The sequence below is a fragment of the Prunus persica genome, chromosome G5 (assembly GCF_000346465.2).
Source record: "Prunus persica cultivar Lovell chromosome G5, Prunus_persica_NCBIv2, whole genome shotgun sequence".
Lineage (NCBI taxonomy): Eukaryota > Viridiplantae > Streptophyta > Magnoliopsida > Rosales > Rosaceae > Prunus > Prunus persica.
In genome coordinates this window covers 8,396,447-8,449,399 of record NC_034013.1, presented here as the reverse complement: position 1 = coordinate 8,449,399, position 52,953 = coordinate 8,396,447, and the positions used below count along the sequence as shown (strand labels likewise).

Sequence of the window (52,953 nt, the reverse complement as noted above, 5' to 3'; positions counted from 1 at the left end):
TGAGGCATTGAAAATATATTTTGGGTTTTGACGTATTCGAGTATCTTGAGTATGAATATATGGATTTTGGGGATTTTTATATATATTTGGCTATGTGTGAGGTACTTGGGTTGTTGAGATGAGATTGTGGAAAGTGGTGAGTATAGAATGTCAGTTTGGTGTGTTGTAAGCACTACCCTATGTACCTCCCCAGATGTGGAACTTGGATACGGAGACTTGAGATACTTGGAATTGTCGGGACCCGGAGCATCCTTGACGGGATGTTGCTGTAGACCCTTAATTGGGTAGTCTGCGCGCGTAGGACTGATCACAAACGTACGGATTTTGAGGTTATCGACGGTACGTTCTGGCTGAGAGTTGGTCCCCCAATTGGACGGCTCGTTCCCTAGTCACATGGTGGATTGAGGACTCATCACAAGGACTCTGCCAGGGTGACTAGTCAAACAATCCCCCGGTTGGATTGTTTCCCCGGTACAACTAGGTGATGGTCATATTTATATTATATATATATATCTCTTATATTATATATTTATATCTATTTCATTCATTCTTGTTTCTCGGTGTGAATACTTCCTTGCCGGTCGTGCCAATGGGTATGCTTTCGAGAGTTTGGTTGTGGGATTTATAAGTTTTGGATGGTGGGTTTTGTAAAGCGTTCTTTATGGATTTTGGACTTGGCTTCTGGTATTGATTTGTTTTGATATATATATATATTATATATATATACTTGAGTATGACGGTTTTGAGATGCATGGGATTTCTTGCATGGTTTTCTAAACGGTGGGGTTATATTACGTTGGTTTGCACCGAACTGAATTTATTTTTGTCCACTCACAATTTTCTGTTTTGCCCCCCCCAGCCAGTAGTTGACTGAGCTCCGCAACAAAGCCGGATCGTGCACTTCTGAGCCTTAAGTCATCGTAGGACTCTTTCTTCTGTTATTTCCTTTGTACTCTGTTTTGTTGTAATTGAAGTTCTTAGACATGCTCTGTTATCGCCCCTGTTAGGGTTTGAATTGTGAGGCCGGAGGCCATTTTGTTGTAAACTGTTTATTCGCTTCAAAGCATGCTGCTGGTTGGGATTATTCTGTATTTTTATGCAGGTTAAATTTAATTAGTTTCTTCAATTTATAGGGGAGACTCTGCCAAAATTTTGGTAGAGAATCTCAGTTTCTAGTAAGTGGGCCCGGCATCGGGGTGATGTCGGAACAAAGACGGGATTCGCCCCGGTTTTGGGGGAAATTCCGGGGCGGGTCTTATCTAACTAAAAATTCGAGATCTTCATACTATAATATAAAACAAATCTCAAAATCCAAACATAGTCAACGTAACTCAAATAACAGTCGAGATTCGTTAATAAGGTCGCTCTAGCACTCCTTGAAGGGTAAAACTACCTCGGAAGACTCACGGTCAACCCAGGGGTCAAACTATCTAAACTTGGTCAACCGGGCCAACGGGACCCACGACCTCCGTTTTACTATCCGAAAGTTCCTATGGGTTCCACAAGATTTAGGATACACGTTCTGCAAGTTTGGTCCAGATCGAACGGTTATTGTACAACACAAACTTTAAATTATTAAATCGAAACATCCGGGACTCCAATTCACGATCCGCAAATTCCTACACGATCCTAGGAATGCCTAGATTAACATATATTAAATTCAAGACGATCCAACGGTTCGAACCTATTGAACTCGAATAACGCACAATAGAAGAAATCCGTTCGAGACTCAAACGGTGTCCAAATTGAAATCCAAGCACCCCTACACACTTATCTTATTTGGAGTCACTTTTGTTCTTGGGCCTACCCCAAAAAGTGACCGAAAGTGGCTGAAATCCGAGGCTGAAACCGGCCAAAACTTCCATCGTTCGAAAACATTTCAAAACTTAGAAATTGATACTATATACCATAACCAGCAGCTAGAGCATGTTGAAAGGATAGAAAAGCATACCAAGTTCGAAAAAAATGGTGGCCGAAGGCGTCCGAACGAGCTCCATGAATTTTGGGTTAAAATCGGTTGGTTTTTGGTATTTTCTATCCAGCACAGGTGGTTCCAACGGCTGAGGTTGGTCGGGATGGAAAGAGGGAGGTGGCCCAGTTCTTTTGGGACTGGTGCCACCCAAAACGGTGGCCGGATGCGACGGTGTGGCCCAAAAAGCCACCGGATGAATAAGTTAGCCATGGAGGGGCTGCTGTGCGAACCAGGAGAGAGAGAGAGAGAGAGAATTTTTTGTTTTTATAAAAATCCCATTTTGAAATAATTACGATTGTGCCACTGAGTTTCTTTTGATCGTAACTTCTTCGTTACAATTCCAAATCGAGCCCACTACGTGTTTACGGACTCATCTCGATACCACCTACGTAAAAATACCACTTGCTGCCTCAAACTCTTTTCGGATTAAAAAGTGACTAAAATACCCCTACCCCGAGGGTAAATTTGTAATTTCATATTTAAATTAATTCAATAATTTAATTGGATAAATAAATTAGGGTCGGGGTGTTACACCATATCTAATATGAAATCAAAGTAAAAGCAGAAGCATTAAATAAACTAGGAATTTATGCAAGTCTCATTTGTTCCTAATCTTTATAAGTCTATGAAAGTGTGCACCAAAGACTCTCTAAATCCTATTTGAGGAAAAGATAAGATGTTCATACCCTTGGAGCGAATCTTGAAACTAAGAATGGTGTTCAAGTTGAGGGAGTGGTCCCTTTGTTGTCGGCTCTCCCTTTGATGTTGATTCTCCACCTTTTAGCTCTCCAAACAGGTACAAAGATATGAACATCCCCAAAGCTCTTCATCAAGGATTGAATAGGATGAGAGAGCTTGATGTTTTCTCTCTTCCAATTTCACCAACTTGAAAAACCCTAGGATGATAGGAATCCATAACTACACACTTATAGGATCAAAAATGTCACAAGAGTGACAAAAATGCCCCCAAGCCCTAGTGTAGCCACACCCCCCCTTTTGTGTGTCATCTTTTGCTATCTTGGTCCAACACATTAATCCTATAATGTGTCACATATGTGCCTAAGTCCATATGGTCAAATCCCTTTTGAATTTCCAAGTCATATGAGACCTTTAATTAAAGTTTCATAACTTTAATTGAATAATTAAATTAATCTAATCAATTTAATTACTCTAGTGACTTGACTAATTCAATCACTCACTTGTCTAACGTGTGTTGGTCCCGGTCATCCTTAGTTGACCATGTCAAGTGTCGGGTCAACCGTTTGACCTTTGACCTTTGACTTTTGACTTTGACCTTTGACTTTCACATTGACTTTGACCGAGTCACAAAATCATTCATTCTCTTCATAATTTCTCAATCGATTCCTTTTCGGTGTGCGATCTTATAGGTTCTAATTAGCGAGGCAGTGGGTATGAGTGATTCACTTTGAATCAAGTGTGAATTATAATTTGCTCAATTGGCGAAGGCTAATTATAATTAGTCCTTACAAGGCTTTCATAAGTCATGCGGTATGTCATGGCTACCCAAGCTAAAAAGAATTCATTTAGATAACCTAGTCAGTTTGTGATTACAATGCAATTCAATCATTCTCTAATTCAATACTCTATGTCATATTCTCGGGATATGGTAAACTTGTGTCAAAATCCCTAATATGACATCTCTTGATTATATGATTCAATTTGATGAAATTGCAAATGTTTTTGTTTCAATTTTCATCCAATACTTTGCCCAAAGATTCACGAATCATATTTTTAGAGTATTCTCTCTTCTTACTAAGAGTAGAGATTCCTTGTTGTACATTCACCTGTCTCTGCGTACACGCTGAGAATCCTAAGGAACACCTTTAAGTCACATTATTTTGATATGACCGTATAGTGCTCTCAAAGAGAAACAACTATGATGTTTCAGGTCTAAGGATTAATTTGCATTATCACAACTTAGAATTCTTTGTTTGACACTTGTGAGTAAGACTTCCATACAAAAATTCTAGAGTTAATCACGTTCAGTGGACTTCATCTTCTATAGAGCACCTACACATATATCCCAGTGTCTCTACATAAATGACTTGAGACCAGTCATCCTCCCAATTGAGCAGACATAATGTGTACCAATTTTTGGTATTTTTTTAAAAAAATTTCAATTTTTTTCATAATTTTATTGCCAAAAAAATGACAGTCGTTGGATTGGAAGAGGAGAAGCACATCGGAGCGCTCAGGCCTTGACATCTGTCTTCTACCCGTTGGAGCTTGTGCAAGGCTGACATCAGCGCACGTGAGTTTAAATTGCACACGCCAACGGTAAAAAAATTTAAACTCGCGCAATGACGTCACGCTGACGCATCGCCTAACGTCATCAGCCCTCGGGCGAAACTGGCCTTCGAGCCAGTCCTTCTTCGTGGGTTTCACTCCCAACCCAAACTTGAGCTCCTTGCTGGAAACAAATTTTCGCGCAGCCCCCTCCAGCCCGAGGCTTGGGCTCCTCTCGCTGGAAAGGCTCTAAAAGGTTTAGGGGTTCGAAACTTCATAATCTTCTCGAAGCCGGACCTTCGACTCTTGCTAATATTTTTTATTTTAATTGTGACGGCCGGATTTTCGGTTCAATTTGCACTCTAGTCAGCTCAAAATTTTGGCAACGGCATCTAAATATTCCTAAACCACCCCTGTCTTTTTTTTTTTTTAATGTCTTTTATGACACAACAATCAGACAAACATCACCGTTCTTTATTAAATCCATCCATCTCCGAAAATCTGAAAACTGAGACAAATATATATATATATATATATAATAATTTAAAAAATGCAGGCAAAAAGGCCATAAATGAAAATTTGAAAAGAAAATTAAAAAGAAAATACTAAAATTATAATAGCGAAGCTCTTGGACTGGGTGGGTGGGAGGTGCGAAATCGAGGGCTTTCCTCTACTCTCAGACTCTCTCTCTTTCTGTCAAACACACACATTTCTTTCCCTCTTTTCTCTCTGTTGGATTTTCTTTCTGAAATTCCATCGATCTGTAAGTTATTTTTATTTATTTATTTCAATTTACAGTTTTCTCATTTTTAACGCAATGCGTTGAATGCAAGCAAAAGAAAAAAGAAAATTTGCGATCTTGTTTTTGCTTGATTTGTCACTGTAGAATTTGCAGGGTAGCTCAGGAACCCTAGATCTCATTCATTTCGGGGTTGTATTATCTGCTTGTTAGGCTTGAGTTTTTTAAATTGGTGATTCTGAGATTGGTTTTTGCGTGTTTGGCTCTGGATCTCGGGTTTTTCGTCGTGTTGGAGCTCCAATTTCGAGGCTTTTTTGGACTCTGAGGGGTGAATTGCCTGTGGGATTCGGTCGATGGCTTCAAATCCTCCTCCATTTCAGGTGGAGGATCAGACCGACGAGGATTTCTTTGATAAATTGGTTGAAGATGACCTGGGGCCCGCCGAATCAGGCCCCAAATGCAACGAAGGAAACGATTCCGATGACGCTAAGGCATTCACCAATCTGAGTAGTGGTGATTCTGTAGCAGCTGTATCTGAGGATTCTGGTGCCAATGCCAAAGCCAAAGACGACGAAAATAAGGCGTTCGCCAATCTGACTATTGGTGATTCTGCAGCTGTATCTGAGGATTTGGGTGCCAGAACCAAAGCAAAAGATGAAATAGGTCCTGATGAGTCGAATTCATTCGGGTTCCGTAGTGTAATAGAGTCGAAGAATTCGGTTATTGATGATGGAGTGCTTCAGTCCAATAATGATGGGGCGGGATCTCATTTGACGTCAGATTCCAGAATGAGCAAGAGCAACGATTCTGGAGCTTCAGGGGTGAAGGAGATAGGGTGGGGTTCGTTTCATGCTGATTCTGCAGAAAATGGGATTCATGGGTTTGGATCGTACTCAGATTTTTTCAATGAATTGGGAGATAGTTCTGGGGATTTCCCCCCGAAAGTAGACGGAAATTTGAGTACTGAATCAAAAACTGCACCCAGTAATGAAGATTATACAGCACAAGGTTTGAACCATTCGGTTAATAACGAGCAATATCAAGAGGGCCAAGCTTATGGAGCAACTGTGGAGGAAAGTAGAAATGAGCAGGATCTAAATAGTACGGAGTATTGGGAAAGTCTTTATCCAGGGTGGAAGTATGACCCTAACATGGGGCAATGGTATCAAGTGGACAGTTTCGATGTGCCTGCAAATGCTGAAGGGAGCTTCGGCACTGATTCAGCCAGTGATTGGGCCACTGTTTCTGATAACAAAACTGAGGTTTCTTATTTGCAGCAAACGGCTCATTCTGTTGCGGGAACTGTGACTGAAACTAGCACGACTGGTAGTTTGTCAAACTGGGATCAGGTCTCACAAGGGACTAATGGGTACCCAGCACATATGGTTTTCAATCCTGAATACCCAGGTTGGTACTATGATACAATTGCGCAAGAATGGCGCTCATTGGAGGGGTATAATTCCTCTCTGCAACCGACTGCTCCAGCCCAGAATGATACTAGTTTATATGGTGAGTACAGGCAAGATAGCAATTATGGGTCGCTAGGGGTTGGTAGCCAAGGTCAAGACAGCAGCTGGGCTGGGTCTTATAGTAATTACAATCAACAGGGTTCAAATATGTGGCAAGCTCAGACTGGAACTAACAATGAGGCTTTTTCAAGTTTTGGTGGAAACCAGCAGATGAGTAATTCGTTTGGTTCAACAGTCAACAAGGACCAGCAGAAGTCATTAAATTCTTTCGGAGCAGTTCCTTTGTACAACAAAGCGAGTCAAGGTCATGGTGAGGCTAATGGGACTGTCGGGTTCCAAAGTTTCCTCCCAGGTGGTAACTTTAGCCAGCAGTTTAATCAAGGAAATGCAAAGCTGATCGAACAAACACAATTCTCAGATGATTACTATGGCAATCAGAAACCTTTAAGTTATTCCCAGCAACCTTTCCAGAGTGGCAATCAGTTTTCATATGCTCCCAGCGTAGGAAGATCATCTGCTGGGCGTCCTCCACATGCCCTAGTAACTTTCGGGTTTGGTGGGAAACTCATTGTAATGAAGGACAATAGTAGTCTCTCGAATTCGTCATATGGAAGTCAGGTGAGGCCTCGAAACCTTCTCTCTTTAAGATTAATTAAGGCTCCATTTGGTTGACAAAAGGCTGATGGAAGGAAATAAAAATCCAAATTTTTTCGAAGTGGTTATTTAATCTTCCACTGGTTTCCTGAATAAGATAGAAAGTTTGAAACTAGAAAGAATCGTTTTATCGATTGATAACCTGTATTAGGTACTGACTTGATTTATGTTTGATCCCAAATTCCTTCTCAAGACTTGTGGCCAAATGGAGCGTACAACTTTTCTGTTTACATTGTTTCATGAAAGGCCTAATTATGCATGTTTTATTGTTATGTGAAGGATCCTGTAGGAGGCTCAGTTTCTGTCCTGAACTTGATAGAAGTTTTTACGGAAAAGACTGATGCTTCAAGTTTTGGAATGAGTACTTGTGATTATTTTCGTGCTTTGTGCCAACAATCCTTCCCAGGTCCCTTGGTTGGAGGGAGTGTTGGAAGCAAAGAGTTGAACAAATGGATGGATGAGAGGATTGCTAACTGTGAATCATCAGAGATGGACTATAGGAAAGGCAAAGTATTGAGGTTGCTTCTTTCTTTGCTTAAAATAGCTTGTCAACATTATGGAAAACTTCGATCTCCTTTTGGAACCGACAATGTATCAAGGGTAAATCACATTCCTGTCCTTTGGTACTTGTAGCTTTTGAAACTTCTCTTAAGTTGAACTCTATTTCTTTTAAGTTATCCTGCATTTAGTCACACATATTGTCACCTCTTTCTCTGTGTTTGTGTTTGTGTGTATTTATGTGAGATAAAGGCATATCTTCCCATGAATGGTTTCTCAACTTTTCTCCTAGCCAGAGTATTTTTTAAGAGCCACATAGAGATATGACTAATATGTATCTTGTATACTTTTGGGCTTCTCTTCTGATAGGAAAGCGACACTCCAGAATCAGCAGTTGCTAAACTTTTTGCATCTGCAAAGAGCAATGGTGTTCAATTCAGTGAATATGGTGCTCTTAGTCACTGCGTGCAGAAAATGCCTTCAGAAGGACAAATGCGGGTATGGATAAACAACTCTGATAACAACTTCCCTTCTCTCTAAATTATCAAAATTTTCATTTTGTAATAGGGTGGTTGTATGTCCTAGGCAACTGCTTCTGAGGTACAAAATCTTCTGGTTTCTGGTAGAAAGAAAGAGGCTTTACAATGTGCACAAGAAGGTCAGTTGTGGGGACCTGCGCTTGTTATTGCTTCACAGCTTGGGGAACAGGTTTGTTGGCCATTGATGCTAAATTCAAAGACTTCAATCAGATGTTACTTTCTTGAGGTACATTGTCAGTTTATACTGAAGGATGCACTCATCTCACCCTTTTTTTCTCTTCCTTTTCCTCCGGTTGGGATGGCGGCTTGGAACAACTTCAGTTTTATGTTGATACTGTGAAGCAAATGGCACTTCGTCAGCTGGTTGCAGGGTCACCCTTGCGGACATTATGCCTCCTCATTGCCGGGCAACCTGCTGAAGTGTTCTCTGCTGACACTACATCTGAGATCAATCTACCCGGTGCTGTTAATACCCCTCAACAACCTGCACAGGTGAGATATCTATTTAAAAACTGCTCATTGGGATAGGCTTTAGCAATTTATATACGATACTAGCAAACTCACCTGTTTTTAGTTTCCTTTAGAAAGTGAATAGACAAACAAAAGTAATTATGCATTTAGTTTCAATAGCAATTAAAAGAAAAGAGGAATCGCACTAAAGCAAGAGAGGAGGTTCGTATAAAGGATGCAAGCTAGAAGATTAGAAGACAGTTGCTTCTTGGATCAATATGTTGCTTCTCATAGCTATATACATGTAGTGTAGTTCATTTAGGGACATCCGATTAAATTTGAACATAGCATTACCTGTAGTGCTGCACTTGGTAGTACGATTGGAATAAGAAGTTCTCTAATTTCATCTTCTTTTTCTGAATTCTTTAGCAGTACGTTTGCCTTAAAATGCTTTTTGTTTCTGTTATGCAACCACAGTTTGGTGCAAATAAAATGCTTGATGACTGGGAGGAGAATCTGGCTGTGATAACTGCAAACAGAACAAAAGATGATGAACTCGTAATTATTCATCTTGGAGATTGCTTATGGAAGGATAGGAGTGAGGTATGATACTGTTACATGTAACCTTTTTCCTTTACGTATGTTAACTTTTTATCACTTAATTGGACATGAGTTGTGTATCAGATTACTGCAGCACACATCTGCTATTTAGTGGCAGAAGCAAATTTTGAGTCATACTCCGATAGCGCAAGACTATGTCTAATTGGAGCAGATCACTGGAAATCACCTCGAACTTATGCTAGTCCGGAGGCCATTCAGGTGCTTTTCGAATGCTGTTATCTTTTGTGCATTATCTCTTCATTTTATTCTTCAGAAACTTCTCCTTGTGCTAGTTATTTTTTGGTGCCTGGATCGTGCCTGAATGCACATTTTAATGCAACAGTGCGAATCTGGACTCCAAGTAACTTTGTATGGTAGCTTTATCAGAGATTTCAGGGTTGAAAGTTAATGTTTTTTAGTAACATCCTTAAATCATAGCATAAGCCAGGTCTTGGACACTAGATCAACAGTGTCTAATCTCATTTGTCTCTCATTTTAGTGTTTTCCCCTCCCCTAATTCCTAATTCGATTTTTTTGACCCTAACCTGTTCATTTATCTTTCTTCTCTACTTGATCTTTATTTTCTTTCATTTTACTCTTTGAGCGAAAAGTAACGACTTCCTAGTCACTTATAGCTTCAATATAAATTCTCTCCTTCAAAAACTGATTCTTATTTGCTTGTTCATATGCAATGAGACATAATAATTGCTTAACGAGAGTCTTGTATTAATTCCTTTAAGCAATGCTTTCTGGAGTCTATACTCAGTTTGCCCTTATGGTCTTTTGACAGAGGACTGAACTATATGAATATTCAAGGGTGCTTGGAAACTCTCAGTTTATCCTTCTACCATTTCAGCCATATAAGCTCATATATGCGCACATGCTTGCTGAAGTTGGAAGAGTTTCTGACTCGTTGAAGTAAGCATGTGCATTTTTCTTTTATTTGATGCTTTCTTTCACATCTGTTTTTCTTAACAAAGTGCATGTAATACAGGTACTGTCAAACAATACTAAAGTCTTTGAAAACCGGAAGAGCACCAGAAGTGGAAACGTGGAAGCAGCTAGTATTATCTCTTGAGGAGAGGATTAAAACCCATCAGCAGGTAGTTCTTTGTCCTATTGTTTGTATGTTCATCATGTTCAAGCTAATATGACTAATCCCTCTGAATGCACATTCCATTTTCAGGGTGGATACTCTGTAAATTTGGTTTCTACAAAGTTTGTAGGTAAATTGCTCAACTTGTTTGATAGTACTGCACATCGTGTTGTTGGGGGCCTACCGCCACCTGCACCATCCACATACCAAGGAAGTACTCAAGGTAATGACCATTACCAGCAGCCAATGGGCCCCAGAGTATCTGCAAGTCAATCAACAATGGCCATGTCGTCGTTAATTCCTTCTGCTTCAATGGAACCCATAAGTGAGTGGGCAGCTGATGGCAATAGAAAGCCAATGCATAATAGAAGTGTTTCAGAGCCAGACTTTGGTAGAACTCCAAGACAGGTGTGTAAAATTCTCCATGTGTAAAGTTCACTCATGCGTGCACACACCTGCTCAGTGCATTACAACACCCATATATGCAATTAATCACCTCTTTGATTTCTGTGTGCTTGATTATATTTTTTGACATCTCCTCATTATGAGTTCAGGTTGATTCATCAAAGGAAACGGCTTCACCTGATGCCCAAGGAAAAGCCTCAGGGGGTACTTCTCGCTTTGCTCGTTTTGGTTTCGGGTCACAGCTGTTGCAAAAGACTGTGGGTCTAGTCTTAAGACCTCGCCCAGGCAAACAGGTAGTTTTTACTTTCATATATTACGGTTTCCTCCATCACCCCTCCCCTTCTTTTTCTTTTCTTTTTCTCATAAACATTTTTGAGAAAGAAGTACAGATGTTGTCTCTTCTGGTAAATCATCACTAACAAATTTTCTAACTGTTACTGAAGGCTAAGTTGGGTGAAACAAATAAGTTCTACTATGACGAAAAACTTAAGAGATGGGTTGAGGAAGGTGTTGAACCCCCAGCTGAAGAAGCTGCCTTGCCTCCTCCTCCGACAACTACGGCCTTCCACAATGGTGTGTCTGATTACAACTTGAAATCTGTTTTGAAGAAAGAAGGGTCTCCCACTAAGGGCAGCCCAGATTTACAAACTTCAACCTCTCCAGGACCAACTTCAGGAACCCCACCTATTCCACCCAGCTCAAATCAATTCTCAGCTCGTGGACGGTTGGGTATTCGGTCCAGGTAAATAAGTTCGCTCTGTCTCTCTCAACCAACCTTCCAACCCCCCTCATGTTGTGCATTAAGTGAAGGTCATCTTTAATTTCCTTGGTTGAATTACTATAATTCCCTTCTGTCCTTCTTGCTAGAACTGCTTGAAAACTTGAAAATTTGAAGAGAAATGCCCATCCCTTAAATAGCTGGTGGTATAATATTGTTTGAAACAAACTGGGAAATTTATTTTGGGAGCACAGACTTCCACTCCAACAGGGTTTTCTTTGCAGAACTGGAGAACCAGATCATCCAACCTAACTACCAATCAACTTGGACGTGATTTTGGCCATTAGAAATTTATGTGGATTTTATGAACCTAAGAAGTTAATATTTCTAAAGTTCTCTCAATTTAAATCCTTTCATTCAAAAGGTTTTTTTTTCTCTGTTACTGAGTTTTCACAAGCCCTTTGCAGAGCAAAGTCAATGTTATGCCCTTTCACCAAAATTTCCACTATTCATCAAATAAGGGGATGAATTTGAGTTGACTATATTGTTTGTGGAATTTTGGCAGATATGTTGACACATTCAACCAAGGTGGTGGAAGCCCAGCAAACTTGTTCCAGTCACCTTCTGTTCCATCAGTTAAGCCTGCTGTGGCTGCCAATGCAAAGTTTTTCATTCCCACCTTAGGATCATCAAGTGAACAGACTATGGAGGCTATTGCTGAAAGTGTGCAAGAAGATGTTGCAACTAAAGAAGTTCCCTCAACATCTGCTAGGAATGACCCATTCCAGACTCCTCTGCCCCCATCTTCAACGACCATGCAAAGGTTCCCGAGCATGGGTAATATTCATGGCATGGAAGTTGCTACAAATGCTAATGGCTCTGTTCCACCCCACTCACGACGGACGGCCTCTTGGGGTGGAAGCTCCAATGATGTATTTAGCCCTCCTCCCAAAATGGGGGAAATAAAACCTCTAGGGGAGGCATTAGGCATGTCCCCAGCTATGTTTAGGCCTAGTGAGCCTTCTATGATGCGCGTGCCAATGAATGGTGGCAGTTTTGGTGATGACCTTCATGAAGTGGAACTGTGAGCCGAAGTAATGAAGATGTAAATATCAAGTTTTGCTCCTAGTGATCAATACAATACTTGTGATGTTCCTGCTCCTGCATCTCTCAAAAAGTCAAAATGGTGGGTATGTATGTGCCAGAAGTAAGTTCCATAGAACAATTATTTTCGTTTTCAAAATCCCTACTCCCCACTCTAACATGTTGTATGTTCAGATGTAATTGGCGCAATTCCTTTATTCTCGAGCCGATATTTTATTTTAATGCCCGGGGAGTTGCCACCATTTAAGGCTTGGGAGCTTTTTTTTTTTTTTTTTTTTTTTTTTTTTTTTTTTCTGGTTTCCTTTGACAAAAAAGCCTGCATGGGCGCCATTGTACAGATCATTTTTTCATTTGTTTAAAAACAGTAAACGTTCCTTGAAGTAGATAAAAGGGTCCTACAGATCTTCTCAAGGGAAAAAGATAGTGTATCGAATTGAGAGAAAAATAAGATGCCTTGTTCTTTGGTTATGTATTGCTATTACTTTGTGACATTGAATTAATGTTAAAAAGGCCGGATTTTACTCTCTTTTCTTTTTTAAGTTGCAAACTATCCAGCAACAGTTCTTGATGAAAATAAGGAAAATGTTATAAACTAAAGAGAAATTTGAGGAGAGAATTGAGAGAGAGAGAGAGAAATTTCTCTCTTCCTTGAATCTGATTTCTGTGTAACTTCATTGTAGGGGAGATGCCTTACTTATAGGCAAGCATCTCCTATTGAGGTGGGCTCCACTATAGTTATTTTACAACACTCCCCCTTGGAGACCACAAATGATACAGAATATGTCTCGTTAAAAACCTTGCCAGTAAAAACCCAGGGGGACAAAAACTGGTCAAAGGGAAAAAGAGTACATAATAATGTGTAACATAAAATTCTATATATATTGATGCGCGTGCGACACTGTCTCGTTAAAACCTTGCCAGGAAAAACCCAATGGGATAAAAATCCAGACGAAGGAAAAAGAGTACGGTGTTTGAAGATCTTTATTGATGGTGCGCTCCCCCTGATGCTTGGCAAAATATCTTTAAGTCATACTGTTGATCAGCTTTCTGAATATCGTAGTTGGCACTGCTTCTGTGAGTCAATCTTGAGTGACACTGCCTCGTTAAAACCTTACCAGGAAAAACCCAGTGGGATAAAAACCTGGATGAAGGAAAAAGAGTACAGTGTATGAAGGTCTTTATCAAAACCATGCTCCCCTTGATGAATATCTCCCCCTGAAAAATTTAGGACTAGCTTTTGTCCAGTAAGCGACCATAAAAATTTTCATAGTATACCCTAAACCCTTGAGCTGCACTGCCTCGTTAAAACCTTACCAGGAAAAACCCAATGGGATAAAAACCTGGATAAAGGAAAAAGAGTACAGTGTGAGCTGAGCTCTATCTGGTCTAGTATACTTTTGGAAAATCATTAAAGTGTCCAACGGATAATCCTCATAAAAATGCTTCAATACTTTCTTAGTATAAGCAAGAATCTCGTTGGTATAATGCTCGATCGAGACAAATATTTCATGAATTCTGCAGAATCTTTAATGTGTTGCAATCACATCAATGTACTCACTGAGGTAATTTATGCATATTAATATTGAGTACAAATTTTGTGCTTCAAGCACATGTCCTTTAGGGACTTGCTTTATGCAATATCAATCCTCTCAACGGATTTTGTCTAAAAGGGATTAAGCTTTATGGCACATTATATAGCTTTAACCCAGCTATTTATACATCTTTAGGGAATCGCTTCTGGCAATATGCTCTGTGCATTTAATAACCCTTAAAGATAATATGTTGGTCTCCGTAATTGTGTAATAAGGGGGGGCACAATTGAATCTGTAAATATGGAGAAAACCCAACATTCCTTGTTTCTGCTAGAAACAATGTGTCATACAAAGTAGGTATATTCCCTTTTATTCCGAACACCCAAGTATAACTTTCAATATTAACAAATTTTGGGGTTCGTATTGTGGGTTTGTTCTTTCACGTTCATTCTCATCTATAATGGAATTACCTCGTTCCATTTTGGCCAATGATATTGTCGACATTTAATAATTGAACGTGGTTCCAATCAACACAGCCCATTGATGATTTGAGTAGCTACTCCAAAACCAAAAATTGTCATTCATCAATTCATGATCCCACCATTCTCATGTGCATGCGCATGCATCAATTATAAGCATTGCTTTGCTTTTGGGTACCCAAGCCACTTCATGGGGCTTTTATTATGTGAGAATGTGGATTATAACCTCCAATGAAGCGTTATTTTACGTAGGGCGTGGAAAATCTCCATTTAGGGAGTTGGAACATTTAGAACCCATATATCTGTCATGCTGCAGACATGCCACAGATTAATACATACATGTCAATTAATTTCTGGGACTTTAACCCATATTATGGGACTTTAACCCATATAATTTGCTACGCATTAGGCGTGCATAATATCAATATTGACATGTCAACGGATTGTCCTTTCGGGACTTCAATCCATATTATTTGCTACGCAACAGGCGTGCACCCATATATCTGTCATGCTGCAGGTATGCCACAGATTAATACATACATGTCAATTAATTTCTGGGACTTTAACCCATATTATGGGACTTTAACCCATATAATTTGCTGCGCATTAGGCGTGCATAATATCAATATTGACATGTTTAAAGGATTGTCCTTTCGGGACTTCAATCCATATTATTTGCTACGCAACAGGCGTGTATAATATTAATATTGACATGTTAAAGGATTGTCCATTCGGGACTTCAATCCATATCATTTGCTACGCAACAGGCGCGCATCATATTGATCACTGCTATACCCATATTCTGTTCTTATGGGACTTTAATCTGTGGCAGTGTATTATCAATGTATCCAACTTGCAATCTGTAAAATTTGCATTTAATAATTCATGGATACATACAAGCCATTCTTTTGGAACGGACTTATCTTCCCATTTGGTTACCTTTCAAGATAAAATATCAGACAAGTATATAGGTATAAAATAGCACAAATATTGCTTACATCCTTAGGTGTGAGAAACTTTTCTCAAGTATCATTCAAGCTTGTATCCGCCCAGTAAATGTAACGCTTGATGATCTAGTTATATCCTGCAAGAGTAAAATCACAACTCTTTTCTCTGTCAAAAATAAATAATCCTCAGAGAGTTACAGAAAGAGAAAAAAATGCAAAAATAAAAGGTAAGCAATCAGGGAAGGAAGCTGGTGGGAGCAAACAACAAACTCTCATTTCTCCTAGTCTAGAAGGACCTTAGGAGATTAGAGCATAAGGTCGCCTTCACAGTTCCCGGATGTGGCGGAAACGTGATCAGGGATAGTCTCGCTTCCTGAGTGGATGATCAGAGATAGTCTTGCTTCTTAGGCATATTAAGTGCTCACTGACAAGAAAAACAAGTAGATATCGCATCACTGCGTGCTTACTGATAAGAAAACAAGTAGATATCGCATAACTAGGTATGGAGAAAACTGGATGTCTTCTACAAAGAAAATTTCGTTAGTAACACATTTATACACAAATACAATGAATAGGTAGAACCGGTGAATTTCAAATTAATCATAGAAAATTGCGAGATTCTCGGGATACTTTTGAAAAAGTAACTCCGTGAAATCCGCAAAGCAAGATCGGCTTTTGATGAAAATAATACTTTGAAAACGCCGAAAGTGCCGACAAACATTAAATGGAGGCCACGTGAAGTTTTGGAATCTGGGAAAGAAAATATGGGGATCCGAAAAGATATTGGGATTCTGAAAAAATTGTAGCCATATTTCCTCCTATAGATATTGTTTTTGCAAAACTTGATTGGAGCAACTGCGTTTCAACTTGCTCCTTTCCTGTTATAATAATTGCGCACATTCTTAAAATTTGCACCTGTGGTTTTTACGTCTTTTCAAAATGACGGTTTGGAACCTTGTGCCTTATAGGTTCAAATAACCACATCGACTCTCCCAAATTTCATATTTCAACATTTGGGAGCCCGGAACTTTTGGCATGGGCTAAACACAAACTCAGAATTTATTTGCCCTTTTCAAAATGGACATGAAATATGAATTGAGTAAAAGCCACGCTAATATCTCATATATTTGGGTTCATGAGCTTCCGGCCCAGATATAACAAAATATGTGGGGAGCCTCAATTCATCATTCTCTTATGCCAAAGAGATATGTGGCGTACCACAATTTGCAATAATACCTCAAGGGTTGTCCATTTAATTGTTGGAACTTCAGGTTCTCAACACTGTTAGATTTTGAACTTCAGGCCAAAATCACATATTCTCAGGGTATGGACATTCAATCCCCTTAGATTTTGAACTTCAGGCCGAAATCACATATTCTCATGGTATGGACATTTAATCCCCTTAGATTTTGAACTTCGGGCCAAAATCACATATTCTCATGGTATGGACATTTTTACAATTTTCTTGTACATATTTCTGGACTTCAAGCCCTTACATAATTGTTCATATTTTGAGGAACTTCTGGCATCTCATTTAATTGCTCATCCATGAGTTTAAGGAACTGCGGGTTCCAGTACATTTGCCAGTACAGTTATCATCCATGTGTACGGCATTATGAACCAATACGGTACTGTTACATCATTAAGGAACTCCAGGTCCTTATTTACATGTCAGGGATCAAGGACCCTCAAGTCCGATCACATGTTTACAAATACAGTACCGGAAAGACTGCCAGCTCTCATATTAACATCATCATCAAGGATCTGCCAGTCCTGATGTAATTGTATGATGAGGATCAAGGAACTTCTGGTCCTGATCTGCTTACTGTAAAAACTCATCATACAGCGCGTGTATGGGCACTAATTCTGCTCCATACAATAAAATTAAAGGCGTGGGCGATAAACCCGCACCACCCTTTTAAATAAGTAAAGGCGTGGACGATAAACCCGCACCACCCTTTTAAATAAATGTAACTGTGCGGTAATTTAAATTCATAAATTAAACGTGCGTGTATGGGCACTAATTCTGCTCCATACAATAAAATTAAAGGCGTGGGCGATAAACCCGCACCACCCTTTTAAATAAGTACTGTCGTATGGGTAATAATCCTACACCATACAGTAAATAAAATAAATGTGCGGTAAAGTAAATTTTCAGTAAATTAAACGTGCTTGTATGGGCACTAATTGTAACGGTTTCCCACTGATAATATGTTTAGTATTACCGAGGGTCCATTTTTGTTAATGGTTAGTAAAAGAAAAGCAGATAAATATAATAGGAAAAAATAGAGAAGATAAGGGAGCAGAAAACTTATCGCTTATGCCCTTGCTGAGTGATCCCCTTTTTTTTTCTTTTTTATTATTTATTTATTTATTATTATTATTATGATTATTATTTTTAATGTTTCGGTGGGTGGGGCTGTAATCATGCGTGCCCGACAGCATATTTTCTACTGTCGCCACTGTCATCATTTGTATCTGCAACTCTAGCTTTCGCAGCTGCAAACCGCTGATATTCATCAAAAACAGATGTCAGGCACCACCTCTGCAATTTTCTCAAGCATCCCACGAGTTCAACTCTTCTTACAGAGATCTGAGAGAAAATATATTCTCCTACTTTCTCAGCCAACAAACATTTATAAAAACCCCAGTTTCGATTCTTTGATGGGTCATGAACTCTTAACCCTTCGATCTGTTTACAGTGGAGAGAGATCTTCCCCAAGATGGAGAGTTTGGAACATCATCATCGCTTGGTGACGTCGGTCTTCCCATCTGCCCAAAACTCAGACCAAGGTACGAGCTCATAAGCTTCTTCAAATCGGCTTGTTCATCTTGTGTCTAGAGAATCAGCGCCAAGTTCAGCAAACTTTGAAGCCTGGGGTCACAGCTGTGTCTTCGGGTAAAGCCAACTGCTTCTTCACTATGTCACACACCTTGTTCAGAGTCTCTGGTTTGGCCGAACAGGAAACTTGACAGGTGGAGGAGAAGCGGCTGCTGAACCAGATCGACGCGGCCCACCAAGCCGACCGATGCTGCGAGATCTAAGAACTGGATTTTTGTGGGACGTCATCGAAGCCATGTGGTGGCGCTGCTGTCCTTTCTCTATGGTCCCTCTGCCTTTTCTGCCAGCAACTTGCTCCTGCTCGGGCTCCGGCGGAGCCTGTGCCTGACAGCTCATCGACTATGCTGGCGGCAGGGAGCTCCAGCGGCGAAGGCGTGGTGGAGATAGTTCGTGAAGCCAGTCATGAAACGACTGCCGTTTTGTCAAATTCAGTCCAAGTCCGGCGATCCGATCTAAGAGGACGTCCAAGGCTGGGGATCTTCGGAGCCGAAATTGAAAGTTTGGGATTGTGTTGATGTAGAAGACGAAGAATGAAGAACAATGCGTCGAATGAGGCCTGGGCCATGGAAGAATGATGGGGGGTAGGGAAGGGTCTGAGAATTGAGACTTGGTCGCGTGCTGAAATCAAAGATTTCCAGTTGGCGCCCAAGAGAAGCTCAAACAAAGACAGACACAAAAAAAAAGGTTGAAGGCAGGGGAAGGAGGATACGGATGTCTGCTCTGTGTGCATCAAGAATTTATTTATTTATTTATTAATTGACCAGAGAATTGGGCCACAAATCTGATGCGGAAACCATACAGTGGTTTTTGCAGCAGGCCGAATTTTGAGGTTGAAAAAGCAGTAGAAGCTTGTGTGAGAGAAGCCATTGGTGTCGACAGAAGAGAGATCTGTCCAGTACTCAGATCGAGCACCTCGGGACTGTTCCTTGCAAGCTGATGTTGTTCATTGAGATTCCCAGATCTGAAACCAGAAGCAAAAAGAAAAATCAGATAATTCAGCTGGTATTTTAGAGATAATCGTGCTGATAACGTGTTATAAACTAAAGAGAAATTTGAGGAGAGAATTGAGAGAGAGAGAGAGAAATTTCTCTCTTCCTTGAATCTGATTTCTGTGTAACTTCATTGTAGGGGAGATGCCTTACTTATAGGCAAGCATCTCCTATTGAGGTGGGCTCCACTATAGTTATTTTACAACAGAAAATGTCTTTTGGGCAGATTTCAGAGCTGAAATTAACCCACCACCAATTAATCAGTGGGGAAGATGTGTATATGTTAGCGAGTAAGTTTGGTTTCTCCTTTTTGTTTTCTTTTTTTGTGAGAGGAAGAGAAATTCCATTAACAACCCAAGAACATTACACAAGGGCCGATGTGTTAACAGTGGCTTTATTAAAACCTTCTCATGAAAGTCACATGGGAAAACTCCCAAGTGAGGAAAGAGTACTACACATGCAGTAGACTAGAAGACTAACAAGAGAGTCTAGACAAAAACAAAAAAATAGTTTAGTCACCTCTTAAAACAAAACTACCCCACCAACAAACACAAATTAAGAAAACCCATCAAAAAAGCATACCAACGCCTCTCTAGTTATGTCAAAGAAGGTCTCCTATGCAAACATAGTCATTTGTAGCGCGAGAATTGGTCAGCATGCAATGGACATAACCAAAAGAACATCAAAAACGAACAATCCGCAAAAACAAAAACCAAAGAAACAAACTGAAGCAAAATGAACCCATCAAAGGACCACACTAGGGATGGAACGGCCGATTAAAGGTCGGGTATAGCAATACCATGTCCATCTCCGCTCCCCATACCTGTTGCCCCTATCCCCGGTTTGAATTTTCGAAGAATCCCCGTCCCCGTCCCCGTCGGGGGTTGGTATCCCAAACACAGCCCGAATCCCTAGTTTTTTAAAACAATTTTAAAAAAAAGTATTCATGTTATAACACTTAAATTTCACCTTAAACTATTATTCAATTGAATTATAAAATTTCACTTAACTATTCAAAATCATCTCAATTTAATTTGACAGAGTTTCACCATTCTACAAAGCTTATGATAACTTTTAATTGTTATGGCATTCATTGCAGAAGCAGATACTCATGCATAATGCATTTGATGACCAGATAACTACCATCTAACACACCAAAATGTCCATCATAGCCGAGCATGAAAACACCCAGATAATCAAGTGGGGATTCTTAGTTAGCAACCCATACTATTGGTGTATTTGGGATTGTGTTGTACCATATACCAAGGAAGTATTTGGTGGAATTTTTTTAGGTCAGAAGAAGAGACATTCCAAAGTTTCATCATCTTACAAAGGTTAGGCTAATTTTTTAATTGTTATATTATATTATATAACATATTTATTAATTAAAACCAAATACATCACTTATTGAGCCGAGTTCGGGGATGGGGATAACAATACCATCTCCACCCCGTCTCCGATTGGGTATTTTTTAAAATGAAGATTTACTATTATACCCAATACAGGAGCTCAAATTATAAATAATAATAAAAATCCTATATAAAATGAACTTTAGAAACACACCAAAAGCTCATTTACAATATAACAAAAGGCTTTTAACTTCTTTTAAATTACAAAACTGTCATTGATTTCTTAAAAAACCCAACCCCAAAACCTCATAAATAAAAAACTCAAAACACTCAATAGGGCATCGAAGTAATTTAAATGGTGTAGAATTTATCTATATTATTAGTGCTAAGAATGAATATATGACTAAATATCTCTTTAAAAATCAAGGATCCCCATACTCGCCCCTATTTTTCCCCGAAATCTCCTCCCGTTAGAGCTGGGAACTCGATAGGAACCATACCCGATGGGGATTTCTTCCATCCCTAGGGCACACCAATGCCTCTCAAATTCTGTCAAAGAAGACCTCCTATGTAAACATAGTCATTTGTACAACGCCAGATTTGTTCAGGATACAATGGCAGAACCAAAACACCACCAAGACGAACAATCCACAAGCACAAAGCACAAATCAACAAACTTAAGCAAAACGAAACCCATCAAAAGAGCACACCGTCTCTTAGGTTCTATCAAAGAAAACCTCTTGTGTAAACATAGTCCTTTGCACAATGCTAGAGTTGTACAATATGCAATAGGTCAGAAACAAAGGAATACCAACACGCGCCACCATCGAAACAAAACACAAAATTAATAAGAACTATCTCGACACCCAACTTGCTACCAACCTATTGCCTTGAAGAAGAAAACTTCATGTTACTGAACATTCGTCGGATGCCAAGCCCACAAACGTTCCAACTGCGAATTATCAGAGAGACCTTAGAGACCATTGTCAGCAAAGCCATTGGTACCAAATCGTCACCAGAAAAATTGATGTCACCATCGATCATATGCTCTCCCACCATCAATTATGGCACGCTTGCGTTTCCCACTGCAGATCAAGATCTGAACAGAGGCCGCTGAAATACCAATCACTACTCCAACCTTTGCCCGATGAGTAAGCACCATACGACTCCCAAGCGAGCACTCAATATCGTCGAGAGCCACTTCCCCATCAAGATCAGACAGCCCCATAGAAGTTTTTTTTTTTTTTTTTTTTTTTTTTTTTTTTTTTTTTTTTTTATTTTTTAAAAAACCAATATGGAGCCCAACCTTGTACATTGAGAACAGAAGCACACAAGTCCCATGGGAGGAAGACCTTGGGAAAGAGGGTCTCCAATCCAAATGCAGACCCTAGGATGGAGAGCAACCAAACACAGAGCCTATGAGTGAGGAACACGAAGAGCTGACGCAGCCCTCCTTACAAAGAACAAGAAAGCAAAAACCACCGAACCCAACACACCAAGAGAACCCAAAGAGACAATCAGAGAGGGCAGAGAGAGACGACACAAAAAATGGATCAAGAAAACTAGAGAAAGCCCTAACCCCAACTGTCAACAATTTTGGCTCTCCTTGCGTGAACGAGAGTGAAATTAACCCACCACCAATTAAGCAGTGGGGAAGATATATTAGGGAGTAGATTCGGTTTCTCTAATTCCATGTAAATAGTTCAATTCCATAAATAATATAAGGTATGGGACAAACACGCATTGGCTGTAATTATAAAATTTAACTGGTACTTCATCCCAAAAAAGGTTGGTCAAGAAAATAAATAGCGAAAAAGGGCGCAGAAGTAAGACAAATATTTCTTACATGTGATACTGTACACCTTACAGGCCTAAAAGAATTGAAGCCAAGCCAGCTTGAAGCTATAAAATTCTGTACACATAATAAGTTCAGCAATCAGAATCAGTCTTACAAAATGAGGGAAAACTATTTAGGAACCAAAAGCAATCGCATCAAAATTCAGCTGAACCAGGTGCCCGGGGAAAAGGGATAACATCTCTGATGTTCTCTATCCCAGTTGCAAATTGTACAAGTCTTTCGAAACCCAAACCAAAGCCCGCATGAGGAACTGGAGAAACAAGGAGAATGGAAATTAAACATAAAATAATTTATCCACTCAGAATATAGAAGCTCAATCGATAAACTATATACTATCGACTACATCTAATGTTTTATTAACGTTCATTCTGGATGGATCATGTTAACTTAGACGACCTTCTAGTGATTTGTACGTATAAATTTATCCCTAAATACTACCTTTGTTTTCTAAATTTGAGTGGGGAGAGAAAAGGGTGGGAGAGTGGGAACAGCAGCACTCTTAACTTTAAGTTCAGATTTTCCAATTGTGTAGTAGCGCAAATTCTCTCAGCATTCATTCAGCCACTAGAGTAATTTTTCAAGTTCAAAAAACAGAATTCTCCACCTGAACCGTAACGACGCAAATCAAGATACCACCAGTAGCTGTCCTTATTCAGCTTTGATTCATCCAACCTTTCTTCTAGATATTCAAGCCTCTCTTCTCTCTGGCTTCCACCAATAAGCTCGCCAACCTGACAAAAGAACAATCACAATTTATTAGCAAAAATAATACTATAAAACATCACTGACTAAATGGCATGATACATCACTGAATTGATACAAAAGTTGACACAACATGGTCTGGTTTTGATGATAGAACTAAATACATTACAATGTAACCCTAAAGCCAAAGTATTAAATAAACCGAACCATGTTAGTCAGGTTATGTCTTATCATATTCGTGCTTTTGTTTTATTTTGTGTTGTCTTAGTCAAAGCACAACCCAGAAACACGAATTGCCACTATAGACCTGCCTCAACAGGATTGCTGAACCGTAAACCTTTGGCATTCTAGAACATTCGCTTGTTATCTGTAATTCAACCAAGCATAGCTTCATACACGTGTCTAATGTGTTGTGCAAGACAACCTAAAAAAATCACTATACCCTCTAGAATAAATTTTAGACAGCAATAAAATTTTATTAATAGCTACAGGATAGCAATAATAGAAATGCAATGATATATTGCTAAAATTACCCGGGGAACCAACATATCCATAGCTGCAACAGTCTTCCCATCATCATTTCGCCGCATATAAAATGCTTTGATGTCCTGAAATAGGAATGTGTCATGAATATCTTCAGAGAAGTAGTTCGACAAGTGGAACTAAATTTCATAATTAGTTTTTCCCTTCCATGATTATTCCAAAAATAGGAAAAGATACAACAGAGGGGTTCATGCCTTCGGATAATCTCTGACAATTACAGGGCATCCACTAAATGCCTCTTCAGTTAAATAACGTTCATGCTCACTCTGCAAATCACAACCCCACTTGACCTAAAAACAAGCATTGAATAGGAGTCAGAATGTAAAATGCAAAACATGGTGAAAGCCACATATTGAGAACGAATAATACTATTGCCACGGATGTACCAGTATACAATGATGGAAATAAGCACCATCTTTTGTAACCTGATGAGTATCTTCTCACTCACTGAACGTAAATCAACTAAGTTTCTTTTCTAAACTCAGAGTATGCTTAAAGGGCATCATCGGTTAACTTATAAATCATGAAACATCAGCCTGAGTCATAACGCTCACATGTCTAAAGCTGCCTATTATCAAAAGATCAGAAAGTGGCAATCCAGTGGGAGGGCATCTGTATTATACATGTTGATAAAATTAATGCCACTGGTATCTGATCTAAAAATAAGCAAGCAATGTTTTGGTTATGGAGGATTTAATTATTGATAAAATCTTCTCCTGAAGCTCCAAGGAGCAGTGATTATGATGAGATCATATCACAACGTTTTATGCAAACAGGTCCAGAGAAAAAGAATACTAAATACCATCCTTACATTACATACACACTAGAACATAGTTGAATTAGATAGAGGAAAGAACCGAAGATTATGGCAAACAATTCAGATTCCAGATAATTGTTTATCTTTTGAATTTGATAGAAGATTCCAGAGACCTTTTAATCTCACAACAAACATCAGAGAGAAACTTTTTTACAAGAACAGAGTTGGTTAAAAAAGCTTTAAGTAGTTGGCCATACTGGGAATTCGAATTTCTTATTTGCTCTGAGAAGAAGTTCAACTGCATCAGTATAAGTCAACTGCACGAAGTCTTTATCTGCCACATCCTGTTGATTGAACACACAGAGAGAGAGGTAAGAAAAATAATGAGGGGACAATAATAATTGGAATTTTGGAAAGCAGGGCATAGCTTAGTCGTCGTATAAATAACCAATTCAGAAAAAGAACATAGAAAGGAGGATTTAATTTATAGCATAGAGGATAAAGGACAAGTTACACCAAGAGCTCATACATTTAATCGATCTATGATTCCTTTCTCAATCCAAGTGTTGAAAAATTCCATGTCTTCCTTGCAATTTTCAAGGACGTGTCTCACCTTCAAGAATGGAAGTATATGTTACTCTAAAATCCAAAAATAACAATGTCACTTGACAATTCTAGCAAGTTGGTTGGTGAGTTTTCCAGAAAATGGTTTGATAATAGTGTTCATGAAAATAGTTTTGAAAAGTAACATACTACGTACTGGAGATAGGCAGTTGCACAGGCCATGTCATCGTTGAGATCAGCAAATGCAAGTTCCGGTTCAATCATCTAAACCAAGGAAGAAAAGGGAATTAAATTATAAGAAGAATACAACCCAAGAAGCTAAATAAAGAAAGGAATGTGAAAGGAAAAAAACTTACCCAAAATTCAGCCAGGTGCCTGGAAGTGTTGGAATTTTCAGCCCGAAATGTGGGGCCAAATGTATACACCTGGAAAACGATTCTTGGTTTTATCTTGGAAAGATACATTGATTGTAATCCGAATTTGGTACTAAAATGAGGACAGGCATGGGTGCATGAAAGAAAAAACATACATCAGAAAGAGCAGTAGCATAGGTTTCAGCATTGAGTTGGCCAGAGACAGTCAAGAACGCTGGCTTCCCGAAAAAATCCTGAGACCATAATATTAAAATCAAAACTCAAATGGAAGTCGCATAAAAATTTAACAAGAGGACCCACTAGCTTTGGTCAATTCCAAATATTATTAAAACGGAAGTTTGCTACACAACCTCTTTCCTAGTTGTGTGATGTAAAAACCTCCCCATCCCAATAGTAAAGATCAAACTGTTATAGTTTTTTTTTTCCCTTTTTAAGAATCAAACGGCTATATTTCAATCTGCATGTTGAACTATCCATGAGTCATTTTGGATCTCAATTTTGCCATAATCCATGTCCTGATTTATCCTCCCAGGAAAACACCATTTGGAGTTCCTTGAGATGCTAAATTTCTCGACAAGGAATTCAATGCTGGAGCTCATATAACAACTTAGTGACAACTTAGTGATGTATCAGAGCCATTTAATTTGACAGTGTTAGTGAAGCCCAATTATCTCATTCATCACAATACATTTATTTGATTAGACAATATATCATATGAAGTCCAAATAAGGTACAAAGGTGAAATACCTCCGTTGGTGTGATGGGCAGGATGTTTTGAAATACCTAAACCCTAAATTAGAAATCATAATAGAAACCACCACTACATCGTTTTTTTTTTAATTAGAAGGTTCAGAGATTTATATATGCCTAAGGGGCTTTTCTTGTTTCCTTTTATCAATGGCAGAATGGCCAAGGGAATGGTAATAATAGTTAATAATATAAGAACATAATTGGTGTGCTGTTGCACTTGCTTTGTTATAACTTAGAAAGAAATTGGAAATGCATCCAACTCACTTGTGACCAATCAACTAGGCCATCCTTCAATCTTGGAATACCATCCACAGGAGAATGAGAGGCTTCTCTGGTGCTTGGAATCTTTTCATTGAACAAATAGAAGAGTTTATATAAGTACTACACAACATACAGCAGATTTAAGAGCAATGACAACAATGGTACAAAACCAAAATGCACTACTAATCATTATAAATGGCCTGAAATATAATATGGCATGACATCTTGCACGATGTATTATCTTCAAGATGCTGAATGCCAATGTATCTTGGCTATGTGTCTCCGTGCAGGCACTAGGAAACAAGGAAACAATTAAGCAAGCCAATGAATACAGATTAAAAATAGAACACTGTCCACTGGAAAAGGCATAAGTTATATGTATATTAATATTCTCTTGCCAAACAGTAATGGAACATAAGATGTTCATTTCATTAAACTGTGAACTTGGCAAAATTCAGGAAAGAACCGTCCTAATCAATGGTCTAAAAAATCAGTGGCAGCATAAGCTTCTTATGTTGCCAGACTATCTGACAAGAGAACATTTCATGTCTAATATATTGCAAAAATAAACCTGCAAATAGCATATAAGACAAGCAAAAAAAGGAGTAAAAACTCAATAGAATTACAACTTGCATAGTGATACACATGCTGCAAATTGTTATATAGACACAGCAATGCTTTGAACAAAAATAATAAGACAACTTTTAAGCACCAGTGCTCACCAAAGTAGTCACACAGAATTGTTCGCCTGCTCCTTCACAATCTGAAGCAGTAATAATGGGACTTGAGACCCACACAAATCCATTTTCTTGGAAAAACTTGTGGGTAGCATATGCCAAAGCATTTCTCACTCTTGCGACCTAAAACCATCATGCAATTGAAAAATTAAGATAATTGATTTAGACATTGTAGATAGATCCACAGAGAAAATACTAAAAAGATGCACACATTATTGTTTGCCACACTGAACTTCTGTCATACTCAATTAGGTAAGAAATGTCTCAAAGTAATGATTAATGAATACTTGGGTAAGTATGCCAATACAAAATATCTGAATACATGTGTAGATTAGTCCCATTGACTTCAATATGCACTTATCCGGAAAAAAAAATCAACAGATTTACGCACCCAATTGGAACAGCAAGTGAAGAATAAATGGTAGGTCTAGTGAGTAATTTTTTTTTTTTTTTAAGTTGGGTTTCAAAAAATGAAATTGTGAATGATCTGGATCACTTGAACTTGAACTTCTATGCATACTAAATCAAATTATATCAACTTAGGTCACCCATCAAAGGTCAGCTTCACTCACTTTGAACTGAAAATTAGCCATCACCGTTATCTCAATGCATTATTTATTGGCTTACTGATATTTATGGATTTAAGAGAAAATTCTAGGAACGCTAACCCAAAATTCAGGTAAGTATTGTCCTTATCCACATATAATCTCTCCATCTTCCTCCTTGCCTTCGTTTTTTTTTTTTTTTTTTTTAACAAACAAACAAACAAAAAAGCATCCAGTTGGATATGCACAAATTTACTAAACCATGACATGTCTTAATCACTCGAGTAAGATTCATGCACCATAAGGCATATTCAAACAACCAAAATAATTAAGAAAGACATAAATGGAAGTCTGATTTCAACACAATCAACAACGTAGGACTAAATCTATCTAAAAAGAGAAATGGCAGCATATCCTGAAAATGACAAGTAAAATAATTTTAAATATAAAACATGAAAAAGATAAAATGATTGACAAAAAAATTAAAACAACGACAAATAGAACTAAATGGTTTATGTAACTATAGAGAATCAGTAGCAACAAAGATACAGAACCATACCGCACCAAAAGTATTTGTTCTTGGCCGAAGATGAGCTTTTGTTCTCAAAAATTCTCTACTGACCCTTTTCTTTTGGATGGGATATGAAGGATCACTCTTTCCAACCTACAAGATGAAGAGCATATACAATTATTCCAATTCTTTTGTTGGGAACCTAGAAACTTGAAAGTCCAAAATAATGCTTGATAAACTTTGTTGGTTTAGCACTACTCCTAAAAGTTTAAGCTGTTAGGATTAGGTCAACAAGTGTTTTATATTTTAACACCCCTCATATGTGGGCCCCTCTCCACCATTAAAGCCCACTTTGTGCAGTTCAATTTAGATTGGGAGGATGTAATTGCAAGATTAGAGCTCAGTATTTCTTGCTCGGATACCATGAAAAACTTCACGAATTTACAAAACTGGATTATGAAAAGGGGTCCCCAATGTATTTATATATTGCACATCCCAGGCACCTGGCCAATGAGGGACTGTGCTAACACTTCCCCTAAGCACCAGGTACAGAGACACTCAACTCTTCCCCCTCCGTGCAAGGCCGGAAACACAAATCAACTGATCTCTACAACATACCTGCTCTGTACCATGATATACTCCATGGTGAACTCATGCTTGAAAATAAACTTACAAAGGAATAGTGCCCATGTGTTTATACACCACATCACACATCCCAAAAGTTCACAGGTGATGTGGGACTATACTAACAATGATAAGACCACGAATTCAGAACTCAAGCTTACATCTTGAGGCTTTGAATTCAAAAATGAAACTAATAAGTTCACACATGGGTCCCAAACATGGAAAAGTAGCCTTTAGATATCATGTGTTATGTACAGGCTGATGAATTAAAATTCTAACCTCTTTTTTTCCCACAAATACACATTTTTTTAGGGCACAGTCCCCACCCCACAAGGCAGTGCATGCACAATGGGAACTAAACTGTAAACTATAGCAGATATGTCCAATAAATGTAGTAAGAGATTCCATTTTCAAATAGTTACAGGGTCTCAAACAAGCAAAGTTGCTACAACTGGAAAACAATGAAAAGAGGTAAACAGGAGTGGAGGAATGATAAAACCTACATCACATACCATCAAGATAGTTGTCAAGCTAGACATAGATGACAAGAAATACTAACCACAACAATTTTCTTGACCTTCAATTCCACTTTTTGCTTTGATCCTTGGCTGGCAGCTAATATCCCTTGCACCCATATTGAAGCACCAGTAGTGATCAAGCCAGATTCTACCTATCAATAAGCTCCATAGCTTGAAGTAAAGACACGACGATATGCCACAAATTCCACTAAATTATCAGGGAAACTAATATCTTAAGATACTTTTTTCACTCTTAACAAAAAATAACTAACAGAATAAACCCATACTATTATAGATATAAACCATGCAACCTAAATATAGACATATTCCACAATGTTAATATGAGAAGCAAGTTTCAGGCTGGCCCAAGAACTGGTGTGAAGTAAACTTATATGCAAATACAAAAAACACAAGCACATAAGCAATGATCAGAAGAAGCACACATTTTTCTACCAGTGATTAGTAAACAGTACCTGATCATAACCTTCGGCATCTAAACCCAATACACATTGCATGTTTGAGAGACACGACCCGTCATTAACCTAAAGATGCAAAATTTAACAACAAAAAGACTCAAATTATTAAACTAAAACTAATAGATTAGGAAAATAATATGTATTCCAATTATATATTGATGCTATTACCTCAATGAATGTAACGCTGCTTTGGACCCGAAGAGTCCGAACCCAACCCATAACCACCAAACTCTGGCTCAACCGCTCCAGCCCTTCGTCGGGCCCGCCTTTGATATCCACAACCTTCAGCTTCTTCCTGAACTCCCCGACTCTGTTGTTGCCGCTTTCCGGCCTCCAACTTTCTGCAATTTCCGGTTTCGTCCTCTCGGCGGCTCCTCCGCCGGAGTGGAGAGCTCCGGAGATGACGGTGCAGAAGGACCTCCGGCGAGGGACTGCTGGACCGGCGCCGGAGAACCGGGACGACCAGGGAAGAAATGGCGGGAAAATTGGCGGTTGTGGTTGAACTAGGGTTCGGGGGTAGAAGGAGAGGAACCGGAGGGTCGAGTAGGGGTTGAACCGGAGAGAAGGGGCTGGTGCTAAGGCGGCAGCAGCAGCCATTTTCCCTTCGTTTTCAGTGGAGTGTGTAATTCTGAGTGGTGCTTTTGTTGGTTTTAATATCCACACGTCGCACGTGTCCCTATCAAATTTTAACATGCGTCCCTCTATTTAACAGAACTTAAACCCCGAAATAACACCGTTAACTTTTAACCCATAAAATTAGAAAAAACACAGAAAAAAATAAAAACATTCCGGATGTTATAAACTAGAGAGAAAATGGAGATGGAGAGAAAGAATAGAAATCAGATCTTCTCCATTGTTGGTTTCTGTATTTCAGTGTGTGTATTACAAGTAGGGGGGATGCCTTACTTATAGGCAAGCATCTCCCAAATGAGGTGGGCTCCACTATAATTATTTTACAACACTCTCCCTTGGAGACCACAAATGATACAGAATATGTCTCGTTAAAAACCTTGCCAGTAAAAACCCAGTGGGACAAAAACTGGTCAAAGGGAAAAAGAGTACATAATCATGTGTAACATAAAATTCTGTGTATATTGACGCGCGTGCGACACTGCCTCGTTAAAACCTTGCCAGGAAAAATCCAGTGGGATAAAAATCCGGACGAAGGAAAAAGAGTACGGTGTTTGAAGATCTTTATTGATGGTGCGCTCCCCCCCTGATGCTTGGCAAAATATCTTTAAGTCATACTGTTGATCAGCTTTCTGAATATCGTAGTTGACACTGCTTCTGTGAGTCAATCTTGAGCGACACTGCCTCGTTAAAACCTTACCAGGAAAAATCCAGTGGGATAAAAACCTGGATGAAGGAAAAAGAGTACAGCGTATGAAGGTCTTTATTAAAACCATGCTCCCCCTGAAAAATTTAGGACTAGCTTTTGTCCAGTAAGCGACCATAAAAATTTTCATAGTATACCCTAAACCCTTGAGCGACACTGCCTCGTTAAAACCTTACCAGGAAAAACCCAATGGGATAAAAACCTGGATGAAGGAAAAAGAGTACAGTGTGGAGCTGAGCTCTATCTGGTCTAGTATACTTCCGGAAAAACATTTAAGGACCAAAGGATAATCCTCATAAAAATGCTTCAATACTTTCTTAGTATAAGCAAGAATCTCGTTGGCACAATGCTCGATCCTTAAGTCGAGACAAATATTTCGTGAATTCTGCAGAATCTTTAATGTGTTGCAATCACATTATAATCAATGTACATCACTGAGGTAATTTATGCATATTAATATTGAGTACAAATTTTGTGCTTTAAGCACATGTCCTTTAGGGACTTGCTTTATGCAATGTCAATCCTCTTAACAGATTTTGTCTAAAAGGGATTAAACTTTATGACACATTATATAGCTTTAACCCAGCTATTTATACATTTTTAGGAAATCGCTTCTGGCGATATGCTCTGTGCATTTAATAACCCTTAAAGATAATATGTTGGTCTCCGTAATTGTGTAATAAGGGGGGCACAATTGAATCTGTAAATATAGAGAAAACCCAACATTCCTTGTTTCTGCCAGAAACAGTGTGTCATACAAAGTAGGTATATTCCTTTTTATTCCGAACACCCAAGTATAAATTCAGTATTAACAAATTTTGGGGTTCGTATTATGGGTTTGTTCTTTCACGTTCATTCTCATTTATAATGGAATTACCTCGTTCCATTTTGGCCAATGATATTGTCGACATTTAATAATTGAACGTGGTTCCAATCAACACAGCCCATTGATGATTTGAGTAGCTACTCCAAAACCAAAAATTGTCATTCATCAATTCATAATCCCACCATTCTCATTTGCATGCGCATGCATCAATTATAAGCATTTCTTTGCTTTTGGGTACCCAAGCCACTTCAGGGGGCTTTTATTATGTGAGAATGTGGATTATAACCTCCAATGGAGCGTTATTTTACATAGGGCGTGGAAAATCTCCATTTAGGGAGTTGGAACATTTAGAACCCATATATCTGTCATGCTGCAGGCATGCCACAGATTAATACATACATGTCAATTAATTTCTGGGACTTTAACCCATATTATGGGACTTTAACCCATATAATTTGCTACGCATTAGGCGTGCATAATATCAATATTGACATGTCGAAGGATTGTCCTTTCGGGACTTCAATCCATATCATTTGCTACGCAACAGGCGTGCATCATATTGATCACTGCTATACCCATATGCTGTTCTTATGGTACATTAATCTGTGCAGTGTATTATCAATGTATCCAACTTACAATCTGTAAAATTTGCATTAATAATTCATGGATACATACAAGCCATTCTTTTGGAACGGACTTATCTTCCCATTTGGTTACCTTTCAAGATAAAATATCAAATAAGTATATAAGCAAAAAATAACACAAGTATTGCTTACATCCTTAGGTGGGAGAAACTTTTCTCAAGTATCATTCAAGCTTGTATCGGCCCAGTAAATGTAGCGCTTGATGATCTAGTTATATCCTGCAAGAGTAAAATCACAACTTTTTTTTTTCTGTCAAAAACAAATAATCCTCAGAGAGTTACAGAAAGAGAAAAAATGCAAAAATAATGTGATATTGATTGCAAGAGAAGGTAAGCAATCAAGGAAGGAAGCTGGTGGGAGCAAACAACAAGCTCTCATTTCTCCTAGTCTAGAAGGACCTCAGGAGATTAGAGCATAAGGTCGCCTTCACAGTTTCCGGATGTGGCGGAAACGTGATCAGGGATAGTCTCGCTTCCTGAATGGATGATCAGAGATAGTCTTGCTTCTCGGGCATATTAAGTGCTCACTGATAAGAAAAATAAATAGATATCGCATAACTTGGTATGGAGAAAACTGGATGTCTTCTGCAAAGAAAATTTCGTTAGTAACACATTTATACACAAATAAGAGGAATAGGTAGAACCGGTGAATTTCAAATTAACCATAAGAAAATTGCGAGATTCTCGAGGTACTTTTGAAAAAGTAGCTCCGTGAAATCCGTAAAGCAAGATCGGCTTTTGACGAAAATAATACTTTGAAAATGCCGAAAATGCCGACAAACATTAATGGAGGCCACGTGAAGTTTTGGAATCTGGGAAAGAAAAAGATAATATGGGGATCTGAGATAATACTGGGATCCTGAAAACTGTAGCCATATTTCCTCCTATAGATATGGCCTTTGCAAAACTTGATTGGAGCAACTGCGTTTCAACTTGCTCCTTTCCTGTTATAATAATTGCGCACATTCTTAAAATTTGCACATGTGGTTTTTTTACGTCTTTTCAAAATGACGGTTTGGAACCTTGTGCCTTATAGGTTCAAATGACCACATCGACTCTCCCAAATTTCATATTTCAACGTATGGGAGCCCGGAACTTTTGGCCTGGGCTAAACACAAACTCAGAATTTATTTGCCCTTTTCAAAATGGACATGAAATATGAATTGAGTAAAAGCCACGCTAATATCTCATATATTTGGGTTTATGAGCTTCCGGCCCAGATATAACAAAATATGTGGGGAGCCTCAATTCATCATTCTCTTATGCCAAAGAGATATGTGGCGTACCACAATTTGCAATAATACCTCAAGGGTTGTCCATTTAATTGTTGGAACTTCAGGTTCTCAACACTGTTAGATTTTGAACTTCAGGCCAAAATCACATATTCTCATGGTATGTACATTCAATCCCCTTAGATTTTGAACTTCGGGCCAAAATCACATATTCTCATGGTATGGACATTTTTACAATTTTCTGTACATATTTCTGGACTTCAAGCCCTTACATAATTGTCCATATTTTGAGGAACTTCTGGCATCTCACTTAATTGCTCATCCATGAGTTTAAGGAACTGCAGGTTCCCTTTCTGAATAGTGATAGTTTACCCAAAATGGTAAATATTTATGCATACATCACTATTCATGTATACGGCACTATTCATGTATACAGTACATTTGCCAGTACAGTTATCATCCATGTGTACGGCATTATGAACCAATACGGTACTGTTACATCATTAAGGAACCCCAGGTCCTTATTTACATGTCAAGGATCAAGGACCCTCAAGTCTGATCACATGTTTACAAATATAGTACCGGAGAGACTGCCAGCTCTCATATTAACATCATCATCCTTGGATCTTCAAGTCCTGATGTAATTGTATGATGAGGATCAAGGAACTTCTGGTCCTGATCTGTATACTGTAAAAAAAACTCATCATACAGCACATTTAGTCCATAAAATAAATTGCTGGTAAATAAATTACTAGTATGGACGATAAACCCGCACCATACATTTAAATAAAAGTAAAGGCGTGGACGATAAACCCGCACCACCCTTTTAAATAAATGTAAATGTGCGGTAATTTAAATTCATAAATTAAACGTGCGTGTATGGGCACTAATTCTGCTCCATACTTTTAAATGAAAGTAAAGGCGTGGACGGTAAACCCGCACCATCCTTTTAAATAAATACTGTCGTATGGGTAATAATCCTACACCATACAGTAAATAAAATAAATGTGTGGTAAAGTAAATTTGCAGTAAATTAAACGTGCTTGTATGGGCACTAATTCTGCTCCATACATTTAAATAAAAGTAAAGGCGTGGACGATAAACCCGCACCACCCTTTTAAATAAATGTAAATGTGCAGTAAATTAAATTCATAATTTAAACGTGCGTGTATGGGCACTAATTCTGCTCCATACTTTTAAATGAAAGTAAAGGCGTGGACGATAAACCCGCACCACCCTTTTAAATAAATGTAAATGTGCGGTAATTTAAATTCATAAATTAAACGTGCGTGTATGGGTAATAATCCTACACCATACAGTAAATAAAATATGGGGTTAAAACCACCACCGAATAAAATAAGAAAAAATGTTAGTATTAGTAACGGTCTCCCACTGATAATATGTTTAGTATTACCAAGGGTCCATTTTTGTTAATGGTTAGTAATAGAAAAGCAGATAAATATAATAGGAAATAATAGGGAAGATCAGGGAGCAGAGATCTTATCGCTATTTATTATTCTTTCTTTCGATGGGTCGGTGGGTTTTGCAGTGCTGAAGCATCTTTTTATTTTATTTTATTTTTCTTTTGCTTTCATCATTGCTACTGCTGATAATTGCTTTTGTTGAGTGCTTTTCTTTGTCGGTAGGTGCTGCTCATCATTTCGATCGTGGCCGTCATCATGAGTCTGTCAAAGTGGCCTCCGAGTACAATTGTTGTCACCCAAATGAAATTTCATCACATTCCAGAAAGTTCACATAATACCCCTTTTTGAAGGTGGTCTTGGCATTAGGCACCGACGCATGGATCATACAAGACAACGATTCCCACATGTTGAGACTCAGTGAGTCACCCACAAACATTATTTTCTTCCCCTTTCTCCTCCTCAGAAAATCCAACCCATCAAACCTGGGCAAGTCACAAGAGTCAGGCTTCCAAGCATACTTGAGGAACTGCTTATCTGGTCTGCCATACTTGATGCAGTTAAACTTAGGATCTATGAAGGGACAGCTGGAAGAATCATAGAGGGGGTAAGAAGCATCAAAAGCCCAATTGCCTTGGAACAGATTGCAGCCAGTCGCTTGCTTTCTTTGTCTGGAAATTCTGGTGCCATGTCCATGTCCTGCAGAGCTTGCTCTCAATGGGAGGCGGAGTCATGAGGGCGGCGGCTAAGGTGGCGGGCATCGGCGGCGTTGTTCCCGGCGGCATGCTTCGTGGTGCGCCGGTTCCATCGTCGTCCGGTCAGTCCATCCGAAAGGCCTCGATCCCCGTGGCCGCGACCCTCACGGCTGAGAATGTCGGCGGGGTTGACGTGTCTCCGATCGAGAAGACGGCGTTGGATGCGATGGACGACTTCGTCGACTGGTGATGTCGGCCGGCGAGCCGATGCCGAGAGTCGTCTTCGACGCCGCGCCGAGCTTCAAGGAGGCCAGAGAGGCCACCACTAAATTGAAGGACGCCCTCGATAAGATATATCTGTCTTCACCCAAATCTACAGAATTTGGGGGGCAGTCTGCTACTGATAAGGTTTCTGGGCTGTCTCAAATTATGAACCCTGAACCTGAGAAGGTGGAATCCCAACGAACCAATCCTGTAGCCCATCAAACGGACGGAAGCCGCGGCCACCATCACCAGCGGCCACAGCGTCAGCATCTGATGGCTGTTGCCGAAAGTTGAGATGGGAAGGGAGAGAATCGACGGCAGCGATGGCGGTGGCAGCGGGTAAGCGCTTGAGGAGCTTCTTCAGAAGCTTGTAACAGAGGAACTTATCTCTCCACTCTAGGGGGGTCTCCTCCAAGTGGGTCCTGAACTCTTTCCCAAACTTCATGGCTTCAAGGAAGAGTGGTGCTTAGAGCTTCTGAATCTGTTTGACGGCGATGAAGAGACCCAGGAGGGTCTTTTCCAGGAGGAGTAGGTCCATTTCGGGTTGTGTGGGTGTGGAGAGTGATTTGGCGGGTGGGCAGATGAATATTGCGGATGAGCCTTGCTTGGTTACTCTCTGTTTTTTTTTTTTATTATCTCCCTCTGTTTCTCTAACACAGAGACATACAGGGAAAGCTGAAGAAATGGCAAGATAGGGAGGAAGGTAGAGAAAAGAATCCTGGTTTCATCAGAGATTTCAGTTGGTATGTTTGAGCGAAATCGTGCTGATAACGTGTTATAAACTAGAGAGAAAATGGAGATGGAGAGAAAGAATAGAAATCAGATCTTCTCCTTTGTTGGTTTCTGTATTTCAGTGTGTGTATTACAAGTAGGGGGGATGCCTTACTTATAGGCAAGCATCTCCCAAATGAGGTGGGCTCCACTATAATTATTTTACAACACCGGATGTTTATTTCTTTTTTGATTTCATCTATATATATAAAGCAAAAGGCAGAGAATGGTGAAACATTCAAAATACCAGAAAATATCCTTTGTTAATGCAAACATTAAGAACTAAACTTATTAATTAAATGAGGATAATATGGTAAATTCACACTTTTTATAAAAAATTAAAATTAAATAAAAAATAATGAATCCTATTTTTATGGAACACTTTTTAATTCTAAAAAAATTTTAAAACTTTTTTAAAAAAATGCATCTCGCAAGCGCGAAAACGCGTGCAAAGAGGCTAGTACTAACTAAACAAATCATGTGTGAATTGTTTTATATTTTTCTATTTTCTTGGGGAACAAGGTGTTGAATGTATGGTTCAAAACTTCAGTGAAACTTTATATAATTGATTAAGATAAATAAAGACTAAATTATATATATTTAGAGTGTTGTTAAATAAATCCTAAAATTAAGTGAGTATACCTCCCTACTACCAAAGTATTTATTGAATTATTAATTTACTCTATATATGATATATTGAATTATGAAACAAATATAATTTGGGTTAACTGTTGATTTACCCCCTGAACTTGTACGTTATTTTCAATTTGCACCCTCAATTTTTTTTTCGGAAAATTCACTACACGAACTAATTTTTATTGCCAATTTCTCCTACTGTCTAAATCTCAACATTTCTTTCAATTTGCCGTTAAATATGAGGGCAAGGTGGTCATTTTATATGTTAAAATATATGAAATCTTAAATAAATAAATTATTTTAATAAACAAAGTGGCCCACCCATGCCTTCCATTTGTTGTAATTAAAAAAACATAGGAGAGAGAGAGAGAGAGAGAGAGAGAGACCAAAGAGGGTATGGAAGTGGTCCTCAAGGATATGAATGGCGATGACATTGTCACCAAGCTCCGCCACTTTGACGAGTGCCACGTCAACAACTCCTTGCTATGTGACCACTATCGTCTTCCCACCACCACCACCATCGCCTTATTCGGTCAACAACTTCATTTCACCACCAGCTGCCTTCGTCCGACGTTGTTTCTTTCCCAGAGAAATCAGTCACTCCAATGGCACTGACGTTTGTTAGTTTATATGTTCTATTAAGAATTGGAAACTAGAAATTGGAAATTGAGAAATTGGGAAATCAAATCCTGGTTGGTTGGCGAGTGGCTTGCAATGATGGCCATAGGGAATAGGGGAGAAGGAAATGGGTGGTTGTGGGCTAGGGTTCTAGGTTCGTTGGTTTGGTAGGGGGGAGGGAGGTAGGGTGTGTGGATGTGTGGGTTCTAGGGTTTAGGGTGGGAGTCTAGAATGAAGGGTGGAGGTCATGGAGGAATGAGGGAATGGAAGGAGAAGAAAACCGCAGGGGGGTGGGTAGGTGGGTAGGTGCCTATGGTGGAGGTCATGGAGGAATGAAAAAGGTTATTTAAAAATTGTATCTAAAAGGACTGGAAAAGTAGAAACAAGATCGGATATAATTTGATCATTATGAGCAAATCCAAAATCTTTGTAGACAGAGCCAATCATCAGTTCCCAACCGTGGGGGTTTAATGATTTGACAGACTATTGGATGACATATTGTTGATTTAGATGGTAGGGGGTATTGGCAATAAAAATTAGTTCGTGTACTCAATTTTCCAAAAAACAAAAAAGGTGGGGGTGCAAATTGAAAATCACATACAAGTTCATGGGGTAAATCAATAGTAAACCCATATAATTTTAATAAGTACACCATACTCACCATATTCAACCTTAATCAAATGTAGAGAAGTTTTTGTATTGCTTAATTTGATTTTTACAACTAATATTCAAATTTTCTGGCCAAATGCGCATTTGATTACCATGTTTCTAGATCTCATTATCTTTCGTATTCCCTTCGAGTTGTTATGTTCTGTTCAAATTATGTAGATTCAATTACAAGCCCAAATTTTGCTTTCTGTAAAAAATTAACATTGGGAATTAGACAAACTTCGCAATCACCCTTAAGTTGAAAGAAAATTTAGACCCAAAAAGAAGCATTCAACCAAAAGAAAAAGAGACATGTCCATCCTTTCTAATGATGGGGCAATTAACTGCTTTTCCTTGACTGTAAATGAAATATTTTCATAGTTTAGTTACATTCTCTGTTCGTTGTTACCCTGTGATGAATTCATGTTAATTAAACCACCTTAATTATTTTTGTTTCTATGTATAAGAGAGTATTGCTACATAAAATAATTTCCAAATCTTCATAGTCGATTGATTTTCCATGTTAATTTGCACCATAGGTTTTATGACTTGCGAATATAAACACTCTGGCATGCTACCACTTTGGCATGAACTGTAGCAGATAACTCTTTTTTCTTTGTTTTATACTGGCCTTGTTGATTATTAAAATTATGCAGATTTGCAAATTGGGTTACTTTTGAAATTTTGGAATCAACTTGGAAGTTTATTGATGAACATAACCAAACACAAATGCCTTGCTGGTTTTAGTGCATCAACATGATTAATTAAGAATATGTTGTTTGGGACTCTCATTATCATAAGCATAGCAATTGATTTTGTTAATAATCTGAACTTGGGCACAAATTCATGTAAAAAGAGAAACATGGTTTAGGATTGATATTAGGGTATACTTAGTTAATTTTACATTTTGATTAAAATATTATGGTGTACTTAGATCATAAGATGTACTCAATTAATTTTAGGGTTCGTATAGCAGCACTCTACATTTATATGGCATTTAGAAGATGGACAATAAGAGAAAAGGTCCTCAAAATAAGATGGAAAGCAAGAACATTCTACAAGTTGATCATTCTACTTGTATTAGTAGGGTTCGCCCAAAAGGGTGGAAGAGTCCAAAGAGCCAATGGTAGGGCCTCCAAAAAACCCTAGCCGCTCTCTTACTCTGTGAGTCCTAAAGGAAAATTTCATAGAGGGGGGAGGAGGAAGAAGTGACAGGACCTGACCCGAATTCCCCCTTGGAACTCGTGTTGAATCCTGTTATCCGACAAACACCTGAGCAATGCCGAACCCACTACTAAATTTACACCTGCAATTATCGACAATCTAATAATCTCAACTGGCAACACACACATGATAAGGCACACATAAAATTCACATGGCCTCCGGCCTCAATTTCAATCCTAAGTGGGAAATATCAGAGCAACTACTGAAGTTGAATTTACAAAATTATTTTCCAAATAAACCATGAGGACGGAAGATGAAGTCTTCTACTTAGAATTATAAGGACTTCACCGACGCCAGAGTAGCTTATGTGGATGTCTGAATGCTGAGCTATCTACTTCTTGGGGGAGCAAAACAGTAAAAGCGTGAGTAGACAAAAAGAAAGTTTTCTTGAAAGTAATTATACAGAATATACTAAGCCCTCTGTTTTCACAAACCTTGAAAAACTCACTAATACACATGTAAGCATACGTATAGGAACAAAATATAATCAATACAACTCCAAATATTATTCAACAAAAATCAAGTTTCAAACCATTCTTTGAATCCCATAAACCAAGCAATTTCAAATACAAAACATCCAAAAATCCAATCTCAAACCAAGTCATACGAAAACTCTCCACCCAGGTACACCTACGGGGAAAATAACTGGCCAACCCTGTGTAATATATCAGTAGGGTGGCAGGGGAACATCCTAGGGAAAATCACTGGCCGGACACTCGCAGTTGTGATACGAGTACAGGCAATATACTAAGGCAACTGAGAATGGGGGAAAACTGATCAACCACCTGTATAGACAATCGGATAAGTGGTGGGGGAAAATCCTGGTCGGACACCCACCACTACTACAAAAAGCGAAAAAGACGACCAGAAAACAACGACGGTCTAAGTGAAAACCGTCGTGGTTTTTAAAAAGACGACGGTTCTAAAAACACCGTCGTGTAATACCACCTTAGACAACTAAAAATGGAGATTCAAATGGCTGTTCAAAAACAACGACGTACCTAATTAAACAACCGACGTCTATTTGAAACAGATTTCCGCAATGTAAAATCAAAGCAAACAAAGAACGGCAGAAGTTATGAATAGACCGACGTAGAAAGTAAAGACGACGATTTCAATAAAAGCCGCCGTTTTTACTCATAAAATAACACGACGAGATTTTCGTATAAGACGCCGTATAATTACAAACAAATCCACGGCTTTAAAATACAAAATAATCTTAACAGATGACACATATTTGCAATCAAAGAGACAATTTTTTGGAAGTTGATCAACGTCGTTGCAAATTTGCAATCAGAGAGACAATTTTCAACGACGGTTATATTATACCTAACGACGTTTAAAAACAAATCAACGTCGCTCAACAAATATATTACGTCGTCTTAGTCTTACTTAAGACGACGAAAAACGACGACAGTAGTACAAAAACAGTCGTTGTTTTTATATTCTTATTTTATTTAAATCTGTCGTGTTAGTTAAAAACGACGGCATAACAAAAAACCGTTGTTTTGTTTCAAACTGAATTAATTTAAAATTTCTTCAGGAAAGCAAAATCTATTTATAATTTCCTCAGGTTAGTAATATTGCGTCGTGTTAGTTTACAAATTCTAGAACATTAATTTCCCTCATTTTAAATTTCCTCGGGAAAGAAAAATCTATTTATCACGCTTTGTAATTGAAAACTAAAACTGAAAGAATTCTGGAAAAAAAACTCTATTTATAATTTAAAAATAAAATCCACGTCGGTTGTATTACACTTAACGACGTTTAACAAAATAATCTACGTCGGTAATTATAAATCTACTGTCATCTTACCTTAATATAGACGACGAGAAAAGCATTGACAATGTCTTCATCATATCTCCCAGCAACTACTGATTCGATTGCTCATGCTTTAGAGGCCATCTGAAGCCATTTCTATTCTTTATCGCATTCTTGAAACCCATCTTCTTCTTCTGAAGCTCTACGGATAAAGGAAGAGGCTATCACAAATCTGACGGATCTTCTTAGTCAAAAAAATCAAGCAGAGGATCAGGCACATCTGATCTTCAGATTTCCCTGAGAAGCGAACTTTCCTTCGACAACGAGTGGAGGCCAGGCTTGCATCTCTTTTGATGGAAAGCAAGGAGTATTCAGAAGCACTAAGTGTCCTATCAGGCTTGATCAAGGAAGTGAGAAGGCTAGTTGACAAGCTTCTTCTTGTCAACTAGCCTAAATGCAAGCTCAATTTCTCTTTGAGAAAGACATCCAAATTATTGTCTTTGAGATGTGAGAGACAGTGTCTCTGAGAGAGGAAGAACTTGGAACCCTAAATGTAAACCGCGAAAATGAATGAAAGCGACAAATTTATAGAATAAATTTTTAAAACCAACGGCGGTCCTTACCAAAACACTGCCGTTTAAATTGTAAAATCAACGTCGGTATTACTGACGTATATTACAGAACTCCACGTCGGTACATTAATAATCACGACGTCTTAAATAATCTACCATGACGCGAGTTATTACTTATGTACTTTAATTTTTGAGTTTACTACGACGGTACCTACAACACTACTGTCGTATTTATTTACCACGTCCGAAGTTAAATTTACCGTCGTATTTTGTACTTTATACGTCGTAGTTATATGTAACCGCCGTATTATTTTTTTGAAATGGTTTTATATGTAAGCAACTTTTCGTCTACTTGACTTACACATTCGTTGTTTTTATATTCTTATTTTATTTAAATCTGTCATCCAAAAAAGAAACTTTACATATTGCAGAATATTAATTTCCTTCGTTTTAAATTTCCTCCGGAAAAAAAACTCTATTTATAACGCACTGTAATTAAAAAATAAACTGAAAGGTCACGGGAAAAAAAATTCTATTCATAATTTAAAAATTAAAATCCACGTCGGTTATATTAAACCTAACGACGTTAAATGAAATGATTCCACGTCGAACGAAAAATATTGCGTCGTGTTAGTTAAAAACGACGTAGTTAAATGTAACCGCCGTATTATTTTTTTGAAATGGTTTTATATGTAAGCAACTTTTCGACTTACACATGCACTGTTTCCAAACCCGATTAAAAATTTCAATCTCCCAGAGAAACCTTTTCGTCTTTTTTCCTTGTCAGAGCATTGTCAGAGTTTCTCATCGTCTTCCTCTCGTCTTCTTCGTCGTCTCTGAACTTAAACATCGATCATCTTCCTCTTGCTTTCATTGCACGCAAAAGGTAAGCTTTCATTTTCACTATTTTGGTTACTGTTTTGCATGCTCATACGTTTTTTGTTTGAAAAATCTTTTTACCTTTTTTCTGGCCAAAATCATTTTACTTCTTTCCAAGTTTGATAAAATATACAGACAAAGAGGGAAAGTTTCCAACTTTGAAGACAACTACCTCAACTAAATAAGACGACGGTAGACCACGACGGTTCGTCAGTTGTTCTAGCGTCGTCTGAAAATTGACAAAGTTGTTTTTAAAATAATAGTCTTTTTTTATATGCTTGTTTAATTGCAGGTTTGATTTCTCTGAACAATGGTTTTTGTTTTTCCCTTATTTGATAAAATATAAAGAAAAAGAAACTAGGGTTGGTATCTAATATAGACGACAAAATATCTTATTGTTTTACGTCGTGTGAATGTTAATACCACGACGGTGTATTATTATTGACGTCGTATGAACATAAATACCACGACGTTATATAAATAATAGTTTTACCACGACGGTGTATTACTATTGACGTCGTGTGAACATATATACCACGACGTTATATAAATAATGGTTTTAAACATTTATTACGTCTGAGATTATTTCATTGCGTCGTCTAAAATCATATCATACGTCGTATTTTTTTAATACCGTCGTTTGTGTTCTTAATGTTTTCCTGAAATATTTTCACTTGCAGTTTTGTCTATTAAAATGGTTTCTCAACAACAAACTAAGGATTCTGGCTCCAAGAAGCTTGGAATGGTAGCTCCTCAAGACAAGTCTTCGAAGGAGATGAAGTCTTCGAAGAAGATGAAGTTTGCTTCATCATCTGCTGAGACAGAACCAACCAGCCAGACAACAATCTCTGATGATTCAAAGACTGGTCGAGGTATGAGCACAATGCCTCGTGTTGTGAAGAGAAAGCTTCAGAAACTGAGGCCAATTGTTGAGTACAATAAAAGGGGGAAAGGTGTTGGCCAAGCACATATTGAGATGCAGTCGTATATTGGTGTGTTGACACGCTCCAGGATTCCACTTGTGGACAAGAAATGGTCCCAAATCCCCAAGGATATAAAGGAGCAGATTTGGGAAGCAGTTGACATGGCTTTTGTCGTAGGCCAAGGGGGCAAGACCTCTGTTTTAGCTTCTGCTGCCAAGAAATGGAAGGATTTCAAGTCTACACTAACGAGGCATTATATCCTTCCATACACCAATGACAGGGAGAAATTAAGCCAACCCCCTGAAACATATAAATTCATAGAGAAAGCACAATGGGATGCCTTTGTAGCTTCAAGGCTATCCAAAGATTTTGAGTCTGTGCATTCTCAACATGCACAGATTAGGGAGAAACTCGAGTACAATCATCGATTGTCTCGAAAAGGATATGCTGGATTGGAGGATCAATTGGAGGAAACCATGCCTGGGGTAGAAATTGATCGATCTACCTTATGGAAGAGAGCTAGACAGGACAAACATGGTAACATCCCTGATCCAAAGGTGGCAGAGAAAGCAAAATTAATTGTAAGCCTACTATCACTCTGTTTTAAATTTTTATTAAACTGTGAATTATTCTTATTACGTCGTATGTTATATTTTTCGTCGTGTGAATGATATTACCATGTCGAAAAGTTTTTAAAAACGTCATTAAAGGTCTAAATAGGAATCACTACTATGTTTTCTGTAATTATAGCATAAGATGTCGGTGGTTCATTTTCGCGTCGTGTGAATGATATTACCACGTCGAAACTTTTTTAAAAACGTCGTTAACGGTCTAAATAGGAATCACTACTCTGTTTTCTTTAATTATAGCATAAGACGTCGGTTGTTTATTCATCTCGTCGTTTTAAATAAATAACCACGTCGGTATAACTACCGTCGTGATAAGTTATAATAACGTCGGTTTATACGTTATTGCGTCGTGTGAAATTATATAATACGTCGTTTGTACATAAATAACCGTCGTGTGTTTTTTTGTTTATCTTTGTTTTAGGATGAATTGCAGAAACAAGTCTCGGAAGGCAAAGTCAGAGTAGATGGCAGCAATGATGTGCTGACCATGGCTTTGAGCCCCTAGCATCCAGGAAGAGTGAGGGGAGTTGGTGCTGGTGTTTCCCCAAGGCAATATTTCAATTTGCCCAAACCACAGAGGGTGAGCTTTGACGACCGTTTGAAGGACAGTTTAAGAGTTCTCCTTCAAGAAGAGACTAAAAAGATGGAGGCTAAGGCAAGGGAAGAGGCCTTAAGGATGGAGGCTAGGACAAAACAATTGGTAGAGGCTGAGAGGGAGCATTTCCTGAGTCAGCTTTCCCAATTAATTCCCAATTTTGATCCAAGCATGCTTAAACCAAGAATTAGCCAAAGCCCCAAAAATTCAATGTCTGACAAAGCTAGCTGCTCTGGAGGTGATGTGAGATCCCTACATTTGGAGGATGATACTGCCAAAATGGGGAAACATCAGCCAGATGAAGAGAAGGAAGAAGAAAAAAGAGATGAAGAGAAGGAAGAAGAAAAGGAGAAAGAAGATGAAGAAAAGCATGACGACAAGGTATGTTCACATAACTTTGCCTTTTTTATTTGTTTTTCAAAATTTCAGACGTCGATATTTTTATTTAATCCGTCGTTTGTTTACAACTTAGACGGCGGAATTTTTTTAAGACGTAATAAAATATTTAAACGACGGTTTTTGCACCGTCGTTTAAATGGTTTCAGACGACGCTTTATTCATAAAACCGTCGTCTTTATTGAATTACCACGACAGTTTTTTCACCGTCGTTTAAATACTTTTAAGACGACGTTTTATTCCTTAAACCGTCGTCTTTATTGAATTACCACGTCATTTTTTTTATTTCTTTAAACAGGTTATTGAAGTTGGTGATTATTCAAATATGGAGGCGCCATCTTCTTTAAAAACCCTTTGTCGTTTTGTGGAAACGACACTCCTGCCTGAGGATAAGACACTCCAATTTACAATTGATAAGGAAGTGTTTGGTGGTGAGCGCGATACCTTCCTCCTGCCTGAAGATATTACACAATTTGCAGGCATGGAAGAAATTGGAGCTACTGTATTGGCTGTATATATGAGGTTTGTACTTCTAAAATAATACCTCGTTGGTTTATATATTGAGTCGTCTTAACTAACTAACCACGTCGTCTTAACTAACTACCGTCGTGATAAATATATTATAACGTCCTCATCTATTTCAGTACGTCGTGTGAAATATTATAATACGTCGTTTTTTTATACATAACCGTCGTGTTTTTTTGTGCTGACTTGTTTATATTATTTTATGTATTTAGGTACTTACACGATGTTTTGAAACAAGCCAATATGTGCAGCATGGTTGGCTTTATCGACCCTGCTACAGTTAGTGCCAACTCTGGCACAATAACTGAAAGATCACGACTGGTAGCAGCTCGACTTCAGAAGACAGACGGTGAACAGATTTTCATGATGCCTTACAATCCAGGGTTAGTCTCCTTAGGATTTTGTTTTTATGATTTTCAATAAATGACAGCTTATAAACTAACCACGTCGGTGTTTTATTTTATTTAGTCGTTTGAAACTACTAACCACGTCGGTATTTATTTATCGTCGTGATAAATATATAATGTCGTCGTTATCTACTTTATTTCGTCGTGTGAAATACTATAATACGTCGTTTTTGTAAATAACCGTCGTTTTTATATTAATTTTGTGCAGCCGTCATTGGATCTTGCTGATTGTAAGAGCAAAGAAGGAGACCGTCTATTTTCTGGATCCTCTGCCAGGTCATCGTGTGGTCGACGAAGAGGCGAAAAACATCGTGAACAGTGCTTTAAAAATATATAATACCCACATAGCCCGAGCAGGACGTAAAAATGTAATTTGGAAAACTCTCTCAGGCACACCAAAGCAACCCAGCAATGTCAAATGCGGGTATTATGTGATGCGCTTCATGAGGGACATCATCATGGATCCTTCCTTGGGGTTTGAGTATAAGGTAAGAAGAAATTACCTTCATACATTTCATGTCGTTTTTTGTATTATCAACGACGGTCATGTAAAATTAACGTCGTTGAATGGATATACTACGTCGGTTATGAAAAATATCGTCGTCTGTGATTGAATTTCTTTTTATTTATAAACCCTAATAGTCATTGTTTATGCAGTATGCCAAGGGAAACCAGGAAGCTTCATACCCCCAAGAAGCCATTGATGAAGTCCGGAATGAATGGGCAGAGTTTGTTTTCCAAATTATTAAACAGGGCAATTATTGAACACTTGATATTTATGTATAATGTACAAATTTTCTCTATAATATGTAATGTAAAAATTTGTTGAGGTTTTCTTAAATTAAAAAAAAAACAAACATACAAATTGCTTAACCGACGTGTAATACTTTTCCAACGACCTAATAAAGTCACAAACCGTCGTATTTTGTTGTTTCGTGTTTTAAACAATTACGACGTAAAAATATAGTTAGACGACGTTCTTTGAACAATTGAGTCGTTTATGGTTTACAACATCTTCAATTTCTTAAGGGTTCAGGGTATCATCGACGACGTTTATGTAACGACAGCGGTTAAGTCGTGGAATATATATTTTACGTCGTATAGTTAAATAGCCGCCATGGTTTCTCATTTTAACGACGTCATTTTAACGACTTAGTAGTCTATTACAATTTACAACGTCTACAATTTATTAACACCGACGTGGTTTGTTGTTGTGGTAAGAATATTTTATTATTTTTATATCAAAATATTCAAAATAAATTTAAAATAAATCAGAAAATTGAAAAGTCAACTCCTATGAAGTCATTGATATATTTTCTTCCACATAAACCTTGAAAAAATTCATTTTGAATAACAAAAATTTAAAATGACCATCCAAAACAAAATTGTTTTGATGAGTCATAAAATCACTTCTAGTTTTATGGTTTAGGGTTTAGAGTCTAGGGTTTAGAGATTAGGGTTGTTATTTATTGGGGTTTATTTTTAAAGTATAATTTTTGGGTAGTCTAGGGTATATGTTAGGCTTTAAAACCATAAAACCTTTTATAAACTTAATTTTTTAAATTGTATAATTTAGTTTTATGGGTTTAGGGTATTAATTTTTAACGACGGTGGTTGCGTCGTGGAATACATATTTTACGTCGTACAGTAAAACATACGACATGGTTTACGCTTTAAACGACGTCATTTTAATATGTAAGTCGGTTTATATAATTTACAACGTCTTTAATTTCTTAACACCGACGTGGTTTTTCAGTCGTCGTTATATAAAAAATTCAAAATAAATTTAAAATTAATCCGAAAAATGAAGCTTCAAAATGAACGGCCTTACGTTCTTAATCCGAAAAATGAAGTTTCCGTCGTGGAATATTAAATTTACGTCGGTAATTGTTGTTAAAATTGTTGAAACGTAAATTGCTTACTAATTTCCCATTAGTAAATGATTTACTTAGAATGGTTTACTTCTTTTATTTCAGCTGAGTGTTAGATAGGCTAACTTGAGCTCATATGCCAAGTGTAAGGTCTTAGATCAGTTCTCTTATTACCGACGGCTTACATGCCTTGTACTGCCCTGTGTCATAATCACATTGGCTCTTGTATTTAAATGGTGATGATTACTGATGTAAGGAAAAGAACGAATATGAATAGAAAAGCATGACCTCTGTAACAGTTGGAATGTTGTAGGACAATGATGGTTTAGAAGAGAATTCCCTTGAAATTTTGGGCAGAAGCTGTAAATACAGTTGTGTATATGCAGAATCGATGTCGAACAAGTGCATTGAACAACATAACACCATTTGAAGCATTTAATGGAAGAAAACCAGTTGTTAAACACTCGAGAATCTTTGGTTCTCTGTGTCACATTCACATTCCTTCACAGATGAGGCACAAGCTAGAGGAAACCGGTGATAAGAGAATATTTATAGGATATGGCAGTTGTGAAAAAGGGTATAGGGTACTCAACTTGAGAACTCAAAAGATTCACTACTACATTTTACACTTTGCGCGACGAAGAACAAAACGTCGCGCAAAGTCTCATTTAGTCGCCCCAATTTCAGCGCGACAAAAAAGTCGTCGCGCATATTCCGTCGCGCGAAGATCGTGAAGAAAGCCTTTGCGCGACGAGGTACAACCCTTCGTCGCGCAAAAGTGTGCGACGGGTAAACCATCCACTACTACAAAAAGTGAAAAAGACGACCAGAAAACAACGACGGTCTAAGTGAAAACCGTCGTGGTTTATAAAAAGACGACGGTTCTAAAAACACCGTCGTGTAATACAACCTTAGACAACTAAAAAATGGAGTTTCAAATGGCTGTTCAAAAACAACGACGTACATAATTAAACAACCGACGTCTATTTGAAACAGATTTCCTCAGTGTAAAATCAATGCCAACAAAGAACGGCAGAAGTTATGAATCGACCGACGTAGAAAGTAAAGACGACGATTTCAATAAAAACTGCCGTTTTTACTCATAAAATAACACGACGAGGTTTTCGTATAAGACGCCGTATAATTACAAACAAATCCACGGCTTTAAAATATAAAATATCGCCGTATTAAATTAATTTACAACGACGGAAAATATAAATATATCGACGTCATTCTCGTATAGTTCTACTACGTTATCTTTAAATCGTACAATAAAATTTATCGTCGTATTTATTCATTTTATACGTCGTACCTTTAATTTTAACGGTCGTCTTAATAAGAATTTTTGTTAACAATTTTTTTCTTTGATTTTCTTATCCTACGTCGGTAGATCTACTTAATGACAAGAATTGAAATAACCACGACGGTTTATATAGAACACCGCCGACATAATCAGTTTTGTCTGAGATCCCAAGGGTTACGAAATCTTACCAGATGGAACTCTGTTCCACATCATAATCTTAACAGATGACACAGATTTGCAAATATTGCGTCGTGTTAGTTTACAAATTCTAGAACATTAATTTCCCTCATTTTAAATTTCCTCGGGAAAGAAAAATCTATTTATCACGCTTTGGAATTGAAAACTAAAACTGAAAGAATACGGGAAAAAAAACTCCATTTATAATTTAAAATTAAAATCCACGTCGGTTGTAGTACACTTAACGACGTTTAACAAAATAATCTACGTCGGTAATTATAAATCTACCGCCATCGTAACTTAATATAGACGACGAGAAAAGACGACGGTAGAACAGAAAACCGCCGTTGTTTCAGTTTCTTTAACATATCTTTCTGCAGGACTTGTGTAGTTCAAAGCATTGACAATGTCTTCATCATATCTCCCAGAAACTACTGATTCAATTGCTCATGCTTTAGAGGCCATCTGAAGCCATTTCTATTCTTTATCGCATTCTTGAAACCCATCTTCTTCTTCTGAAGCTCTACGGATAAAGGAAGAGGCTATCACAATAAATCCGACGGATCTTCTTAGGCAAGAAAATCAAGCAGAGGATCAGGCACATCTGATCTTCAGATTTCCCTGAGAAGCGAACTTTCCTTCGACAGCGAGTGGAGGCCAGGCTTGCATCTCTTTTGATGGAAAGCAAGGAGTATTCAGAAGCACTAAGTGTCCTATCAGGCTTGATCAAGGAAGTGAGAAGGCTAGTTGACAAGCTTCTTCTTGTGGACATATATTTGATGCGAGTAAGCTCAATTTCTCTTTGAGAAAACATCCAAATTATTATCTTTGAGACATGAGAGACTGAGAGAGGAAGAACTTGGAACCTTAAATGTAAACCAAAAATGAATGAAAGCGACAAATTTATAGAATAAATTTTTAAAACCAACGGCGGTCCTTACAAACAAACCGCCGTTTAAATTGTAAAATCAACGTCGGTATGATCGACGTATATTACAGAAATCCACGTCGGTAAATTAATAAAAATGACGTGTTAAATAATATACCATGACGCGAGTTATTACTTATGTACTTTAATTTTTGAGTTTACTACGACGGTACCTACAAACTACTGTCGTATTTATTTACCACGTCCGAAGTTAAATGTACCGTCGTATTTTGTAATTTATACGTCGTAGTTATATGTAACCGCCATATTATTTTTTTGAAATGGTTTTATATGTAAGCAACTTTTCGTCTACTTGACTTACACATTTGTTGTTTTTATATTCTTATTTTATTTAAATCTGTCATCCAAAAAAGAAACTTTACATATTGCAGAATATTAATTTCCTTCGTTTTAAATTTCCTCCGGAAAAAAACCTCTATTTATAACGCACTGTAATTGAAAAATAAACTGAAAGGTCACGGGAAAAAAAATTCTATTCATAATTTAAAAATTAAAATCCACGTCGGTTATATTAAACCTAACGACGTTAAATGAAATGATTCCACGTCGAATGAAAAATATTGCGTCGTTTTAGTTAAAAACGACGTAGTTAAATGTAACCGCCGTATTATTTTTTTGAAATGGTTTTATATGTAAGCAACTTTTCGACTTACACATGCACTGTTTCCAAACCCGATTAAAAATTTCAATCTCCCAGAGAAACCTTTTCGTCTTTTTTCCTTGTCAGAGCATTGTCAGAGTTTCTCATCGTCTTCCTCTCGTCTTCTTCGTCGTCTCTGAACTTAAACATCGATCATCTTCCTCTTGCTTTCATTGCACGCAAAAGGTAAGCTTTCATTTTCACTATTTTGGTTACTGTTTTGCATGCTCATACGTTTTTTGTTTGAAAAATCTTTTTACCTTTTTTCTGGCCAAAATCATTTTACTTCTTTCCAAGTTTGATAAAATATACAGACAAAGAGAGAAAGTTTCCAACTTTGAAGACAACTACATCAACTAAATAAGACGACGGTAGACCACGACGGTTCGTCAGTTGTTCTAGCGTCGTCTGAAAATTGACAAAGTTGTTTTTAAAATAATAGTCTTTTTTTATATGCTTGTTTAATTGCAGGTTTGATTTCGCTGAACAATGGTTTTTGTTTTTCCCTTATTTGATAAAATATAAAGAAAAAGAAACTAGGGTTGGTATCTAATATAGACGATAAAATATAAATAATAGTTTACCACGACGGTGTATTACTATTGACGTCGTGTGAACATATATACCACGACGTTATATAAATAATGGTTTTAAACATTTATTACGTCTGAGATTATTTCATTGCGTCGTCTAAAATCATATCATACGTCGTATTTTTTTAATACCGTCATTTGTGTTCTTAATGTTTTCCTGAAATATTTTCACTTGCAGTTTTGTCTGTTAAAATGGTTTCTCAACAACAAACTAAGGATTCTGGCTCCAAGAAGCTTGGAATGGTAGCTCCTCAAGATAAGTCTTCGAAGGAGATGAAGTCTTCGAAGAAGATGAAGTTTGCTTCATCATCTGCTGAGACAGAACAAACCAGCCAGACAACAATCTCAGATGATTCAAAGACTGGTCGAGGTATGAGCACAATGCCTCGTGTTGTGAAGAGAAAGCTTCAGAAACTGAGGCCAATTGTTGAGTACAATAAAAGGGGGAAAGGTGTTGGCCAAGCACATATTGAGATGCAGTCGTATATAATCCAATGCCACGCTCCAGGATCCCACCAACCACAACAAATGGTCCCGAATCCCCAAGGACATAAAGATCAGATTTGGGAA

General features: G+C 38.0%; 2 protein-coding genes across 2 annotated transcripts; one reads left to right on the top strand and one right to left on the bottom strand.

Moving 5' to 3' along the window:
- LOC18775848 (protein transport protein SEC16B homolog) lies at positions 4,620–13,018 on the top strand. Its single transcript, XM_020564852.1, has 13 exons — positions 4,620–7,045; positions 7,361–7,681; positions 7,949–8,077; positions 8,165–8,287; positions 8,440–8,610; positions 9,046–9,171; positions 9,253–9,387; positions 9,959–10,086; positions 10,163–10,271; positions 10,355–10,672; positions 10,819–10,962; positions 11,113–11,411; positions 11,953–13,018. Exons 1-13 carry the CDS (start codon positions 5,312–5,314, stop codon positions 12,473–12,475), a joined length of 4,260 nt encoding a protein of 1,419 aa, XP_020420441.1. The 5' UTR covers positions 4,620–5,311; the 3' UTR covers positions 12,476–13,018.
- On the bottom strand, positions 21,734–30,486 carry LOC18777832 (asparagine--tRNA ligase, chloroplastic/mitochondrial). Its single transcript, XM_007210193.2, has 15 exons — positions 30,018–30,486; positions 29,847–29,915; positions 29,415–29,525; positions 28,280–28,384; positions 27,161–27,298; positions 26,442–26,522; positions 25,583–25,660; positions 25,410–25,478; positions 25,243–25,317; positions 25,019–25,102; positions 24,747–24,833; positions 23,927–24,022; positions 23,723–23,797; positions 23,092–23,218; positions 21,734–22,737 (listed from the first exon to the last, which is right to left on the bottom strand). The coding sequence occupies exons 1-15, from the start codon at positions 30,444–30,446 to the stop codon at positions 22,622–22,624; spliced, it is 1,740 nt and encodes a 579-aa protein (XP_007210255.1). The 5' UTR covers positions 30,447–30,486; the 3' UTR covers positions 21,734–22,621.

What these genes read in the sequence shown, in the direction of transcription:
- LOC18775848 (XM_020564852.1), top strand. Translation starts at nt 5,312, where the DNA reads ATGGCTTCAAATCCTCCTCCATTTCAGGTGGAGGATCAGACCGACGAG. An exon ending in CCCCTCAACAACCTGCACAG is followed by an intron (nt 8,611 to 9,045) that starts GTGAGATATCTA and finishes ATGCAACCACAG; the next exon opens with TTTGGTGCAAATAAAATGCT. An exon ending in GGATTAAAACCCATCAGCAG is followed by an intron (nt 10,272 to 10,354) that starts GTAGTTCTTTGT and finishes TTCCATTTTCAG; the next exon opens with GGTGGATACTCTGTAAATTT.
- LOC18777832 (XM_007210193.2), bottom strand. Translation starts at nt 30,446, where the DNA reads ATGGCTGCTGCTGCCGCCTTAGCACCAGCCCCTTCTCTCCGGTTCAAC. An exon ending in AATTCTGTGTGACTACTTTG is followed by an intron (nt 26,523 to 27,160) that starts GTGAGCACTGGT and finishes TTCAATGAAAAG; the next exon opens with ATTCCAAGCACCAGAGAAGC. An exon ending in CTGCCTATCTCCAGTACGTA is followed by an intron (nt 25,103 to 25,242) that starts GTATGTTACTTT and finishes CCATTCTTGAAG; the next exon opens with GTGAGACACGTCCTTGAAAA.